This window comes from Rhea pennata, chromosome Z (assembly GCF_028389875.1).
Source record: "Rhea pennata isolate bPtePen1 chromosome Z, bPtePen1.pri, whole genome shotgun sequence".
Lineage (NCBI taxonomy): Eukaryota > Metazoa > Chordata > Aves > Rheiformes > Rheidae > Rhea > Rhea pennata.
Genome location: NC_084702.1, coordinates 2484383 through 2555742, shown reverse-complemented (window position 1 = coordinate 2555742; position 71360 = coordinate 2484383).

Genomic DNA, 71360 nt, shown 5'->3' with positions numbered 1-71360 from the left:
GTGTGTGCAGGGCAGATGGTGGGCTTCCCTGAAGGCAGCGTTGGCGGTGGGGCAGGCAAGGGCTGGGATGCACCTGCCGTGCCCCAACTCCCACCCTCTGCTGTCCCTCAGGAGACTCTGCGTGCTCTTTGTCTGCCTGGAGCTGGTGGTGGGCGCCGTGGTGGGCGCTGTGGTGTTCTACGCCTTCAGGTATGACCAGGAGCTCCTCTACCGGCTGCTGCTGTGGCTCCTCCCCGAGCAGTACTACGTGCATCTCGCGTACCTGCTGGGAGAGAGCCTGCGCCTGTGGAGCGAGGGGCTGCTGCCGTCCTGACAGCCACTGCAGCCCCGCATCTCCAGCGGCCTCTGCCTCCCGGAGCTGCAGGGCGAGCACAGAATAAAAGGTCCTTGGTGCCCCCCTTGGAGCAGTCGCATGTGCTTTGTGCATGCCCAGGGAGAAGACCTTTGGGCTGGGGCGGTGGGTGGTGGGCAGGGATTGCGAGGGGACTGCCGGCAAGGGCGAGACGCGTGTGAGCAAGGGGGGCGAGCGTGTGCCGCCTTGTGGGCTGCCGCCGTGGTGGGGAGCAGGGCTGGGCCTGGAGTGCTGGGGGCCAAGCTGCCCACTCACCGTGGGTGGCCAAAGGAGGTGAGGGCTGGCAAGGCTGTGGGGCTGTGGTAGGGGAGCAGGAGAGCCCTTGGAGGGCTGCTCGGGGCCCAAGGGGCTTGGTGCCCACAGCTGCACACAGGGATGTGCCTGTCACCTGGGAAAGGTGTGGGAGATGCTGTGCCCACAAGCCCTCCTGGAGACAGGCTGAAGGGCGGCTCTGGTGGGATGGGGAGAGACTCTTGTGTCAAAGCCAGCAGGAAGCAGCATTTCTATGCAGGAACTGCTCGCCCGAGTGGGGCTGTGCTGGGGAAGGGGCAAGAAGGCAGCTGCAAGCCTATGTTGCGGGGGTGGGGGTGGCAGACCCAGAGCAGAGCCTGCAACACTGTGAGGGCAGGGCTACTCCACTGCGGGTATGGCCAATGTGTGGGGCATAGGCCTGGAGGCAGAAGAGCTGCTGAGAGCTGGTTCCAGGGTAAAGCAGAGGTGCAAACCTCTTTGGGTTGCTTGCCCTGAGAAGGTGTGCAGCTCCTGGGACTAAAGCAGGAGGCTTTCCAGGATGCTTTGGGGTCAGTCAAGGTGTTTTTCCCTTGGGAACACCCCTCAGTGCCAACCACTCTCCATATGCTTTTGGGGTGTAACAAGCGCTTTGAGGAGGTCAGCCAAGTCTGGGGAGCCCTGGACTGGATGTACTTGTCAATGCACCGAGGGGGAGCACAGCCCCACAGGAAGGCTGCCAAGGTTCCCAAGTGCTAGAAACAGGTCTGCCAGGAAGCTGTCTTCTCATGGTCTCAACAGGTCTCCCCAGAGTCTTTTCCCGAGGTGGGTTTTGGGGGAGAGGGTGCTCTGAGGTGGTTCTTCGCTTTTTGCTTGTCTCTTTGGTTTGGTTGGGTCTGGCTTGGTGGGCTTCAGCTTTGGTTTGCATTGGCAAAACTAGTCCCTCTCTGTAGCCAGAGTGACCTGCTCTGGGGCTTGCTCTGATCTCACTGAGGAGAGGCTGTACAGTTCGTTAAAGCAGCTCTGGTTGCCTTCTGCGCCCACTGGGTGGGGCGTGGGTCAGCGGGGTTTAGCTTGAATGCCCCCTCACCTTGCCCAAAGAAAGCAAGTAAAGGACACAGAGAAAAAGAAATCAACGGATAAAGGAGTCATTGCCTTGTGCCCTTGAAGTGAGTGTGGGTCGTCTTGCAGTTCCAGCCCACAAGTCGGAGCTACTAAGTCCCTGGCCAAGACTTGCAATGCACTGCCACGTGTATTCTCCAAGGCTTGGGACTGTCTTGCCCCCCAGGGTGCTCTCTGTGGCCCGTGGCCGTCCTGAGGTTGTCTCGGAATCACTGTGACTCCTTGCCAAGTGCTGTGGGATGCCCAGAGGGCCTGGCAGCCCTGCGAACACTGACTGTTCTGATGCTTTGTAGCGGGTGCAGTAAGCTGCAGGTAGCTTGCTGACAGACCTGTGTGTGTTCGCACGTGTGTGCCTGGGTGTGCGCAGGCACGCACACATTCCCACAGCACTTACAGGGAATGCGAGCTGCCAAGAAGGAACAAGTCTTTTCATTCCCAAGACACTGCTAGTTAGTTTTTATAGGCTGGAAACAGGAAGAGGCAGGATATTCAAGAGCTTCCCCTGCGTGCCTATTCTTACTCAGCACGAGTGGCAGCAAGTCCACCGGTGCAGCTCGGAGCTTGCTATTGAAACCCCTGTTCAGGTTTTCTGCGGAAGAGACCAAAAGGCCCCAGAATTCTGCAACACACTGACTGGACCTGATATTCAGCACACGTGCATCCACTGCCTGGGATTTCCTCTGAAAGAAGAGTGTTGAAGCCCAGCTACATCCTGCTCGCTCTGCTCCAAAGGCAGTCACAAGATGGCGAGGACCATCTCCTCCTGGTGCTACCTGGTCGCCGTCTCGGAGAGAGAGCCTGACCAACCTCTTGTCTCCAGGAGATGCCGTCCCTGTGCCCCACCAATGACCCCAACAACAGAGGAAGGCTCGGGGCAGATGGGCAAAGGCGAGGTGCCCCTGCAGCTCAGGCAGAGTGTAGCATGTGCCTCACCAGTCACAGCTGAGAACTGATGTTTATCTCAATGCACAAGGCACCAGCCAAGGACCTCTGTGTTAGGGAAGGGTAAGCAGCTGTATCTGTTGAGTGGATCCACAGGTGTAAATATTTCTTGCTGAGCTGAGCAAAGGAATGTGAAGGTCTCCCTGAGATTATGCAGACCAGCATGAGGGAAGGTCGTACGTGGCTCAGCCCAACAGAGAGGGTGAAAGCTGAACAACTGACAAAGGGACTGTGGGGAGAGCACAGGCTTGAGCTGGCGTCAACCCACGTCTGCCTTCCTGGGCAGGCAGGGGCGGCGCAGCGTCGTGCCAGCGAGCATGTTATAATCACGTTGGTGTTGTGACTGACCTATGTAAGTGTACGTTTATATTGTGATTTTGGTATATTGCTGCATGGCTCTGCTAAATCAAAAATCCCCTGTAACATCATGTATCTTCAAGGGAAGCTTTGATATTAAACACTGCAGTCTCTGTGTTTGGAATACCTAAAAGCATCTGGTCGGAGAGCACTGGACTCTGGCATGAATCAGCTTAAAGGACAAGTTGTTCCCAAGGGTGACTATTTTTTTTTCCTATTGCTAGCATTTGGGGAATACCAGGAGTTCTGATTTAAGGTTACAGTGGTGCCTCACACTGAGGGGTGGAGGGCAGTGACAAGACCATCTGTGGACGGGAGTGCTGCCATGAAAGGGTTTGTAAACCTTATGAAGAGTAAGAAAGGATGGGAAGAGCCAGCTGACAACATTGAAAACTTGAAGAAAGAGCAAGCCTTTGCTGGTTGTTAGAAAGGTGCCTGCGAGCAGCAGCGGGAAAGTTGGAAAAGGAGACCTGTAAGAATAACATGCAAGAAAGAGAGAAAGAAACAGTTACGAAAGAGGACATGATGTATAAAGCAAGTTGCACCGAGTGAGAAATGCAGAAGAGGTTCTTAGAACTGCAGACCCATGGCACAGCCCATGCGCCCCACAGCATAGGGGTCCTTACTGCGGTCTGCTCCACTGGAGCCTATTACAGGAACCGCCGCAACGCATACTGTTAGAAACGAGATATGCCAATTCAAGATCGATGATTACATGAGTAAGATTTATTGATGCACAACTGCAATTGCAGGTGCGCTCCTAGGCAGAGGCCGCGGGCAAGGAGTCCTCGCGTCAGGACTGGCACCTCCCGAGAGCTCCCGCCCTTCACCCGCCTCAGCTCCTCATTGGCCGACGATGCTGAGCTCACAGTCTCCGTGCTGCATGGGGTGAGCTTTGCCTGGCGTCTCAGCCTCCTTATAAGGGGATGAACCACCTGTCGGCTCCCTATTGGCTAATAAACATTTTGCAGCGAAAGCCCTTTTGCAAGCCGCCATCTCCTTTTTATCTCCAAGAGTCTGCAAGGTGGCGCTCGCCGCAGCTCAGGTTAGGTTACCAGCTTACCTGTTTGTCCCAACTTTGAAGTTATCTAACGTTCCTGTAAAAGCAAGGCAGCGAGGAGCTGTGGCTGGTGCTGGCTGGTGCGCGGAGGTGGGCAACAGCTCTGGGCGCTCGTCGCCAGAGCCGACGCTGCCTGTGCTTCCGCTTGCCCTGCCTGCCAGAGGTGGCTGGGCTCCCTGAGAGCGGGGCACGCTTGCAGAGAGGAGGTGAGCTGCGTGCAGCATGTGCTGCACGGGCCAGGCCATGGGCTGGGGGCGGTGGGGCTTGGGGAGCTGTTGGGGCTACAGCTGCAGCATGCCTGCCCACGGGCAAGGGCTGTACGTGTGCCAGCGCGCACGACCTTGGCATGACTGCGCGGGAGCAGGGTGCCTGCTCATGGTCCCTGTGCACGAGAGCATTGTTTTGAGCAGCCACAAGTGTGTGTGAGTGTGCACGTGTGTGTGAGTGTGGGCTGGTGAGTGTGCCTGTGTGTGCGTGCGTGCAAGCTGGGGAGGGCAGTGACCGCATGAGTGTCTGGGCGAGCACAAGGGCTCGACCCACTCACGTTGTGCTGGTTCCCAGCGTGCAGCCCAAGCCATGGAGGTGGCTGAAGCGAAGGTGGCCCTGCAGCGGGTGAGGATGGAGAACTGTGAGCTCCTGAATCTCCTGGAGACCCTGGAGGTGGAGCATGAGGCGCTGCAGAGCAGAAACTCCCACCTGACAGAGCAGCTGGCCAGGTGGGGTGATGCTGATGTCACTTGCTGTGGGGATGCAGGAGGCTGGGGAGGCTGGGCTGCGAACGATGGGAGAGGAAGGGGAGGCTGGTGGTAAGGCTGGTGCTTGGCAGGTCTAAGGGTGCCGCATTGCTGCAGGCTGCAGAGGCCCAGGAAGGTGGCCGAGCAGCCCGAAGGGCTGCTGGCTGAGGTGAGCAAGCTGCGGGAGCAGCTGGAGCAAAGCCAGCAGGAGAGGGGCTGCTGCAGGGAGCTGCTGCGGTATCTGGTAAGCGTGGAGAGCTGCTGGTTCATGGGCTTGGGGCAGCCCGATCTGCAGGGCTGCTCAGGGCCTTGTGTGCCCTGCTCTGAAGCCCTGCTGTGTGCCTTTTCCATGCAGCAGGAGGAGAAGCAGGAGCTGCAGGACACTGCCCAAAAGCTTCTGGTGGAGAACTGTGCCCTCGGGCAGCAGCACTACAGATGCCGCCAGGAGCTGCAGGGCCTGGAGCAGCTGCTGCCGCATCTGGGGGTGAGCTGGGGTGGGGGCCTCTGCCAGTCCCCTGGTGCCCACAGAGCTGGGTGCCAGAGGGGAGCCAGTGGCAAGGGGCAGTGCTGGAGCAGGAGAAGAGTGCCGAGAACACCGGAAGGGCACAGGGCCTGGGACGTGCTGCCAGGAGGAGATCTCTTGGGAGACACACTGTGCCCTGATGGGTGCTCCTCTTCCTCTCCTCTCCTCTTCCTCTGCTCTCCTGCAGGAACGCTTGCAGGCAGCCCAGCAGGAGCGAGCTGTGAGGCTGCGGGAGCTGGACGAGGTACAGGGCAGAGGGAGAGTGCTGGTGGCAGTGTGCATGGCAGCGAGCCGGCGCTGGGGTCGATGCACCCCACGGCCTCTGGCAGCGATGGGTGTGGACAGCGTTGGTGTCAGGAGCCGAGTTCCGTGCTGGCCCTTTCCCGGCCTGGTCTGTCACCCACCCTGCCTGCAGCCTGGGGCTGGGGGACTGCGAGGGGCCAGAGCCCTGGGGTTGGATGGGGCAGGGGCTGCCCAGGTGCCAGCCGCCCTCCCTGCAGCCTATGCCCCGTGTCCTGCAGGAGAAAGAGCGCTTGGGCCAGCTGAAGGAGCAGCTGCATCAGCAGCAGGAGCGAGTCAAGGTAGTGCCCAGGGGCCAGGGCGGAGGGAGGCTGGTGGATGCCCACCGGCCGGCTGCTTTGGCGAGGCTGTAGCAGGCACACACAGCGTGACCTTCCCTCTACCAGGCGCTGCATGCTGCAGTTCGGCAGCTCCGGGAGGAAGTGGAGGAGCTGGAGCTGCAGAATGCCTAGTGAGCGGGGACGGGGCCACCTCTGCCCTGCGAGCTCGGCAGGGGCTGGGTGCCGCAGCTGGCTCCCGTGCCAGCTGCAGGCAGCATCTGGGAGTCTACGGAGCATGTGGCAGGCCAGGCGAGTCTGATCCCTGCTGGGGATCCCCAGCGGTCAGTGGTGGTCCAAGGAAGCCCTGTTGCCTGCAGCAATCAGCAGATGCAGATGGAGGCTGAGGTGGAGGGAGCTGTGCTGCCAGAGCTGGTGGAAGCCCAGCTGGTAAGGGGTAGAGGCAGAGCCAAGGGCTGCCACGACTGGCCAGCGGGGTCTTGCTGGGCTCAGGGGTGCCGTGCAGCCCCATGCAGCCCCACAAGTGTCCTTTTTTGGTGTTGACTTGCAGGAGAGGGAGGAGAAGGCAAAGAGGTGGGGCATCGGTACCTGGCTGCAGTGAGTTGCTCGAGTCCCTTGTTGCGACCCTGGGGCCCAAATGTGAGCAGCTGTGCAGCAAGTGGGACTCACCCTGGGGGGTCCTGCTCACTGGCTGTGGGCTTTGCAGCTGGGAAATAGGCCCCAGGAGTGTCTTCATGGTTCCGGGCTTCCTTCTGGGCGGGCTGAGGTGGCTCTTTGGCAAGGCTCCCCGAGGAGGGAGCGGCGAGCAGTGTGTGCAGGGCAGATGGTGGGCTTCCCTGAAGGCAGCGTTGGCGGTGGGGCAGGCAAGGGCTGGGATGCACCTGCCGTGCCCCAACTCCCACCCTCTGCTGTCCCTCAGGAGACTCTGCGTGCTCTTTGTCTGCCTGGAGCTGGTGGTGGGCGCCGTGGTGGGCGCTGTGGTGTTCTACGCCTTCAGGTATGACCAGGAGCTCCTCTACCGGCTGCTGCTGTGGCTCCTCCCCGAGCAGTACTACGTGCATCTCGCGTACCTGCTGGGAGAGAGCCTGCGCCTGTGGAGCGAGGGGCTGCTGCCGTCCTGACAGCCACTGCAGCCCCGCATCTCCAGCGGCCTCTGCCTCCCGGAGCTGCAGGGCGAGCACAGAATAAAAGGTCCTTGGTGCCCCCCTTGGAGCAGTCGCATGTGCTTTGTGCATGCCCAGGGAGAAGACCTTTGGGCTGGGGCGGTGGGTGGTGGGCAGGGATTGCGAGGGGACTGCCGGCAAGGGCGAGACGCGTGTGAGCAAGGGGGGCGAGCGTGTGCCGCCTTGTGGGCTGCCGCCGTGGTGGGGAGCAGGGCTGGGCCTGGAGTGCTGGGGGCCAAGCTGCCCACTCACCGTGGGTGGGCGAAGGAGGTGAGGGCTGGCAAGGCTGTGGGGCTGTGGTAGGGGAGCAGGAGAGCCCTTGGAGGGCTGCTCGGGGCCCAAGGGGCTTTCTGCCCACAGCTGCACACAGGGATGTGCCTGTCACCTGGGAAAGGTGTGGGAGATGCTGTGCCCACAAGCCCTCCTGGAGACAGGCTGAAGGGCGGCTCTAGTGGGATGGGGAGAGACTCTTGTGTCAAAGCCAGCAGGAAGCAGCATTTCTATGCAGGAACTGCTCGCCCGAGTGGGGCTGTGCTGGGGAAGGGGCAAGAAGGCAGCTGCAAGCCTATGTTGCGGGGGTGGGGGTGGCAGACCCAGAGCAGAGCCTGCAACACTGTGAGGGCAGGGCTACTCCACTGCGGGTATGGCCAATGTGTGGGGCATAGGCCTGGAGGCAGAAGAGCTGCTGAGAGCTGGTTCCAGGGTAAAGCAGAGGTGCAAACCTCTTTGGGTTGCTTGCCCTGAGAAGGTGTGCAGCTCCTGGGACTAAAGCAGGAGGCTTTCCAGGATGCTTTGGGGTCAGTCAAGGTGTTTTTCCCTTGGGAACACCCCTCAGTGCCAACCACTCTCCATATGCTTTTGGGGTGTAACAAGCGCTTTGAGGAGGTCAGCCAAGTCTGGGGAGCCCTGGACTGGATGTACTTGTCAATGCACCGAGGGGGAGCACAGCCCCACAGGAAGGCTGCCAAGGTTCCCAAGTGCTAGAAACAGGTCTGCCAGGAAGCTGTCTTCTCATGGTCTCAACAGGTCTCCCCAGAGTCTTTTCCCGAGGTGGGTTTTGGGGGAGAGGGTGCTCTGAGGTGGTTCTTCGCTTTTTGCTTGTCTCTTTGGTTTGGTTGGGTCTGGCTTGGTGGGCTTCAGCTTTGGTTTGCATTGGCAAAACTAGTCCCTCTCTGTAGCCAGAGTGACCTGCTCTGGGGCTTGCTCTGATCTCACTGAGGAGAGGCTGTACAGTTCGTTAAAGCAGCTCTGGTTGCCTTCTGCGCCCACTGGGTGGGGCGTGGGTCAGCGGGGTTTAGCTTGAATGCCCCCTCACCTTGCCCAAAGAAAGCAAGTAAAGGACACAGAGAAAAAGAAATCAACGGATAAAGGAGTCGTTGCCTTGTGCCCTTGAAGTGAGTGTGGGTCGTCTTGCAGTTCCAGCCCACAAGTCGGAGCTACTAAGTCCCTGGCCAAGACTTGCAATGCACTGCCACGTGTATTCTCCAAGGCTTGGGACTGTCTTGCCCCCCAGGGTGCTCTCTGTGGCCCGTGGCCGTCCCGAGGTTGTCTCGGAATCACTGTGACTCCTTGCCAAGTGCAGTGGGATGCCCAGAGGGCCTGGCAGCCCTGCTAACACTGACTGTTCTGATGCTTTGTAGCGGGTGCAGTAAGCTGCAGGTAGCTTGCTGACAGACCTGTGTGTGTTTGCACGTGTGTGCCTGGATGTGCGCAGGCACGCACACATTCCCACAGCACTTACAGGGAATGCGAGCTGCCAAGAAGGAACAAGTCTTTTCATTCCCAAGACACTGCTAGTTAGTTTTTATAGGCTGGAAACAGGAAGAGGCAGGATATTCAAGAGCTTCCCCTGCGTGCCTATTCTTACTCAGCACGAGTGGCAGCAAGTCCACCGGTGCAGCTCGGAGCTTGCTATTGAAACCCCTGTTCAGGTTTTCTGCGGAAGAGACCAAAAGGCCCCAGAATTCTGCAACACACTGACTGGACCTGATATTCAGCACACGTGCATCCACTGCCTGGGATTTCCTCTGAAAGAAGAGTGTTGAAGCCCAGCTACATCCTGCTCGCTCTGCTCCAAAGGCAGTCACAAGATGGCGAGGACCATCCCCTCCTGGTGCTACCTGGTCGCCGTCTCGGAGAGAGAGCCTGACCAGCCTCTTGTCTCCAGGAGATGCCGTCCCTGTGCCCCACCAATGACCCCAACAACAGAGGAAGGCTTGGGGCAGATGGGCAAAGGCGAGGTGCCCCTGCAGCTCAGGCATAGTGTAGCATGTGCCTCACCAGTCACAGCTGAGAACTGATGTTTATCTCAATGCACAAGGCACCAGTCAAGGACCTCTGTGTTAGGGAAGGGTAAGCAGCTGTATCTGTTGAGTGGATCCACAGGTGTAAATATTTCTTGCTGAGCTGAGCAAAGGAATGTGAAGGTCTCCCTGAGATTATGCAGACCAGCATGAGGGAAGGTCGTACGTGGCTCAGCCCAACAGAGAGGGTGAAAGCTGAACAACTGACAAAGGGACTGTGGGGAGAGCACAGGCTTGAGCTGGTGTCAACCCACGTCTGCCTTCCTGGGCAGGCAGGGGCGGCGCAGCGTCGTGCCAGCGAGCATGTTATAATCACGTTGGTGTTGTGACTGACCTATGTAAGTGTACGTTTATATTGTGATTTTGGTATATTGCTGCATGGCTCTGCTAAATCAAAAATCCCCTGTAACATCATGTGTCTTCAAGGGAAGCTTTGATATTAAACACTGCAGTCTCTGTGTTTGGAATACCTAAAAGCATCTGGTCGGAGAGCACTGGACTCTGGCATGAATCAGCTTAAAGGACAAGTTGTTCCCAAGGGTGACTATTTTTTTTCCTATTGCTAGCATTTGGGGAATACCAGGAGTTCTGATTTAAGGTTACAGTGGTGCCTCACACTGAGGGGTGGAGGGCAGTGACAAGACCATCTGTGGACGGGAGTGCTGCCATGAAAGGGTTTGTAAACCTTATGAAGAGTAAGAAAGGATGGGAAGAGCCAGCTGACAACATTGAAAACTTGAAGAAAGAGCAAGCCTTTGCTGGTTGTTAGAAAGGTGCCTGCGAGCAGCAGCGGGAAAGTTGGAAAAGGAGACCTGTAAGAATAACATGCAAGAAAGAGAGAAAGAAACAGTTATGAAAGAGGACATGATGTATAAAGCAAGTTGCACCGAGTGAGAAATGCAGAAGAGGTTCTTAGAACTGCAGACCCATGGCACAGCCCATGCGCCCCACAGCATAGGGGTCCTTACTGCGGTCTGCTCCACTGGAGCTTATTACAGGAACCGCCGCAACGCATACTGTTAGAAACGAGATATGCCAATTCAAGATCGATGATTACATGAGTAAGATTTATTGATGCACAACTGCAATTGCAGGTGCGCTCCTAGGCAGAGGCCGCGGGCAAGGAGTCCTCGCGTCAGGACTGGCACCTCCCGAGAGCTCCCGCCCTTCACCCGCCTCAGCTCCTCATTGGCCGACGATGCTGAGCTCACAGTCTCCGTGCTGCATGGGGTGAGCTTTGCCTGGCGTCTCAGCCTCCTTATAAGGGGATGAACCACCTGTCGGCTCCCTATTGGCTAATAAACATTTTGCAGCGAAAGCCCTTTTGCAAGCCGCCATCTCCTTTTTATCTCTAAGAGTCTGCAAGGTGGCGCTCGCTGCAGCTCAGGTTAGGTTACCAGCTTACCTGTTTGTCCCAACTTTGAAGTTATCTAACGTTCCTGTAAAAGCAAGGCAGCGAGGAGCTGTGGCTGGTGCTGGCTGGTGCGTGGAGGTGGGCAACAGCTCTGGGCGCTCGTCGCCAGAGCCGACGCTGCCTGTGCTTCCGCTTGCCCTGCCTGCCGGAGGTGGCTGGGCTCCCTGAGAGCGGGGCACGCTTGCAGAGACGAGGTGAGCTGCGTGCGGCATGTGCTGCACGGGCCAGGCGATGGGCTGGGGGCGGTGGGGCTTGGGGAGCTGTTGGGGCTACAGCTGCAGCATGCCTGCCCACGGGCAAGGGCTGTACGTGTGCCAGCGCGCACGACCTTGGCATGACTGCGCGGGAGCAGGGTGCCTGCTCATGGTCCCTGTGCACGAGAGCATTGTTTTGAGCAGCCACAAGTGTGTGTGAGTGTGCACGTGTGTGTGAGTGTGGGCTGGTGAGTGTGCCTGTGTGTGCGTGCGTGCAAGCTGGGGAGGGCAGTGACCGCATGAGTGTCTGGGCGAGCACAAGGGCTCGACCCACTCACGTTGTGCTGGTTCCCAGCGTGCAGCCCAAGCCATGGAGGTGGCTGAAGCGAAGGTGGCCCTGCAGCGGGTGAGGATGGAGAACTGTGAGCTCCTGAATCTCCTGGAGACCCTGGAGGTGGAGCATGAGGCGCTGCAGAGCAGAAACTCCCACCTGACAGAGCAGCTGGCCAGGTGGGGTGATGCTGATGTCACTTGCTGTGGGGATGCAGGAGGCTGGGGAGGCTGGGCTGCGAACGATGGGAGAGGAAGGGGAGGCTGGTGGTAAGGCTGGTGCTGGGCAGATCTGAGGGTGCCGCATTGCTGCAGGCTGCAGAGGCCCAGGAAGGTGGCCGAGCAGCCCGAAGGGCTGCTGGCTGAGGTGAGCAAGCTGCGGGAGCAGCTGGAGCAAAGCCAGCAGGAGAGGGGCTGCTGCAGGGAGCTGCTGCGGTATCTGGTAAGCGTGGAGAGCTGCTGGTTCATGGGCTTGGGGCAGCCCCATCTGCAGGGCTGCTCAGGGCCTTGTGTGCCCTGCTCTGAAGCCCTGCTGTGTGCCTTTTCCATGCAGCAGGAGGAGAAGCAGGAGCTGCAGGACACTGCCCAAAAGCTTCTGGTGGAGAACTGTGCCCTCGGGCAGCAGCACTACAGATGCCGCCAGGAGCTGCAGGGCCTGGAGCAGCTGCTGCCACATCTGGGGGTGAGCTGGGGTGGGGGCCTCTGCCAGTCCCCTGGTGCCCACAGAGCTGGGTGCCAGAGGGGAGCCAGTGGCAAGGGGCAGTGCTGGAGCAGGAGAAGAGTGCCAAGAACACCGGAAGGGCACAGGGCCTGGGACGTGCTGCCAGGAGGAGATCTCTTGGGAGACACACTGTGCCCTGATGGGTGCTCCTCTTCCTCTCCTCTCCTCTTCCTCTGCTCTCCTGCAGGAACGCTTGCAGGCAGCCCAGCAGGAGCGAGCTGTGAGGCTGCGGGAGCTGGACGAGGTACAGGGCAGAGGGAGAGTGCTGGTGGCAGTGTGCGTGGCAGCGAGCCGGCGCTGGGGTCGATGCACCCCACGGCCTCTGGCAGCGATGGGTGTGGACAGCGTTGGTGTCAGGAGCCGGGTTCCGTGCTGGCCCTTTCCCGGCCTGGTCTGTCACCCACCCTGCCTGCAGCCTGGGGCTGGGGGACTGCAAGGAGCCAGAGCCCTGGGGTTGGATGGGACAGGGGCTGCCCAGGTGCCAGTCGTCCTCCCTGCAGCCTATGCCCCGTGTCCTGCAGGAGCATGATTACATGATGTATAAAGCAAGTTGCACCGAGCAAGAAATGCAGAAGACGTTCTTAGAACTGCAGGCCCATGGCACAGCCCATGCACTGCACAGCATAAGGTTCCTTACTGCGTTCTACTCCACTGGAGCCTATTACAGGAACCGCCGCAACGCATACTGTTAGAAACGAGATATGCCAATTCAAGTTCGATGATTACATGAGTAAGATTTATTGATACACAGTGGCAATTGTGGGCACACTGTTAGGCAGAAGCTACGTGCAAGGAGTCCTCGCGTCAGGACTGGCACCTCCTGAGAGCTCCCGCTCTCCACCCACCTCAACTCTTTACTGGGGAGCCCCACGGCGGGACCGGCTCTGCCTCGCTGGAGCCATGTGCTATGTGCCCCCCGATGATGCTGCGTGCCCGGGGCACGGGCGAGGCGACCCCAAGGGCTTTCTGCTCGTCCTTGGGTCCCGCCGCGCCGCCCCCTGGGCTTGTCCTGCAGCCCCAGCGAGCACCGCCCGGCCTCAAGCATGTCTCCCCGAGGCACCAACTCCTCAAGGCTGCGAGCAGCTGGCTCCCCTTGTCCCCTCCATCCAGGAAGGGGAAGCAAGAGTGATACTGACCCTGCCAAGCAAGGGAGTAGGGCCGGGGGTATGCTCATCTCCTGAAGGGTACCTGGTGGTGGGACGCGACCTCCTCTTCTGGACGCTCCGGCTCTGGATCACAGACTCATAGAATCGGTAAGGCTGGAAGGGACCTCTGGAGACCATCTAGACCAACCCCCCTGCTCAAGCAGGGTCACCTAGAGCATGTTGGACAGGGTTGCAGCAACAGGGACCCCCCTTGCTGGAGCCCAGGCTTGAATCTTCAGTCTAACGCTCGCCCAGCTGTGCTACTTTGGATGGTCTGGCCTGTGGTGGCCTGGCACTTTCTTGGACGACCCAGGCTGCTCTACTGGTCTTCCAGCCACGGCATAGCATCGTAGAGTGGCTCTGCTATGGCTGAAGAACCTTCTGCAGGGCTGCTGCCACTCTGGAGTTTGTGTAGCCTCTTCCTATATGCTGCTGTTGGTGCAGGGGAGGAGGAGGGGACAGGAACTGCTTGTGTTGGCAGCTGGAGGTGAGCCTCAAACAGGCTGATTTCAGGAGTTGGCAGCTGTGCGCGGAGCAGTGGCCAGGAGAGCAGAGTGCTGACTGTGCTGCTCTTGGCCAGAGTGGTGGGCTGGGACTGCCTACATGGACAGCAGGCAGAGGGTCCCGCCTGCCCTTCCTAAGCTCTCTAATGCAAAGGGCCGGAGCCGCATAGCTGGAGTGCTGCTCGGCGAGTTGCTGCTTTCCCTTTGGGAGGCCAGGTGGGGCTGGGGATTGTCCTTGCAAGGCTGTCCCTGCCTGTGGTAGCCGTGCGGGTCCTGGCACTGGAGCGCCTTTTACCAGCTTGCCTGGTGGTGCGTTTCGCGGGTAGATTGCCTCTGACTGCTTGGCATAAATTCACCACTTCCTCTCTGTCTCTGTTGATGGCTGCCAGAATCTGTGCTGCTCCAATCCCGCCAGGGAAGAGAGTAGAGAAGGTCATTGCTGTCCTGTGTCTGGCGATTCCGTAGTGATGATTTTGGCCTGGTTCCATCAGCTGACAGCTGCATGGGGACAGGAGTGAATCCTGCGTGCTGTCGATTCAATTCACGCTCGGTTAGTCTCCACAGATTTTCCCATTGGATGTGGGGATCCTGGAGCATTCTCTGTTAAAAAAACTCACCTTGCACCTAGGAATTAGCGGGCTGTAAGTATTAGAGGAATGAGTAACAGTATTGCTAGTAATGCGATGTGTCCCTGTGGATACACTTTCTTTTGTCATTGTGCTTTTATGTTGAGGCAGGAAAACTGAAGTCTGCAGATTGATAAAATTAATACATGTAGGAGACAAGAAGCTATAGCATTTAACGTCAAAAGGTAGTGGCACAATCTACAGAAGGCTAAAAATAGCTTTGGTATAACGGAAGAAAGTGAATGTATGCTTGAAATATGCACAGATACAAAAAAAAAGAAAAGAAAAAAAAGATTCAAAGAGTCAAAATGCAAAAATTGCATGTGGTCACTCTCAGATCTGTTGGCTTACCGTGTGGGTTCCAATTTTAAATGCAAATGAAAAAATCCGTGATGAATATCCCATACTGCCTGTGGAGAGACTTTTTTTCTAAACTATTGAAGTAGGTGCAGAGCAGGATTGAAGGAAGTGTGTGGGGCAGTCAGTCAGTATTGCACTTGTATGTTGTCTGTCTTTCCTGGAACTATAATATCTGTGAATGGAGTTTAAATATATTCTTAATCACATCCTCTGATGTACGGCTCTTCCTTCTGATCTCAAGTTGTTGCTGTATCATACCAGTTAGTCACTTGCTTAAATAAATTTTGCCTCAAATTAAATATTTCTTGTTACATGTTTTGAAGTGATTTGTAATGTTTTGCAATCTGCATAATATGGGAGTGGACATGTGTGTGTGTGTATATCTGTGTGTGTATGTTTGTGCGTAATATACAAACATGTAGAATTTGCATCCTCGGAGACTTTGAGTGCTGAACAGTGTGGTCTAGTCTTGCCATTAGCCCTGCTTTGAGGGAGAGGTGTTTTAATTATTTTCAGAGGTCTCCTCTGACCTAAGTGTTTCTGTGCCTTGGAAGATTGCCATGGAGCCTGAGCACTGCCAACAGACTTTTATTTAGGTTAACATAGTGTATTCCTGTAAGGACAGTAATTCAGGATCTAAGGTACATCTCTGCCAAACTTCAGTTTCTTTCCCATTCTGTGGAGGAATCTTTTCAGTAAGCGAACGTGAAGTTAGTCTAACACTTTCTTCTGAAAAGGCAAGGAGAAAGGAAGAGGGTTTTGTTCAGGTCAGGTGCATGTGTGTACAGATGGTCATGGCTTGGTGGCTCAATGAGTGGGAATGGTGTTGTGAAGACACTAAGAGCTGAATGCTGTTGCTGATCAGCAGGAAGGGATCATTTTTTTCTCATGTAAAAAATAACATGGAAGTGGAACCTTCTGTAGACAGACTACAACTAAGCAGTTTGCAGTTTAAAAGGGTTTTTTAACTGTAAAGGAAAAGTAGATGCATAACTCAGGTAGGAATTAATAAACATTCTATAATTGGTTTGCACTCTGCTTTTCTTTGTGATGGCCATTGCTGTTGTGTTAGATGAATGAAGCAAGAGCTTTGCTGTTTCTCGCACAAACTCCTTTGCTGCCCAGCTGACTGACACTAACATGGAGGAGAGAGATTCTTCTCTCTAAGCATTTTGGCACGTGTCCTTGCCTAGGAGCATTTGGATGTGGTGCCTGAATCCCAGATTTTCAAGCTCAGCAGTGCCCCATGGCAAAGGATATGGTTTGACTTCTTTATACTTTGCTGCCTTGTGGTGCTGTGATTACATCTTTTGAGTAACAGTGTGCTAGGCCTGCTGTAGAAAGGTGGACGTAGTGTGAGACCTGGCTGTTGAAACAGCACATGATGGATTCTGATGAGAAGGAGGAAGGGGACTATGCTCCAGCTCTTCCTGATTATGTCACTGTTTCCATAAATGTCACTGTGCAACTGTCCATCGCTTTGATGTGGAAATGGATGCACGCTGTGGTTTTGGAGCAGTCCTGCGGCATGCCTGATGTATGGAGCAGATTTGTACAGAGCACATCTGGCAACAGCAATGCATAGGACAGTAGGGCTTTTTTTTTTTTTTTTTTTTTTTAATGGTGGGGAATTGCCTGTTTTGGAGGGAGGGGTTGGGTTGTTTTTCCAAGGGAAGCAACACCTATAAACTGCTGTCTGTCCTTCCCTAACATTTGGATCTGTTGGCAGACACTGGAAGGAACATGTTCAGGTTCAAGATAGGTGCGTGAATGGGCCAAGGAAGAACATCCTGCTGAAGGGAAAGCAGGGAGAACTGCCTTTCTAAACTTTCAGCAGCAGCACCTGTGTTGCCCTACCTGGAGTAGGGACATCAAAGGGAGCAGCAGGGAACTGCAGTTACTGCTTGGGGAAAGGAGGACCCAGAGAAAAGAGATGGGGAGGCGTTTGGCTACAAAAGGACACCAGCTGGTGAGAAGGCAGGCCCTGTTGTTGATGTGTGCGCTTGTCAGCAGTGGGCTTCTGCTACTGCACAGTGCAGACTGATGCGTTGTCTTGAAATCTGGAAAGTGCAAACAGGAATTCGTTCAGACTTAATTCTAAATTTTATATATGGGGACGTAGCTCTGAAACTCTCCTTAAATCGTGGCTGGCTTCCAGTTTGACACCTCGCTACATTGTTGGTCCCTATTTGAGAGATTTAGGAGACACTTTTCCCAGTTTGTGCTTCAGTTCCATTTAGACAAAGAAGATCTCACTCTAGAAACCAAAGCCACGAATGAGGCTTGTAACTCGCTCCAGAGCCAGAGCTGATATGGGCCTTTGCAACTCCCAAATCCGGGCGCAGAGGGAGAGTTTGCAGACATAGCTCCATCTCTGGATGTAATCCTCCAGGATCATGACCTGAATTTTTGACTCCTTAGTCGGATACTCAAAAGTCTGTTTTTGCTGTTCTGATCTAAAGCCGCCAGGATGGTGGAGATCCTTTGGCTGGCCCTTTTCCAAATTGGGTGCCTAATGTGATTGACATTTACTTATTCTTCCTTACGATTCTTTTCTAAGATGTTAGTAGTTTTGGGCCTGGCTTTTGTATCTTAGAAGAATTGTCCCTGGTTTTCTTTCCCTATATGCTACTCTTCTAAAGCCAAGATTAATTCATTTCTGTTGAAAAGAAAGTTTAATAGAGTTTGATAAATGCATGTAGAACTGAAAGAATAGTTTCCTCTTTTTGAATGATTGAAAGCAAATGCCTGTCCTTGGCACAGGCCACGGGCAGGGTGAATTATGCGAGGCCTGGTGTGCTACAACGCAATATTAATTTTCCCAATATTCAGTAATTGAAGAGGATAGATTATTACAAGCAAAATCAGGACAAGGCACCTGAAACAGGAGTCTAAATGACATCAGTGCCAAAGCCTGGCTCGTGTCTGGAATAAAGCCTCAGCAAATCCTAGAGTGGGAGGATCTGTGTGGTCAGCTGACTCAGCAGGGCTTCCCTTGGTTGTTCTGATGCCAGGCTCAGTTGCAATGCATGATCTTTCCTTTCAGGGGCTGGGTGTCTCTTGAGTCCGTGCCGTTACACTCCAAACATTATTTCCATGTTAAAGACAAGAATGGCTTATTGGGTTAGGTTTGAAATGCAGCAGAGCTCATGACTTTGCGATAGTGAAATGCAGGAGACTCAGTTCCAGGTTTGAGTAGGTGTGCTATCTGTCTCTATGCCTCCTATTATAAGGAACCGCTCCTGTGTCCCCAGAATTGTGAAGGTTTACAGATGCTCGGGACAAGTGTAGCTTCTTAGCACCAGGAGACCTTAGTCAGTCTTTCGAAAGCATAGAGAGAATTCAGTTCTGTTAAAAGCGTTGTTTGCTGCTTGCAAGAAACGCTGCAATGTGCGTATGAGACAGATGAGCATCTGTGAAGTATCTGACTTAACTTCAGATCTCTCGCTGCTGTGAAATGTGCACAGAAATGCTTTTAGCTGTTCTGTGGAATGGTGGCGTGGCTTGATTAAGGCTTTTAGGGATGTTCTTTTTCCCCCAAGCTTTGCCTGAAGGTGAGGCAGAAGCTTCTTGTTCATCCCTAGTGAAGAAATCGGTAGACTGTGCTGGCTATGGGAGTTGTGGCGAGACTAACTGTCTGGCATGCGGCAGGTTTGGAAAGTCAGCTTCCAAAAAGCAGCAAAGGCCAGGCTCTTCGATATTGTATGAGCATGTTTTGATAATGAGGAAATAGCAAAGTAGGTACCAGTGCTCCTGGGGAGCGGCAAGAGCAGGGCTGCTCCACAAGGAGACACAAGCCGGGAGCTGCGGGTGACCCCAGCATAGGCAAGGCAGTGACCTCACCGAGAGGTGAGTGCCACCAGGTCTGAGCGCAGCCAGGTTGGTGGTAGTGATGGGGACCTAAGGCAAGGTGGTGTATGTTATCAACAATGTTAGTAAGTGTCGCGTGATGAGAAGCTATGCTTTGATCTCTGTGATAGTTTTTATTGTGTCAAGAAACAAAAATTCTGAAAAGAAGTTAGAAAAACCAGAATGGCAGCTCTGAGGTAAAACTTATCATGATCTATAGATGGTTCATGTGTTTGCAGATCGCTTCACTCAGGTCTGGAAAACCTATTAATGTAAGTTTCTCTGCCAGCGTGACTTGAGTGCAGAGTATGGCATATATGGCAATGTCACTGAGCCCTCTAAAAGGCTATTTCCAAGTTTGCAGTTTGCACTGAATATTTTGAAAAAATAACAATCAAGAATAACAACAACAGCAACAAAACTCCAAACTAAGATTCTAGTTTGTTGTTGCCAGTCAGCTCCAATACATTTTTGGAATCCAGTTAAACCTCTGTTGTGTGAGTGGGCATGGGGGGGCATGTTTTGGATTTGTTTGGGTTTTTTTGTTTGTTTTGTTTTTTGCTTACTGTGTGGGCATATACTGGGAACAGGCTTTAACAAGGCCATGGAAATGAGGGTTTCCTGTATTTGAAGAAGACTGGAAATTTGACAGTGACATGGGCAGCTTTCTATTTGCAGTAGAGTGTGTCTCGCTTTAAATTTACCTCCTCTAGTTTTTTGGCAAAAAGAGACAGGCAACGCACTTTGCAAGATCTGGAGATCTGAGTTCATTTTCTGACTGTGACTGAACGTCAGCGTGCCGGCAGCTGGAGTGAACGCCTGCCTCTTTTTGCACGATGCTAGGATGAGCTGTGACAAGACTTCAGTACACTGAACTGCTAGTCATAACACAAAGAGCTTTTAGTTTCTCCTTATTTGAGTGATTGTTAACTGTGTATCTTGAGAGGAACCATGGAAATACTGCTGGAATTCATGGCCTCACCACTGAACAATGTGCAGCTTAAGTCAGGAATTTGCAAGTTACCTGTTGTAGTTCTGCTTAAATGGTATCTCCCTGCTCATGGAGTCGCACTGCTGCAGAGCACATAGAGCACAGCTGGGTTAGAGACAGATTTATGTTAAGTATGGGGGACTTGCTGCTCTAAAAGTCCACTTGGTTACCTGCACTGATGTTCTGTATGCGTCTTTGTGCTAGTTGTTCAGAAGTCATGTTTTGCTTTGGGGCACAGATTTTTGTCTCCTAGTGAACTTGGAGACAGACCTTGGCTTCTGGAGGATATCAGATACTCTCTACTGTGTAAGAAGAAAGCTCTTATGAAAACATTGTGCCTCAAAGCAGAAACTGTTTTGTATGTGGTAGAGTAGATGCTTGCTAATATGCCAAAGGAGTGCGATCATAGCATCGGAGTTCTTTGCTGTCTCAAAAAGTTCCTCTGCTTGTTTTTGGTGTTTTTTCTGCAGCTGTAAAACTATCCTAAGTGCAACTTTGGGGATGTTGCAGAGACTGTGGTAGAACTGCTAGCTTTCACAGGATTTGTAAGCCAGCCTCCTGTTTCATGTGTCCAAGTGACAACCTAGATCCGCCACATGCTTACCTTTGCTGCCAGAACAGTTTTCCTGCTGTTGCTTATGATCTCCAAAATGCTCCACTGCTTAAAAAGCACTGCAGAGAGCAAGAGGCTTTAGGACTTCTTAAACATGCAGAGTACACTGCTACCAAGTGCAGGATGGCTTTCCAGTTCTTGTGTGCACAATTGTGATGGTCTGTCTGCAGCTAAGTCCTTGGAAGGAGGGAGCAGCCACAGCAGACTGGTAGGAACTGGCACGTTATTCCTATTTGAAGCAAAGTTGACTTGTGGTTTTGCATGTCAATTGCAGAAATCCTGCCAGGAACATGAGCTGTTACCTCTTGGCTTTGTTTTGCTTTTCTCATAGTGAAACAGCACAGAAGCTGTCTTTAGGGCAGAGTTCACATCTCAGCACTCCAAAGAGTTTTGTAAGAACCTAACTTGAGCGGTGTGCAGTGCTACACTGGAATTCCTCTTCTTGTGGTTTGCTGTGAAATGGAATGTTTGTAGTTATTAAAGCACAAACTGCATGTTGATTCAATTACAAATACTTGAAAGCTATCTGGTACATAAAACGGTTCAAATCAAATTTCAGCTTAGTTCTTAGCCGCACTGCGTTTAACTAACAAAGAGGATCGATTTTATGATCCCCTGTGATTTTATCATTGCCTCTGGATGTAGCTTTGTTGTATTTTTTGCCTTGACTAGCCCATAGTGAGTGAAGTGCGGCCTTACCCAGGGCAGACCTAAGAAATTGTATTCCTAACAGTGTTTCCCTGAGCAGTTTTCTGGGAGGTATTTTGAAAGGATCTCCTGGGCATTTAAAGCATCTGAAGGATGCTTTTAAGTTCTGTAAATTTACTTGCAGAGTGCTAGCTGTCTTGCCAAACGATCTGTGGGAATGGCATGCTCCATGACTCTGAACAAGACGTTGGGTAAGTAATGCTGAAAGCTCTCTAAGTGGAGTTACTCATCGTTTGCTTTGCATTCAAAACCATCAGCACTAACAATGCTTGGGCACCAAGAATGTCATTAATAAGAATGTCATTAAATAATCCAGCTGCCAAGTCTAAAATTCAGCATATACAGCTGACTTCCTAGGTCCTCTGTTTCTTTTGTGCCCACTAAGTATAAAAATGCTGTTGGAGGGCATTTCCTGTGAATGCGTAACTTTGATACATAGCATGTGGCAGGCCTGTCACAAAACAGTGGTGGCCTCTTGCCAGCTGGCAGCATACCTGAAAAATTTCCTGGGTGGCATCTCTTCCTGCAGTTGCTGTGGAGGGACATCAGAGATGGATTGGGAATGCCAACAGAGTAATTTTAAGTGTGACAGAAAGAAGTAGACAAAGTCGAGCCTGGGAACAGCAGTGGCATGTTGCTTACCAGCTGACATCCAGGCTTCATGTTTCCTTGGGCCTGACGTACCTTGTGCCTGGGTTAATGCCTTTTGCTGTGGAGCGGCAGGGGCAGCGCCTGGACTAAGCCTGCAGACACGGCCCCTGTGCATGCTGTGAGCGAGCGGTGGAGGTGAGAAGGGTGTCGCATAGTTGTAGCTTTCCATCCAAATGTCAGACTGGTATTAAAATGTGTGTTTAGTCAATAATTCTTTTTTTTCTGTGACATACCTTCCTTTTTGCAATTTATTTAATGAAGTGTTCCAAGGTAGGACAACTGTTTTTCTCACAAGGAGGATCTAGTTACTTTATACTTGATTCTACAGGATTGGAAGCCTTTTTATTAAGCCTGCAAATTTATGCCCTTTCTTAATTTTATGATCCCAGTAGTTGTCTTAAATACCTGTGCTTGAGGCTTTTGTAATGATACAGTTCTTTTTCTTTCCAAAGGATTTTACTGATCTTGAGTCTGTCTTAGAATGTTACAGAATACGTCAGCTTGCAAACATAATACGCAAAAATCTTTTGCATGGTTATCATGAATGAATGAATGCGAGTCTTTGTAAAACAGTCCTCTGCCTTATCTCTTGCTTTGAAAGCAGAAGTACCTTACTAGTTCACATTCTATTCCTTGTCTCTCTTACCATAAACATGTTTACCTGTAAATCTCTGAAACTCCTCTTAAACACACAATTTATGTTCTAATTAAAAAATGTTCTAATTAAAATTATGCTCTAATTAAAAAATAAAGAAGAAGAATTTCAGCCCCAACTGCAACTAGAATCTTGCTATATTTTTTGAAACCTTACATTTTGAGAGGGGTGAGTGTGCATTTCCAGGGCATGTTTGCAAGAGCTAAGAGAGGCCTTGGAAGGAGGTCTCTGGCTGTCCAGCAGGTGCCTGCAATGAGTGACGAATGCCTTCTGCCTCTTCCTCCACTCCTACAGCCTTCTCGCTTCTGCACTTTCCCGCTTACGCTCAGCCTTCCCAGTTTGCTCTCAGCTCCTTTTTTTTCCTCTCTACCTGTATCTGGGTCATGTCAGATGGACACAGACAAATCCAGATGACTGAGAATAAGCACAAGGGTGTTAATGTTGGATTCAGGAAGAACAGGAAGGACACCGTGTAGATCTTGCTTCCGCAAGAAATGTTAAGAGGCTTGACTCATGAACAAAATTGGTATTTAAGACTATATGATCAATATTTAATTTTGTAGCTGACTCGGGGGGGGGGGGGGAGAACCCAAAAACTAGTGGCACAAACAAAGGAAAGAAAGTTCCCATTCTCCACCGAGAAGAAAGAAATGTAAATCCTTACCACCCCAAAATGATGTGCTATGTTGACAGCAATACTTACGTGTTGTGCTAGATACTTCTGTATACATAATAAGTATGGTGAGTACATATAGAGAGTATATTTGTAGATCTAAAGTATCTGTCACTAAACAATTACAAAATATTTGGTATGTAGCTTGGTGTTTGAACTTACAATTTTGTGAAATCCTATTGAGCTGTAATAAGCTTTCAGTTAAATGATACAGCTTGATGTAGAAGAGAATGAACTTTCTGCATCTAGAATAAATGAACGTAAGTACAAAAGTGGTTCTTCGGCGTTATTCTTATGCCTTCTCAGCATGCAACTGCATAGTTCTTGATTCATAAGGGCCCAAATAATTTTAATGATACAAGATGAACCTGTCAATTTTTCTTTGGTAACCATCTTAAAATTAAAAGTGAGCTCAAATGTGTTACTGCTGCTTCTACCTGCCCTTACAACCATATTTCCCTTCCTCAACCTACCACTGACTGATCTATTCTTAAAAAGATTGTGTTTTTTTTTGGTTGGTTGGTTGGTTGGTTTTTTGGGGGGAGTATCCTGAAGTTTCCATGAGGTATATTACCAATGGAGTAATATTCCAGGATTCTTCAAAAAGATTTCTTCTGCCTATTCTTCTGCTCCCTCACAAATTACATGAGTAATTGTTTTAAAATGTCCAGGGAGTTAGGGTGGTTGTCAGAGGTCAGACTCCTAAGTGAATTAGGAGTTAATAATTAAAGTACTTCAAACTAGGATTTATAAACTATAAACTACAAAAATAAACTATTTTTTTCTTAATAAAAATAAAGAGCGTGCTTATGTCAGTTGATAAACAGCTGTCAGTAGGCTACTGATCAGGTCTCTAAGCAAGACTGGCCCTCTTCATCGCTATTAGAAGCCAATGTATTTGTAAATGTAGTTTTCCTTCTTAGTGATGGGCGTTGCAGTCAGAGGCGGAGCACGCTGTCTGGGCACTGATAAAGACGCGGCCCTCCCCAAAGGGGATGTGCGCGGGCAGAACCGGAGCAGCCATGGGCTGGAGGGGACCTCTGGAGGCCAGCTGGGCTGGCCCTTTGCAAAGCAGGACCAGCTTCAGACTTAGACCCAGCACCAGAGTGGGATCAAATGCAAACTAAAATGTGAATCACTTCTGCAAGCTGTCTCCTACATGCCCTCGCACAGCGCTCAAAGTGGCACTGGTATGACTTAAAGAAAGAACCAGTACTTTCTCCCAAGACATGGCTGCTTAGCTTGGGCCTTTTTCACCTGCACCTCCCTCATAGTCCAACAAGTCCTGTGAGGCAGAGTCTTTCAGTGTCTCAAATGAACTGCAGATTTAATCTTTATATGCTGTTTTCTTCCTTATCAGACACGTTCATGACACATATTGTAATAATTCAGATTCTAAGCATCAGGAATTTTATCCTCTCATCTTTTGCAGGACATCCTTGTTCTTCCCCATCTTTTTGCCTCCAAAGATCCATTTAAAGCAGTTGAATGAAAATTTAGGCCTATGATAACTTTGCATTTTGCTAGCAATATTTGCATACTTAATACATACTTATTTGGGGTACGGGAAGTTTGTAGTTTTGTGCGGTAAGCTGGATGTGTGCTAGCTGCTTAGCTGATGCGTTTCGGGGGGTTACTTTGTATGCCAGCCTGTGAACTTAGACAGCTCGTAGCTAGGAGTGGTGATACTTCAGTTACCTCAGCAAGACTGTCAAGGTGGCTGCCAGTGTCCTGAGGAAGAACTTAAAACAACACTCAAGAAAGAGATAAGGCAGAAATAGACTTGTGAGGAGTGACTTCTACCTGCTTACACGTTAACAACCTCCTTAATTTTAAGGGATATGGAATTGCTGTGGAGGAGGTTTCTGTCTGGGCAGAATGGTCATGGTATGGTAGAGATCCAAGTTGCCTGATTTTAAAATAAATACGTGGTATTGTAACTGTTCGGGAGTTTGCAAGTTTTCAGAAAAATAGGAAATCACCGATAAACCTTATTGCACCTTACCATGCTTTTGGGACAGAGTTGAATAATGAACTCTGGCTTTTTTGTCATCATTTTAGATCAACACATGTTAAAAATTCTCTCCTTTCTTAATGGTCTCCCTGTGCATCAAAAGGGTATGAAACATCAGCTTTAGAAATAATTACATACGTTGTTTTATGAATTTTTTGCTAAAGGATAGGATAGAAGTGAACACTTCTTCTCACATCAAGTTTTAGTACCATCTTAGGTTATAATCCAAAAGTCCCACCAAACCCCCAACAGAGGATGAGAAAGAGTGAGAGACTAGATGTTCTAAATGTGCATTTGCAGCGAAGTTTTGAAAAGGAACATGGACTGATCTGAGAAAGAAAAGGAATTATAGTAAACTAGAGTAAGCCTAGAACTAGACCGTTCAAAACGACAATTGTAGCACATGGAAGAGGAACACAGGTAACAGAATATACCTGGCTGGGAAATGTTTATTAAGAATGAAGATAAATATAGGTGTACAGGTGATTTTTCTTTTTTTAAAAGTTGGACCAGCAGAGCAGTCCAGTACATCTTTGCAGGAAGAGGCCTTAACTATGGAGACAAGTCCTTCTGACTCAAGCACCAAGGATGGTGTAGGTGATGAAAAAGAGGATCCTCCTATCTCTAAACAGTTGCTGTCTTTGGAAGAAGATGCAGAAGATTTGACCAAGCATGTGAGCCACCGTCTTATGGTCTGGGGTTTAAAAAGGTTTTAAAAATTTGTTGGATTCAGATTCACGGTTAAGAAGGAAAAAAACAGAAAATCAGAACCAGTTCAAATGCTTACTGTAAAAAAAAAAGAACTGGAAGGCACTGAAGGAGCTGTTGATCAAAGCAAAGTCAACCCAGAGGAAATACCAGTGCCCGAAGATGCCCTCTCTGCAGAAGACAACACAAAAGACACAACCCAAATGAAAACCCAGAAGAGGAATCTCCTGAGACATCAGAAGCAAAGGACTTGTGTTTTCAGTGAGCTGCCTTAACTGCTGATACTGTGTTGCCATTAAGATTTTTTTTTTTTTTTCGGGGATGGACTGGATACAGGAAAAAGAAGAGTTTTTGGAAGCCTAAAGAAGATGAGCTGCAGTCTGCTAAGAAAGAAGAGGACCAAGAAACAGAGGAGGCAATGTTAACAGCTGAAGTCACTGAACAGGAAGAGAAGTCTGAGGACAAGAGTCGACAGCAAGAGAAGAATGTGACAGCAGCAACTGTTGAAACTCATGAGAAGGAGCAAACTGAAGATGGAAAGCGGGAACAGAAAGGGACCGTGGCAGGCATAACAGTTGAAGAAAGTAAGAAAGAAGAGCTAGCCAAGCATGAGTGGCAGGAATACCATGAGGTTAGAGGAGCAGCAGTTGTTCAAGTGAGTGCAAAGGAAGAAAAAGCTGAAGATTCAGGAAAGAAGTTAGTGGAAAACTCAGGAGATCTAAATAAAAAGAAAAAAAAACTGAAGGAGAAAGATGGCACACAGCTGCAATCCTCTGCAAGGCCTTCTGCAAGGTTTATACATGTATGCTATGCTGTTGCTGGTTAAGATAAAGTTCCTTAAAGAAGCATCAAAGTGGAGGCTGGAGACCAGGCCTCTCCCTTAGCAGGGAGGCTTATGTGCTGGCTGTCTCTTCTTTTTTGAGACTGTCACTGGAAATAACCTGAGGATCTGGTCTATCAGCTTAAGCTCTGGAAGCAGCTTATGCTTTTCCATCAAGCCTCAGTGCGTGGGGGAAGGCTGCTAGGCTCACCAGGGAAGCCGTGCAGCTCAGGTACAGCTAGCATGTGCTGGGGCTGGTGCTGTGCCACAAGCACAGGGGTTCCTGAGAGGACTGCTTTGGGGTCTCAAAAGCCAGACGTTTGCCACTGACCCTGCCGCATGGGAGAGAGCAGACCTGAGGAAGGTGAGGACCACAAGGAAGGATGGATGAGGTTTGGGATGAGGAACAACGTGGAGCAGAAATTGGGTAGGATTAACAGCACAAGGATTGGGTCCTGATCTGGGGGAGGGGGGGCATGGATGTGAGAGCTCTGTGAGCATCTTTACGACGCTGATAAGATAGACGCTTGCCCGCTGCAGTATTAAATCTAATTTAGGGCTGACATCCTTTCTCTTAGTCTTTATGACAGTGAGAATGAATGATCATGGCGTAGGAAAGATGCACGGCTGCTCTGCTCCAAAATCCACTTGAAAAATTAGCATTGGCTTATTTAAAACAGGAGGGACAACTAGTTTTTAGTAGTGTCTCCTGCTTCTCCTTGAAAAACGACATCCGTTTCTCATGCTAGAAAAATCCACATGGCTCAGTCCTTGGTGCTGGGAGCAATGCTGTGCCTAAGTGAGGGGAGCAGAAGTCATTTGGACTGCTGCTCTCCTATATGCCATGGGAGCCTCCTGGGAATGGTCTGCACGTAAAGGACTTGTGCAGTAGCTTGACCTAGTCGGTGTGATCTATCCTACAGATACATCCCTGTCTCTCCTGCAAAAGGCACTAGACTCGAAAGGATAATGAGCTAAACACTTCTTCCTCTAAGCAAGTAGACAAGAAGAGTATTTTAAAATTTTATGAGGGATTTGTAAGCCAGTGTCTTCTGAAAGGTAGAAATCCCAAGAATCATTCAGGATTCAGCTAACAGAAATCCCTGCCTTCTTCCCAGCACATCAGTCCCCTCGTGGCATTTTGCAGTCCCTCAGTCTTGTAGTGATATGGCTTCCTCGCACCTGCTTGTGTCAAGTAGCTTTCCCTACTTCTGCTGTTTGTTTCTCCACTTAGTAAGAAGATTTCTTGTTAATTTTAAAGCTTGTTTCGAATAGATTTTCAGGAGGTAGTGTTGGGATCAGAGTGATGTAACTGGCATTGCTTGTCCTTTCCCTTAGAAACTGCAGGATAAAGCGGGAAGCCTGACATGCAGCTGTCTGTACTAACACTTCTCCCTTTCACCTTTCCTGCAGCCATGAAGCTCACCGTCTGAAGGGCAGAGAGGGTGATGCTGCACTGATACTTGAAAGTACCTACGGGCCGCGTACCCAGGGTTTCAGGCAGTCTGTGCTCCCCAGCCGCCTCCCTCAGCAGGGTGTTGGGTGTGCACGCGAGCTTTGCACGCCTGAGTTTTGGGGGCCAGCAAGCAATGCCAGCGTTGTCTTTTACACACACTGAGATCCTCTGCAGAGCCAAGGGAGGGGGGCAAGCATGCGAGCAGGCTGGCTTCAGGCTGGAATCTCACTCTGCCGTTGTAGTTGAAGGGGCTGTGGAAGAAGATAAAGTTTTCAGCGTTGGCCCCCTGAAGCAAAGAGGGTTAGTTAAAGCTCTGAAGGCGAGTCTGTGCAAGGGGAGAAAGGGCCGGGAGGAATCTGAAGCAGCCTGTTTGAGATGTTCACTGCAAAGCTAGCCTTTTCATAGTCCCTGACTGCCATGGGAGTGTATATTGCCCATTTGGTACCCTCCGTCAGGGACAGATAAAACATTTCTTAGTCCAGATAAATGCATTTGCTGCTTTTATCCCCCAGGTGGTGTTTTTACTGTCATTTCATGAAAACAATTCAGAAGTACAAAGAACCTGCCCAGTATTCTTGAGCTGCCACAAACTGTCCTAAGCTAGAATACCTGCCAAACGATCTTGGAAGTGTCATTAGTTTCTGTGGTGTGAGTCCCTCTGCTGGGGAGAAGTTTATTAGAATTTTTTTAATAGGATTTTTACATAACATGTCTTGATCCTACAGTTGGATTCCTGTTGTATATCCTCTCTCCCTTTCCCTCAGGAGAGCCACTTAATTCCTCCCAGATGCAGGGAAGGAACCTACAACAATCTGAATGTCCTGGAGATGGCTGGAAGAATTGCTGACGGCTCTTTGTATGCTATTACATTTCAATAGAAAAAGGAAACAAATCCTTTGAGCCAGTATTCCTGTTGACTGGTGGAATTAAGCTTTTCATAGGAAAGCGGTGAGGAGATTTGGGCTTACTGACAACATTCAAGGGAGCAGAAGAGCACAGTTAAACTCCCGCCGGAAGAGAGACTGACTTGCATCAAGTGATGTAAGACTGCTGTAGCCGGAAACAAAACTCTTCATGAAAATCCTGGTGCTGGAAGGCAATCAGAGAAGCCCCAATATGTTTCACAGAAGCAAAAAAAAGACTGAAACAAGCTGAAGAAGGGCAGTGCTTCTCTTGAGCGTTAATCTGTGCCCCGTTCAGGGCAGCAGAGGAAAGGAAGGCAGCAGCTCGAGAGCACCAGGAGGAAGCAGGGCAGAAGAAGAGCCAGAGCTTCCTGTGGGCTGTTGTTCTTCTGTCTGCTCTGCACAGATGAGTGGGAAATGACAGGGGAAAGGTAGGATCCTGTTTCTTTATTCTCTGCCTTTTGACCGGTAGCCAGGAAATACCCTGCGCTGGCTGTGGCGCTCACATTTTGTGCACGGTGCTTTTCTGTTCTCCTGCATTTCCTTCCTCAAGCCACTGCATTTCAGCCCAGGATTCTTTTTCAGATCTCCAGCCTGCTGTGACCATGGGATGCTCCTCAAGGCAGAAATCTCTGGGGAACATGTGCACGGAAATAGAAACACGGAGGTCTGAGGGTGAAACTGCATCTCCAGCACAAAGGACTCTCTGGGCCAAACCATAGTCTTATTAGAATTAACACGCACCAGTCTGAAGGCAGGTTGTGTGGGAAAAAGAAAGGAGCAAATCTGATTTTAATATCTCAGGGAGCATGTTGCAGGGTGCCAGTTGTAAAACATGGAGAATGTCACATGTTCTCAGGGGTAGGGAACGAGGTAGCGTCCCTGTAGCAAGCACATGCACTGGTTTTGTTTATTCATGCCCGACTGCAGGGTGAACTTGTTTTTACTGGCTTGACCTTTCTTCACAGTGAAAGAATGAGTGAGTCCAGAAATGCTCAGAACCACTTGTTTCCAAATTGTTATGAGCATAACCCCCATCTTTCATACCGCCCCAAAAAAACTCCTTAATATTCTGAAGTAAGTTTCTCTGCTTTGAAATCAAGAGAAAACTAGCTTTATAACAAAGACTTAATTGTAGTGGACAAAGGCTTTATGTCCACAATGACATCGCTGTGATGAAGACCTTTGTTACAAATACCTGCATAGGTACAAAGGAGCACTTGAAGTAACAGTGATCTGTTCAAATCTTTAAAATATAGCAATAAATCAGGAATGCTGTGAAGCTCATGCTTCCTCTGTTTTTTGTAAGTTTCTAAATTCACTGAAAACATGAAATATGAATGTACCTGAAAGAATTATGATCTCTGAAATGTAAATTTCGGTGTAGCTCAATTCTGCCCTCACCCCACCGCCAAACTTGCCTGTTTTCTTAAGTAGTAGAAGGAGAGACACCAAAACCACCTAACTGGACTCCTACTTTTGATACAGGACTCAGAGCAAAGGTTAGAAGGTTACATTTGCATTTTAAATGAGGTTGATCGAAATACTAATGATTCTCCAGCTCAGAAGAGCTTAGAATAGACTGTTGCATGAGCAGCAGTTAGTTTAGCCTATTTTAATGTTTCAGTGAAAAAAACGTCTGGTTCTGTTGTGAGCTCAAGATGTAACCAAATCACCAGAACAGTGTGTCAGTTAGGGAAAAAGATACTCTGTTCTTTAAACAGAGTAAATTAAATACAGGGAGTATTAGTGATCATGCTTGGAGAATTAAGTTTTTTGGTCAGATTCTATGCAAAAAGTAGAAAGTAGAGGACATCGTGTGGTACATACACCCTGAATACACTTAGTATATCTCTATTTTCTTCTCCTCCCACAAGTCAGCTAGCCACTCTCTTCCTCTGTGGATTTCCCAAGGCCTGATTTTTTGTGCATTTCGACAGGAGTTTGGAGAGAGGTACGAGCACGGTTCTAATAGTTGTACATGATGGACCAGCTAGACCATGAACTAAATAAGCTCGGACTCTAGGAAAGAGAAGCTGAGGAAGAAATATGACAGAGGTCTGTATAATCATGCGTGGCAAGAAAAGCATGGCTGGTGATGGTTCACTCCTTCTCACCACACCACAGTGCATCAAATGAAGCTCGTAGTGAGCCAAGGGAGAGAGTACCTCGCGTAAAAGGTAACTAACCTGGCAGACTCCTCACCGAAGGATGCTGTACAGTAAAGGTTTACAGAGATGGAAGGGGAAACGGAGCAAATTCGTGGAAGGGAAAGCCACCGAGGAATTCTAAATATGCAAAAGCCACATCTGAGTCAGGGTCACCTTAAACTGAATCTGCAAATATATGAGGGGAAGTACCACGAACGCTTGTCCCACTCTTTTGTTCTGCCCCAGCTACGCACTTAGGGCTATGATTCGATATCACAGTACTGTTTTATTACACTATGTAGCATGCTATTATTCTGTTCCTATGTACTGGAACATGTTAGACTCAACAAACTACTGGAGTTAATGTAAAGGTGGAAGAAAACAGGTTGTTTATTCAGTCCAGTGTTCACACTGTTGGTCACACAGAGGCTGTCTGACGCTTCTGCTTTCTCCTTCCATCCTCTCCAGGGTGGCAACGGCTGCTGGTTCCTCCTCTGTGCAGAGGCTGTGCCCAGAAATAGAGGGAATTAAGTTCTGCTTGGAGTCGTGACCTGTCTTCAAACCTCCCTGTCACGAGCATTTCTAGCAGGTTTCTTTTCTCTCTCTCCAAGATGTTTCTTGAGAGATGTAGCTTTTTGTCAGAGCCACTTCAGTTTACCCAAGGGAGGTGGAGAGGATTTTTCCACAAGAGTGGACAAGTGTAGAGAAAAGGAGAAAAAGGGGCTGGTCAAATGTAAAGGTAGCTGATCAGCTGCTTGTCTGATTGAGACCTGTGCTTGATCACTGCAGCTTGTCCCAGGCTCTCATTAAATCTAATTTCTGACTACCTTCTGTGCAGGTCTCTACTCCAGGTATCTATGTGTGACCACTAGCAAACTTCAAAGCAGACTAGGTGGCAAGGAGGAGGAGAAACCTGCATACCAGCGACTGGAGTGGCCCTGTGAAGCACAGGGGTTCGCTGATCCAGGCGCCGGCAAGGGGAGCAGGACAGGCTGCAGGCTCTGATGCAGCCTGTGGGTCTGCGGCCAGCAGCTGGAGGAACCCACGTGATGCATGTACATACCGTGCTAGCAGACCTCAGCGACGATGAGCAGGACAGGGAGGACAGGATGGGGCTGCAGGTGCTGCTCGTGTTCATGCGGGTGCTGTGCATGTGTAGGCGGATGCTAGCAAAGGCAGTGCTTTGTATCAACCTGTGTGGACAGAGGTGTGCGTGTGTGTGTGTGTGTGCATGCGTTATGCACACGTACCTGTACACTCCTGTTGGGAGTACATGTTCAGTGGCACCGTGCAAATGGGCCAACTCTCTCAGGCAAGGCTGCCGCTCAGTAGGACAGCTGGAGACCTTCCTGCCAGGTCCTGGCTCCTTCCTGCTTCCCCTTGTGTTAGAGAAACACTGTGAGAAAAACCTTGCAAATAGTTAACAAGACTCAAGGACAAGGGGGAGAGAAAAACAGTACTGCAAAGGATAACCAGCTCCGGCTAAAGAACCTTGATGAAACCACAGCGCTTTGAAGATTGCGAGGGGTAGGTAAGACAAAAACTGCAGAATAACGCAGAAGTGACCTTAGGTTCATTAAGGCTTCTTATTAACACACCCCTAAATGAATAATGTGATGGAAATGACATGATAATGATGTTACCACCTCTTCTTCGCTTTCTGTGCTAATTAACAAGAATGTGAAAGCGGAAGCGCAGAGCGATTACCTGAGGTAATGAAACTGTAACCATTAGAAAGATTTGTGTAAAGTACCCCCTGAAAAGTGTGTATAAATCAAGACTGAGAGGGGGAGAAGGTGTGCTAGCTTTGTGGATTTACTACCTAGCACCCATCTCTGCGCAGAAATGAAATAAATATCTTGACCCTGTGTGTCTATTGGTTGCTTGCACACCGGGTAACAGAACCCAGATTTTGGGACAACAGTTCAGCGACCCAGATGGGACTTGCCAGAAGGCCTTGCCCGGATCATCTTGCCGTTCCCGACAGCGGACTGGATGGGATCGAGCTCCAGCACGCACCGACCCGTTTATCAGGGAGTCCTCCGACCTCCCTCCGAAGCTGGGACGACAAGAGACTCAAAGGTGCAACGCCAACCAGAGATATTTGTGCCAGGGCGAAAGGGGGGTGAATCTTTGGATTGGTGAGTATAAAATTTACTTATTTCTGCGGAAGATTATGTTGGATTATGTTGCACGTAGACGCTCGGCAAAGGTTGCCTTAAATTGACCAGGGGGGTCAGAGCCGAGTGTACATAAAGGTATGGGAAAAAAAGTATTTCTAGGAAATAAGGTTGGTATTTCTAGATAATTGACATGGGATCAAGCCAATCTGTGATTCCTCTCTGTAGCCCTTTGGGTTGTATTTTGAAACACTGGAATATTTTTGGAGGAGATCAGATGACAAAAAAAAAAAAAAAAAAAAAAGAATGAAAAGATGTTGTAATCAGTGGTGGCCAACGTATAAGCTGGAATGTGATGAGGAATGGCCAAAAAAGTGGGACCTTGAACTATAATACTATATTACAGTTACTGCTGTTTTGTTGCCGGAAGGGGAAGTGGGGTGAAATACCCTATGTGGAGGCTTTTGTGTCACTATATAAGGAACCAGAAATTCAAAGGGAACATGAACTTGTAAGTAAAGAGGAATCTGTAATGGTTGCAGTAGGAAAGAAGGAAAAGAGCGGGCATTCAGAAAAATTCTGAATGGAGAGGAGTAGGAGGATGTACAACTACTGACACTGCCCCCTCTTGTGGAAACGATTCCACCTCAGTTGAAGCATCGCCCGCCCCACTAGAAAGCCAAGAGTCCAGCCCTGTTTCTGGCGGAACTAGGAGACGGAAACAACCTGTTATACAGGCTCCTTTGAGACAAGCAGTGGGAGCAGAAGGGCTGCCAGTATTTGTACATGTTCCTTTTACAACCTCGGATTTACTAAACTGGAAGCAGTCTATTGGATCATATAGGGAAAATCCTGAGAAGCTGCATCAACTTTTGGAGACTATTATGATAACTCATAATCGTAATTGGGGAGATGTGCAGGCACTGTTGAATACTTTCTTGACAGGAGAAGAAAAGAGGCTGGTAATTGGTAAGGCAAAAGAAGAGGGTGAGAGAAGGGACAGAAAGGGGGATCCTGAGGTCTATTTACCCACCACAAAGTATCCAGAGTGGGATCCAAATAGGAGCGGGGGTAGGGAGTTATTGAGGCAGTATGAACAGCTAATTTTATACGGGGTTCGGTACGGGGTTCCGAAACCAAAGAATGTATCAAAATTGCATGAAGTAAAGCAAGGGCCTGAAGAAAATCCCTCGGCCTTTTGTGAAAGATTATGCGAAACAGCCAGAAAATGGACAGACCTGGATCCAAATGAAGAAGCGAATCAAAGACTGTTTAATACATTATTCATTAGCCAGTCAGCTCAGGATATTAGAAAGAAGTTACAGAAGGTAGATGGAGCTGGAGGAATGTCTATTTCACAGCTGATAGAAATAGCGTATATAATAATCGAGGCGAAAAGAGAACAAGAGAAACACAAAATCCAATGAAACTACAGGCTTCTGTCCTGGCAGCTGTCCAGAGGAATGAATTCCAAGGCAGGGGCAGGGGAAGCAGGAGAGGTAACAGAGGAGGAAGAGGTGGAAGGGGAGGGAGGCCAGGAGGAGGCCTCCCTAGACCCGCTTTGGGTCCAAATCAATGGGCAATTTGTAGACAGGAAGGGCACTGGAAAGATGAATGTCCAAATCGAAGAAGGATAACAAAGCTACAGAGCCCAGCAAACACCGACCTAATTATGTTAGAGGAGTCAAATATGGAATGAAGGGGACCGGGGCAGAAAATTAGAATTTCCTCAGCTGATCCCCTGGTTCCAGTAAAGCTGGAGAATGACACTATAGATTTTTTATTAGGCAGTGGAGCCACTCATTCAGTGATAACTAGTTGTAAAGGACCCTTAAGTAAGACTACTACCACCATTGTTGGGGCTACAGGAAGGAAAGCTTTGAGGCCATTTTTGCAACCAATGGAGTGTGTGATTGGAGGTACTAAATTGACTCATGAGTTTCTCTATATGCCAGAGTGTCCCCTCCCTTTATTAGGACGGGATTTACTATGCAAACTGAATGCGCAGGTGACCTTTTCTGAGAGTTCCGTGCAGCTCCACATCCCTCCAGAATCGGCACGGAGAGCACAAATCTGCCTTTTGATGGGATCAGCTCCAGACGATAACAGTGCAAGTATCCCTTCAAGTGTATTGGATGTGGTGATTCCCTTGGTTTGGGCCTCAACAAAGCCAGGTAAAGCAAAAAATGCGACTTTGGTCAAAATAGAGCTACAACCAGGAGCGAAGCCAGTTAGAGTGCATCAGTACCCTATCAAGCTAGAAGCACGTAGAGGATTGGAACCCCTAATTAAGGCCTTCTTGCAATATGGCTTGCTTAGAGAGTGTCAGTCTGAATTCAATACACCAATCCTGCCGGTAAGGAAACCGCACTCCCAAGAATATCGACTGGTCCAGGACCTAAGGGCAGTGAACCAAATAACAAAAGATATCCATCCAACCGTGCCAAACCCATATACTCTTTTAGCCTCAGTGCCTGAGACTAACAATTGTTTTACATTGCTAGATTTAAAAGATGCTTTTTTCTGTATTCCCATAGAAGAACAAAGCCAGACAATTTTCACCTTTGAATGGGAAAGTCCTACTACTAGGAGGAAGGAGCAGTTGTGCTGGACGGTTCTTCCTCAAGGATTCAAGAACAGTCCTACCCAGTTTGGTGAGGTCTTGGCCAAAGAACTAGCCCAATGGCAGGAAGGTAACAAAAATGTCACTCTTTTACAGTATGTGGATGACATTTTGACTGGAGCGGATTCAGAGCAAATATGTTTAGAGGCGACAGTAAGTCTGTTAAATTTTTGGGGACTTCTTTTGCTCATGGAGCGATTTGGAAAGAACGAGGGCTCTTAAATTCTCAAGGAAGTAATATAAAGTATGGACAAGAGATATTAAGATTGTTACAAGCAGTAATGGAATCCAAAGAAGTAGCTATAATGCATTGCAAAGCCCACCAGACGGGAAATAGTGAAGTGGCACAAGGAAACAGGAGAGCAGATGCGGCAGCCAAAAAGGGAGCACTCGCAGGACAGGTGACTGGGGCTTTATTACCCAGTAGAAAAATACAAATGAGACCTCCTGAATATTCAGACAAAGAAAATCAATTGGCAGAAAGGCTAAAATGTACAAAAAATGCTGAAGGGTGCTGGGTCACCCCAAATGAACAAGTTTTAATTACAGCCAAAATGATGGAAGTGCTCCTCAAAAAAACTGCATGAAGAAACTCACATGGGAGCAGATGCTATGATAAGCAGTGTAAAAAGATATGCTGTGGGATCAAAAATGCTATCAAATACTGACCTTATTGTCCTATGGGAGAACTAAGAGGATCAACCCCAGGGGAACACTAGCAGATAGATTTCTCTGAATTGCCTAAATGTGGTCGATTTAAATATTTACTTGTTTTGGTAGATACATTTTCTGATTGGCCAGAAGCCTTTCCATGCTCCACCAATTGTGCAAAAGAAGTAATTAAAATTTTACTAAAAGAGATAATTCCTCGATTTGGGATTCCTGAAGGTATATCCTCAGATAACGGACCTCGTTTTGTTTCAGAGGTGGTTCAAGGAACATCCAAATTTTTACAGATGAAATGGGAATTACATACTCCATGGAGACCCCAGTCTAGCAGTAAGGTGGAAAGAATGAACCAAACACTTAAAAGACATATTTCAAAACTGTGTCAGGAAACCCATCTTAAATGGGTAGATATATATAGATGTATATATGTATATAGAATGGCCTTGATGAGAATAAGAAGAACCCCAAGAATAAAAGAGGGAGTAAGCCCTTTTGAAATACTTTACAGGAAACCTTGCCCGATTAATGAAATAGGGGGACGAAGTGATCAAATGCATGTAAGAGGGGAAGAAATGTTGAGAGAGTATTTATTGTCTTTGTCTCGGGTACTAACATCTTCACATAGGTACCTTAATCAACGTACCCCCCTTCCATTGGATTCCCCTGTGCATGACTTCAGGCCTGGGGATCTAGTTTATATTCGGACATGGAAAGAAGAACCACTAAGAGAAAAGTGGAAAGGACCTTACCTGGTGCTTCTGACAACTCATACTGCAGTAAAGGTGGAGGGAATAAGTTCCTGGACCCACTCTTCCCAAATAAAGAAGGCACCTTTGAATGACTCGTGAACTGCCACACCCACAAGATATCTCTCAAGGTAAGAATACAGAAGTTATAAAAGTGATGAATTGCACTTGGAAAATGGAACTCTTTTATATGTAAATGGAGTGCTCTTAGTGTTCTTAGGTGTTACTTTGCATTCTGATAGTGTGGTTAATTATAGATAGAGCTGATTTATAAGAATATTGATTTTGATTTTTGATTTGTTCAATTTAATTTGTTTACTATAGAGTTAAGATGGAAAATGAGGACACTTAATTTTCTTATGCATGCTCATTGGTACAACTAACCTGATTTTGTAGCTTATACGGGCCTTCAGAAAAAGTGACTCAGATTACCGCTTGCTTCTCTATTCCCCACATCTCACGGATTACCCATGCCATGGGAGATACTTAAAATTAACTTAACATCCATGTAAGAATAATTGAAGTTGTTTAAATGAGACTTGCTAGATAAGTGATATTAACAAGTCTCAAAGGGGGGAATTGTTAGAGAAATACTGTGAGAAAACCCTTGCAAATAGTTAACAAGACTCAAGGACAACGGGGAGAAAAAAACAGTACTGCAAAATACTGCAAAGTACTGCAAAGGATATCCGGCTCCGGCTAAAGAACCTTGATGAAACCACAGCGCTTTGAAGATTGCAAGGGGTAGGTAAGACAAAAACAGCAGAATAACCCAGAAGTGACCTTAGGTTCATTAAGCTCTCACAGCAGTTCTACATAGGGCAGATGCTCCAGCATCTAGCAAGTCTCATTTAAACAACTTCAATTATTCATACATGGATGTTAAGCTTTCTTCATTTTCTGTGTATGAATGCCAAATCTAAACATTACATAACTGCTCTGCTTCTAATTCCAAGAAGCCATAGTTAAAGCTGAAAGGCAGTTTGGATCACATATATAAACTAACATTTTTGAAAATAAGATCTGATACCTATTTTGGACATCTCTAAGGAATAGCAATTTGTTATTGTGCTACTTCAGGAAAAATCTGTGGAGTTTCGGTTGCCACAAACGGATGTTACAATTTCGTTACCAAGGCATTCTAACATACTTTAGAATCAAATTATGAATAAACTTTCTCAACATGATCTAATCTCTGAAGCACAAATGTAGCTGGTAGTAAGGAAAGAAAGTATTTTCCCTGAAATGTTTTAAAGTATTAACAGGCCCAGACTGGGGTGAGTGACAGAGGGAAAACATGCTCTAAGGAATTTCTGCCTGTCCTTAAAGCTCCACAGGACTTCATCTTGGTGGTTACCAATGTCATCATCATCCCTTTTGTATTGGCAGACAGCTTTATAGGTCAAAACCAGTCTGTTCAGCGCAGCAATTTTGTTCCCTTGCTCTTCTGAAACGTTGCAGCAGCAGCAGCTTAATTAGTCAGATTACATTCTAGAGCTAGCATGAAGTCAGCCCCACCACTGCAGTCAGGAAGTAGGTATTGGCATGCAGTAATTTCTGCTGCGTATTTTTCTGATGTATGAAAATCTCCGAGAAGTGATTAAACCACTCAGGTTTAAACCCATTAGGTTACACTCAGGATTAAACCAGTTCAGGTCAGAACTCATATAGATTTCAATGCTAGGCTGCGAGACACTGCTAGGAAGCAAGCCAATATGCAGAAGTTTACAGGCCTATAGAATCCAAAGAGTAATAAGGTACCCTACAGAATGTGTTCAGCTACAGCAAAATAGACCAAAATGTGTGATACGACTATGTTTACGCACAGGAACATATGTTTTCACTAGAAGCACTCAACTCGTATATACCTCAATGACTTGTTGCTCGCAGAGTAGACAGTAGGTCTCAGTTCCTGAACTGAATTCCAAAGATTAAAAAAAAAAAAAAAAAAAAAAAAAGAGAGAGAGAGAGAGAAGAGCTGCAGTATTCTGCTGTGGAAAATGAGTGGCTATTACATGGACAGCTGATGACCTCTCTTTTATTATTTATACTTTTTTTTTCCACTGACTTTTCTTCTTACTCTTCTATATTCCAGAGCTGCTGCACTCCTTCTTTAGCACTGCTTCTCCAAAGTCGGTAGGCTTCTAAGAGAGAGATGTTAATAGCTCAGCAATATCTGGAAACAGTATCCTGGAACAGGTGCCCCATCACTTCCTGGGGATCAGGGTGAGGCTGAGGAGCCTAGAGTTCACAAGACCCTCTTTCTTAAAGATGCAGGTGACATTTGATTTCTTCCAGGCTTCAGAAACCTTTCCTGTTCACCACAACCTTTCAAAGATAACAGAGAGTGGCCTCACAATGGCATCAGCCAGCTCCCTCTGTATTCATGAGTGCATCCCATCCGCTCTAATAGACTTGTATAAGTTTGGTTTATTTGAGTGTTTGCTATCTTGATGCTTCTCTTTTGATCCTTCTCTCACGGCCTTGGCCAAGGGTCTCAGCCTTGGGATTCCTGAGGGCCAGCCTTGCTCCTCTTTTATTTGTGGAAGCCCTTCTTGTTGCCCTTTATGACCCTCACCAGGTGGAGCTTTTTGGCTTTCTCAACATTGTGCCTTCAAGCTTGGGAAGTGTCTTTACATTCCCAATGTAAAGATGATCGGACCCTGCTTCCACTTCTTGTGTGCCTCACATGTGCCTCACCTGAGTTTACTCGGGAGCATCTTGTTCATCTGTGCAGTTCCTTGACCACCTGCATTACACGTGCACTCTAGAAACCTCCCAGGTTGCTTGTGCCCTGCTGTCTTCCCCCCAGCACATCTCGGGGCAGTTCAAGTCCCCTGTAATGACCAGGATTGATAAATGTGACGCTTTAAATAATATGGTGATTCCAGCAAAACTACAACTAGCCCAGCCATCCCACAACGGTGAGCTCAGGTTAATATCTAGGCGCACAAGCCCTTACAAGACCACGACTATGAGGAAAGCTTGCAGGCACCAGAGTGAGATTTCTTCGGGTGAACATCCTCGATCAGGCAAGGGGCTTGGGAATTTCCAGTTTCCGCAGCTGGCTCAGTTCCTTCTATTCGCAGAGTCATCAGAGCTCTCTCTGGACTCAGCAGCTCATTTTCACCTTGTGAAGCACCTCCTTGGAGGTTCTTTTCCCTCCTGAGGCTGTGACATTCTCTGTGCCTGTGGCCCTTTGTCCCATGTTGTTACCAGCAGCATGCATGTTCTCGTGGGGTCCCATGTTGTTATCAGGCGCATGCATGTTCTGGTGGGGTCCTTAGCTGCATGATGAGGGCACAAGGCAAAACGAGCCTAGAGCTGCACTGCACAGATCAAGAGTGTATCCCCCAGCCCTTGACTCCAAAGTAGTTAACGTTTGGCTGCAAACCTGAGTTTGTGGCCGCACCTTAATTCTGAGAACCTTTCTCACCAAAAGGTAAACCTCTTTCCATCCCCTCGTGAAATTTCAAGTTACACCTTTCTCGTGAAGCACAAACACTGCTTTTGAAAACATAGTTGTCTGTGTGTCATACCAGCCGCATGGGAGTTTGAGATCGCGTCAGTCTTTGACACAGTCAGTCAGTTTCTACTTAATTTTGGTCTCCATTTAAGGCTTTCCATGAAGGAGTACTTCTCTGAGCTGATTCAGCAGAAAGGGATGATACATTGTCCATGGAGGCTTTGAAGGGTCAAGGTTTTGATGCGGAGCTCTCAGCGTGTGAGACGCTCCATAGATGTGATGCGGTTGTCGCAGCCTATGCACTGCTTTCTGCAGCTCTAGAAACTGAGGAATTAGAAACTCCCATCAGAGGGTGACAGAAGGATAGACAAGGTATCCTCTGTTGTTTGGGCGAGCGTCAGAGTGTATTAGAAAAAAGCCTGAAATACAGAACAGGAATCAGGATGCTATTCTGCCTAGGGGAATCAGGAAATTTTTTGTGCATTGACTCTCAGAAACAGTATTTTGTGTCTTTTAATAATTTCTCTCTTCAGTTTCTTTTGTTGGGGGGAAGTAAGCAAATTCACTGTATGCGCATGCAGCCTTTTTCAGCTATTCTCAATTTTTGCCAAGTGTGAGGCACAGCAACCTTCCTTTATTACCCAAAGTCCTCTTTGCGTTGATTATTTATGCTGAGTTTGGTTACTATTAAGAAGCACACCAAACAGTAATCCTGAGGCCTATGGTGGTGTCTGCCTTCAGTTCACGGAGGGCTCAAAGGTGCCCTGAAGGGATCTGAATCCATGGGCATGGCCCACGATCGGAAAACTTACCCTTTTGGTCTTCTGCACTTGCAGAAAGCCACCACGCAGCCTAGAAGTAGTAAGCAAAAGACGAGAGTTGTAGAGGACAAAGCAAGCATGACCTTTACTTTAAAACTGTTTTGGCCGGTTTCTCAAGCTGCTTTCCTCTGAAGCAAATCAGCCTTGCCTGACACGACAACAGTAAAGCACACTGCAGTGGCTGTATTCAAATAGGTAGCGTCTTAAGGATGTAGGCAGAAAAGGATTACACCTATGCAATTTGCCAGTCCAGATTAGCACCTCCCAACCTTGGACCATTTCTGCCAGGGCCACTCCTGTAACCACCAACAGATGGTGCCTCCTCTGTGCCAGCTCTTGATATTCAATTGCTCTTCCAAGGCAAGAGCAGAGGGACAAGTGACCAGGAGGGCACAAGCGGCAGATGGTCCAGAGGACAGAAGGAGCAAGCAAGGACTGTGTGTTGTGTGCCGTGCGGCACAGGGCATGGGGGGTGCCCGTGGGCCTTCCACAACCACTGCTACCTCCAGCACAGGCCTTGCATGCACCTCGTGCCCTGGCCATGGCTCTGAGTGGGAAGCAGGAGCTGCATGGGACATGGAGCCCTGCAGGCTCTGCCAGTGTGTTTCAGCTGCTGAGCTGTGCAGATCTTAAAGCTGTGGACTGCTGTGTCCTCTACCTGCTCCAGAGGTACCTGAGGCATCAAGGTGTGGAGATGCGCTCACTGGTGCTCAGAGGCCTCATGACACTTTCCAAGAGACCAGAGATGGTGCGTATGGCCATGAGTCAGGTGAAGGCACGAGTCAGGCAGCGTGGGGCTGCCAAGCAGGCAGGGGGTAATGCAGTGCTTGGCCTCTGCTGAGGATCAGGAATCATGGGGGTCGCTCCAGTGTCCCTCGCTGACCACTTTGCCCTCTCTTGCCAAGGGGTCACAGCCTGCTCCAGGTCAGCTTGGAGCTCTCAGGCTGGCGCTGCAGCCTGCAGTGCCCCAGCGGTGGGTGTGCACAGAGCCCTGGCAGTGGGGCCCTGGGCTCTGTGGCAGAATGAGCCTGCCCGGGTGGGCACTGGCCACTGCCTGGGGAATTTCCAAGCGCAGAGGGCTCTTAACCAACCTGCCCCTTGCGGCAGGTCAGAAGAGGGGGCAGCTGAGGAGGTGAGGAGGAGCTTTTGCTCTCCTGTCCTCCTTCCCTGCTGCCTGCTCCTCCACACCCTCAGCACACACCAAGAACTGCTGCGTGTCAGGAGGTTACTGCAGTAATAATTCCTGTGGTGCTGGTGGTGAAGCAAGACAGGAGGCTGGTATTTAAGATCCAGAGGTGTTTTGCCCAGTTGGGCTTTCATGCCTCGCGGTCAGGACATTTGGTGTTCTCTACAGGCCAGAAAAATGCAAGAGCTGCTGCCAGACCTCATGGAGATGCTGCAGGATGCCAACACAGACATCCGGATGAAGGCCCTGGTTGTCTCCGGCAACGTGGTCCAGCATATGGACCGGGCAGCGGTGGGCCCCGTCGCTCTGCAGCTGGTGGAGAAGCTGGTGCCACTCTTTGATGACGTAAAGCTGGGGTGGGAGCCGCAGCCCTGCAGATGGGCACTCTCTAATGACAGCTGCCCTTGAGCCCAGCTCTGGGCACAGCACTCAGGCAGCGCCTTCCCCACTCGGGCTTCTCTGGGCTTCTCAGGAGCCTGGCATGGCTCCTGGCCTCTGCAGTGCACCTGTACAACATCCTTCTGACACGTTTATACCAATGGGGGCTCCAAGCCCCCCATGCAGGGTGCAGGGCCTTTCAAAGCCCAGACAGCTCCTCCAGTGGCCACTGCCACACAGGACCACACGCTCGCACCGCCTGCTGCGGCAGGCAAGCTAAGCCTTGAGCAAGTGGTGTGCGCCCAGGAGTCGTGGTGCAGGGCCAGCCCAGCCTCCTCCTCAGCCCAAGCCCTGGGGCACCTCCTCACAGGGCTGCCTGGCTACAAGCTGCTGCTGGTGCTCTGCCTGGGTGGGCAGCAGCCCTTGCTGAGCTCCCCGCCTCCTCCCTCCTCGCAGGACTCCAGCCAGCTGCGAGAGCTCTCCATCTGCCGCTTCAGAGAGCTGGTGGAGATTGTGGTGGGGAAGACCAAGAAGCACATGCAGCAGAAAGTGCATCGGTGCCTGCTCCCGCTCTTCTTCCACATGAATGATGAGATCCAGAGAGTGGCCAAGGTAGAGATTTCAAACCTAGCCAGTGATGAGGGGAGGGCAACCCCGCACCCTTCCACGAAGACCCCAGCTGTGGCTGCAGCTCATCAGTGCTGGGGGATGTCTCCTGGGCTGCTCAACAGCAAGAGGCAGCCGAGGTGCTGGTTGTGCCGTGTCTCTGCCCTGGGCATTGAACCCACTTGAGAGCACTTGAGGCACTGCTCCTGCTGCTGCCTCTTCCCACAATGGGCTGGGAAAGGGGAAGAGGTGAGCCAAGGGGAGGGGGACAGCAGGCCTCCTCCTGCAGGCTGTGGTGCCATCTCCCACTCTCTGCTGCTGCACAGGCCTCCCAGGAAGCCTTCATCACTGCTGCCCAGTGCCTCAGGTGGGAACAGCTTAGGGACCTGAGCCAAACCGGGCAGACGTGGAGGACTGGCAAGTGCTTGGTAAGGAGAGCCCCAAAGGGCCAGGAGCAGCCTGGGTAAGACCTGCCCCCACACACACTGCTGTGCATGGGGGAGGCAGCTGTGCCTCTCCTGCACTGCTCCAGCCCCAAGCTCACCACCTGCACCTGCAAACTTGAGCCCTCCTCTCAAGCGCATAGCCCCGGGGGGCTCTTTGGCTGGCCCTTCTCTGACCCCCTCCCAGGTTGCTGAAGGAGACCCTGGCCCACAGGGCCTTAGCAGCACACTGGGTTCTCCACACCCTGGGACTAGACTCTGCCTGCTGCTCTCTCCCAAGCTCAGCCCCACAAGGCTCCTGCCTGGCAGATGCCACAGCCCTGATGGGGCAGGCAAAGGGAGCAGGGTGCTGGGAGGATGGCTTTGGATGGTCTTGTGTGCCAGCCCCACGCTCTTGTGCTCTCTGCAGCTGGCGAGAGGCAGGAGTTATGTGGAAGAAGACCTGTGCCAGAGCCTGCCCTACCTGGAGGACTCTCAGGCATCCTTATGAGATATGGCCGTGAGGTTGCTTGGTGAGCCACAGCCCCTGGGCTCCCTCCCTCTCTGAGCAATTTGCAGGGCTGGGGCATCTAGGAGCCCAGGTGGGCTGCCTGGGAGCCTTGCTGGGCAGGGCTGCAGGTACTGCAGACACGTGGGTTTCATCGCTGCTCTCTTTCTTTCTGTGCCAGTCCTTCGGCCCTTGCAGAACGACATCGAGCCCTCCATCCGGTCCCTGGCTACTCAGAACATCATCATCCTGGGCACTCCACGGAAACAGCCAGCATCAGGATGGAAGCTGCCTTCCCTGCGCTGCTGGCTCTGGAGAGCAGGGGACAGGTGGAACTGTCCTCTGGGCAACAGCTCTCCTTGAGTAGAAGGAGGACAATCCCAGGCCTACGGTGCCCTTCCGCTGGTGACCACCTGAATGTGTGGAGCAGTCTGTGTCCTTCCGGGTGTCTGCTGCAGCTCACCCCTCAGGTCTGATGGCCAGAATAAAAGAGACCAAGGGGATTTCTGACCAGAAACTAGTTCCTTGGTTACTATAATATTCTCCACATGATATACTGGGTTTTTTTGCTTCCTTCTTGGTTTTGTTGTCAGTTCTGCCTATGGAAGCTCTTTGGGGGAAAATCAGGTGCAGGGCTTCCACAGGTGTGCCCAAGAGCCAGGGGACAAGACTCCCATGAGGAAAGGGAAGAGCTGTGCCACTGTCCCCTACATCCCCTCCCCTGGGCTGCTGGGTCTCGGCTCGCTACCCTTGGGTGGGTGGGCTGCGCCAGCCTGCTCTCCAGCTCTGCCTGGCCTCTGCAGCTGCTGCAGGGACTGTGCTGAGCTGCTTTCAAGGAAGGAGCAATGTCCTCCTCTTTTCCCCTTTCCCATATACACCCAGCCCTGGCTGGCTGGCCAGGGTCCCAAGCAAGGAGGAGCCCCGCACACACCAGAAATCTGAACACACAGCCACCTGGGAGCAAGGAGTCCTGACACGGGGTGCGAGTGGGCTCCTGCTGGCCTCTTGGGGCAGCCTGGAGAGCCACATCTCCAGCTGTCCAAGAGTTCTCACATCGTCATGTCACAGGCCCCAGGGAAACAGTGTGCGATGGGGCTACTCGGTGAATTCAGTCTAAAGGTCTCCTTCTCCTCAGCCAGCCTGGGCTCTCAGTGCAGCAAACACAAGTCCGCACTGATAGCCATGGGGGTCGTCTCCTCAGAGCAGCACCACCGCACCCCCAGCCCGCGGGACACTCCGCATCTCAAGTGCCTCCTTTTGCCAGGCCTCATTGGCCTTCTCTCACTCTCCACAAATGAGTCAGTCCCACTGCCATCGGCATTTCTGGCCCTTGCATGGTTCCCACGTAGCAGAGGCCTCGGCAGCAACCGGCCTGGCAATTCAGCTGGCAGTGCCTGCAGCTACACGTGTGCTTGTGAGCACACACCCTCCTCCGTGGAGCACCTGTCTGGCGAGGCAGGCAGAGGTGCATGGCCATCCCTTAGCTGCTGACCCCCACGGCCTGGGGAAAAGGCTGCAGAGCTCGGTGCCCTCCCCTCCACCCCACCTCATGTCCCCTTCCCCATTCCCCAGCTGCACCTCCTCAGCCAGCACCTTTCCTCCTGACCTTCAAAGCTACTCCAGGCACCTTTCACCCCACCTGTCACCCTGTGGCTCCTCGAGCAACAAATTCTCCTTGTCTTGGCCATCGTCCTAACTTTGGTGCTTTCTGGGTGACCTCTGTGATGCCAAAGGCCCACTCCAGGCCTCCAGAGATGCATAGGCAGCACCTGCTCTGCTATGGGACCAGGCTGTCCGTGGGCCCCACAACAGCCCTCTGCTTGGCCCTGCCATTCTGGCCCCAGAGACTGGTGGGGCCAGGCTGGGGCCTCTGGCAGCAGTGCCTAAGCAGCCTCAAAGCCCCCACCGCACAGGGCAAGGAAGGGGCTGGCTCTGCTGGTTGCTTGCTGAGGTGCCTCTTGGGGGGGGCAAGGCAAACAGGGCCAGCAGAGCAGCTGAGGGGACGCTTCTGGCCAGTGCTCTGTGGCAGCACCGCTGCTGGGGGCAGGCCCAGGTTGCCCTGGGCACCTCCATTTCCTCCCTGAGGTTTTCCCTTCTCCCTTGGAGCACTTCTACTTCATAGCAACGTGTATTCCTTTAAGGGAAAGCAGCCTTTGGTTTTGCTTCAGCCTCATGGTCTGCAACACACTTGCTTTCTTCCCTTCCCCTGGTTACTCCTTTCCCTTTCGGAAAGCTGAGTGATGGACTCCTGCTCTCTGCAGGCAGCGGAGGGAGCGGTCGCACCTACGGTTGGGGTCTGCAGCAGCGCGCCTCCGTGCACGGCGCCCAGCTCTACAGATCTGGCAGCACAGGCCAGAGAGCCTCGTCGCACCAGGAAAGCACCACAGCCAGCCACAGAGGCTTAGCGTTCGGTGCTTTCCACCATCTCTTTGTGCCTCTGCTTTAGTTTGCCTCAGCGGGAAAGAGGCTCCTTCCTGGAAATGCCTTCCAAAGACCCTTTGAGCTTTACACAAAGACATCCTTCTGTCATCTGTGGAGATGGAATACAATGTGGTCCATGCATTAGAGCTTGCTTTGTCCTCTGAGTCAGCCAAATGCGACTTTAGTCACATTAGTAGACAGTAGTACAATCCAACCTGAGCAAAAAGCTGACCTGAGCAGGTGTAGCTTTCACCTGCTGCTTGGAAGCAATCACAAAAGCCCATGTTCTTGCGTGAAGATTAGCAAACCCAGTGGACTCTTGGGATCTGTGCTGGCTCTGGGAGTTCTGACTCCTAGAATGTTCTTGTGCACCAGAAAGCATCACAGGATGCACCTTTGTGAACATTAGAGGCACCCTAGGCCTAGTTACTCTGGATTGGGTGCAAGGTCCAGTCCAAGGCTCAAGGCCAGCTAGAGAAAGGGCAGAACATGGCCATGGAAGCACAGGAAGTGCATGAAAGTACAAGGTTGCACTGCTTTTTGTCTGGGGAAGTTGTTAAAGCACAACTGTCTGAAACATCATCTGCTTCCGACATAGATCAGCATGCGGTTTGTAGCAGGAACATCAGCTTTTGTAATAGCTGTTTTTATTCCCTCTTCTTTTTACTCTGTATACCAGTCCTGTCAGTTCAACCCTGTGGCAGTGCTGGCTAAAGACAGGATGCAAGGAACAGCAGTTTTCTGTCCATGTTAAATATCCACTCCAAGTCAAGGAAGCGTGGCTCCGTGTCAAAACTCTGCTTTGTGTCCCTTGTCAGAGCTGCCTGTGTGCTCTGCCTGAAGTTTATGTCCTTCTTGATCCTTCCCCTCTGGTTCTGCTGCACGGGCTTCATGCTCTGCGCCCTCTCCTGCTTCCAGCCAGTCAAGCAATCTGGCCCACTTTCCCCCACTCCATGCTTGCTTCTCCGTTCTGGTGCCTATGGCGCTCTTCTCGCACATGTCCACCCTCACCATCCTACCCATCTCTGCACGTCTGTTACGCTCCCATTCATGTCTCAGAAGTGTAGCTGCGAGAAAAGTCAGCTCAACTTTCCTCCCAGCCCTCAGTTTCTCCCTTAACATGGAAATGGCTTTTGCTTATCCAGTCAGTTAACTGTGAATCCCATGTGTAGGAAGCAGTAGAAACAGTGTTAGGACAGAGGCCTTTTCCCCTCCAGCCAGGCACAGGGAGTCCCTCTGCCGGGAGGACTCCAGGATAGCCCCATTTGTGCTCCATTTCATGCAACGCTCCTGAACGAGGCCACTTCCTCCATTAAGCCACCCAATCTGCATGACTCCCTGACATCTCATGCGACATGTTGGCATGCAGCTCTGCTCTTGGCGTTCGTCACGGAAACACAGTGTGGGAATGTGTGTGAAGAGACACTTTATCACGCTCAATGACCCTGTGCTGGGCAAACCTATGGAACAAGCCAGCTAATGATCTCAACTACTATCCCCTGCCCTAATTCTCATCACAGAAATGGTGCTTCTCCCCAGGATGACTGCAGGATGATGTCCGTAGTTCCCTCATGCTCGTAGAAACTACTTCTCTCTCTTACTCTCCTACTCTCTCTACAGATCTTCCAGAAGGAAACAGGGAGAACATGGAGCCTTTTCAAGCACACTGAGAAAGAGAAAGGAAAGGCAAGCCCCTTTGATGGCCTGCAGGACCCCTGGGCTGGTCCCAGGTATAGGTAGTCTGGTGCAGTCCCTCACTTCCCCTGCTCCAAGAAGTCACCATGTGGGGGCAGGTTTAAGGCAGGACTAGCTAATTTGATGACAATTCACTGGAGCTACACATGTGAGGGGAATGATTAGAGTTATCCAGCATACGCTTGAGGACACAAAACATCTGCCCGTGGGGTCAGGGAGGGAATTCCTCGTAGCCCCATATGACATTGCACAATGTGTTGAATACATTTGTGGTTGCTTCACATAGCTCTAAAGCATGAAGCACTCACCATGACCTGGACAGAATATCAGACTAGAAGAGTTCCAAGAGTTGGTATAGTAAATCCACTCCTAGTTTTTGTAGTTTAGAGTTAATTCTTCATAGTGCTAGTTCTTGATCCAGTGTCAGGAGCAGACCGTGAGCAAGGCAGATCTAAACTGCTCTAAGAATTAAATGTCCTTCAGAACATGGGACTACTGGGATTGCTGTGATCACTAGAGCAGTGCAGAGACAGTCTGTCAGTCCACCAATGCTAGCAGAGGTCTACATCAAGGAGGGAATCTGAGCAGAGGGAACATTTATATTGGAGCATCAGAGTGGCTGTCTGTGTTGATTCATACTTGTGGATGAAATTCATGACTTTGCAGGGAGCCAGAAAAAAGGGGGGAGAGAAAGAGAGAGAGAGAGAGGGAGAGAGGGAGAAACAACGGGAAAAGACGCTGGCATAATCCCTGGCTGGAAGGATCTGACGGGGGGTAGCATTTGCAGAAATATACAAATGACTTTGGAGCCTAAATCCCAGTGCAGAAGCTGCTTAGGTTCCTAAGGTGGGCATGGCAAATACTTCCCAAACAGTCACAAAATGAGGCATGCGACCTGTGACTGCAGTCCAATTTATCGGACATCTCTGAATTTGACCATAAAGAAGAGAAAGCAAGGTTTCAGGTTTTAACCAAGACCCCCGAAGGCAACAAACTATGGGCAGCCTGGTCACCCAAATGTGTCAACTCTCCTCAGGCTGTGTTCAGAGAGATTGCTTGGGTTGGTCTGAGGTGGCAGTATCTAGAAACACTGAGGCAGCTCTCCTGTAAATGCTAGAAAGAGGATTCAGCCTTTGTCTTTACTGTCACCCTCCCCACACCCACTAGCCTAAGGCAAAGGAACACACTCAGGAGTGCATTTTTGTTTGTACTTCAGCTCACTCGGGTTCAACTTTGCCTCCTGGGTATTACTTTCCACTCTACTCTCTTCTGTCACACAGTGCTTCCCTTGCATGCAAGCTCTGTTCCCTGCCAGGGCACTAGGTTTCCCACTGGAAGAGGTATAGCACTGCATTTGTCTTTCAGGACAGGTACTTTACACTTGAAGCCCCCAAGGTGGGTTGGAGGGAGTCCAGCTCAGGAGAGAAGTGCAGTTTTCAGGGCCCAGGGGAACTTGTTCCACATCACAGTGTTAGGATGATTTCTGCACAGCCCTGTGACAACGAACTAGCCCAGAAATGCACATATCCAGGTAGTCACAAAGCACATGAGGCAAACACGAAACAAATTCATTATCTAATCCAGGTCACAGAGTTCTTTGCGAAAGGGAAGGGATGTTGTGGAGCCTTGGCACTGTTTGAAGTGGAGTTTTAAAGCAAAGTCACGGAAAAGGGAAGGCTGTGGCTCCTGTTTCTTGGCACCTTCTAACTGCAGCTTAGGTAGTAGCTAAGAAGTTCCCAGGAAGTTTCTTGTTCCGGTGGTTTCTCCATCGAGGGTACTTAAGGCTATCTGTTGCTGTACATCAGTGGACAGGGAATGAAGAACCCTCACAGTTTTGGCAGTCATGTAACCTGTGCCGTGTAGTCTGGATGCGATCGATCACTCAGCTGCTGGTATTGAAATTTTCCATGGAACAATTTGTCCTGGAGGTGAGGGCAGTATAAATGTGACATGCATTTTTGGCAGTGCCTGTAGAAATAGGTTTTATGAAGTGTAATTATGTCCTTGAATACTGTCATCATTTTGGCACAGCTCATCCAAATCACAGTATAAATCAGCGTGCAATCAGTGCAAATAAACGTTCACTTTACAGAGCTCTCTACCGGGAAATTAGTGTACTTCAGAGAATGTAGCTTCCATTTCAAAAAGTAAATATAGAGTGGAGAGAAGTGGGGAAACCACAGACACACACACACACACACACACACAGACACACACACACACACACGCACGCACGCACACACACACACACACACACAAGATACTGTATCATTCTCATTTTAATTTCTGAGTGAGGTTAGACACAAATTATCTAGATTTTAAAAGCTACAAGGGCTGATCTGGTACAGAGATCTTTTCCTGATGAATAGCTGAAGCCTGTAGCCACTCTTCCCATTAAAAAATGATAAAGGCAGAAGTAGCTAAACTTCTGGCAATTTGACACCAGTAATGCTGAAAATTAACATTGTTCCACAAAGCTAGTGAACTACAGTGTTCCTCAGACTCTTTTTATTTTTCTGATCATCCAGAGATGCTATTATATTTTGTTGTTTTAGAGAGTGTCTTTCCATATGTCTACATATATATATACACACACACATAGATACACATACCTGCCTTCATATATCTCTGTGCAAGTATAAACATATGTTTGCACGCTCATCCAGCGAGAGAGGAGACTATCTTCAGCTATAGCCCATTTTTTACTCTTTTCATCTGCAGTCTTAGCTTCATGGGAAAGTTATTGTACGTGCACGTGGAACGTTTCTGTAGTAGAGGAAAATACGTCTCAAAGCCACTTTTGAAAATGTTCACCTATTTATAATAACACCTATTGAGATTCTTTTACAATTTTGCCTTTCAAATTAAGCTCAACCCCTCACAAGCTTTGCTGTGTTTAAGGTACAGGAGGGTGACAACTTGTATTAATTTTGCCTGGTGACTTTTTGATCTTGTGATTGTAATGCAGAAAGTGGGTAAATTTTTCTCCCAGCTCCTTCACCATGAAAACCAGAAGCCAAGTGCCACTATAAACATAATAGTTTCTTACAATAATAAGACACACAGGAGCAGCTGCAGTGGCATTTGTTGGTTTTATCTGATTGATAATCACAGTCACTTCCCAGGAACAGTCACGCGTTGTTCAAACATTTCAGACACACATTTCATGATGTGTGTTTTCGCTCAGGTAATGAAGTAAATACCTGCAGTTCTTGAACACACATTGAAATATTAATGCTAACAGTACCATTATCCTTGAATACGTGCATTCCACGTTACTGCAGAAAGCAAATATCTTCCAAAACCCAGATATCTTCTTCTACTGTCTTTGCAGAATTACAGGGAGAGTAGATTAAGAGTCCTGTTTTACAGGGTGGGGGGAGCCTGAAGCACAAAGCAGCAAAGTGAGTTGCTCCAAGTCACATGAGGAGCAGTGGACAGAGGCAGGAAAAGAGAGCAATTCTGCCATAGGCGCTGACTCCACTTTAGTTTGACTTATCTTTGTGCTCATGCTTAAGATACCCAGTCCTTCCCACTGTTACCAGCCTCATGCTTGGCCTGGGATCAGGAGACACTTAAGCAGGCACTCAGGAGAGGAATAGGGCTTGAACTTGAACCTGATCGTGACTTTCCAGCCTCCGTAGGCATAGCAGTTACGCTGAGCTACAGCAAAACTGGTTTTTGGGGATGGTGCTGAATTCTGGGCTGTCAGATGTAGGTTGTACACTAACCTCGTGGATTTACAGCTCCAGGAAACTCCCGGCTGCTTTATCTGCCTCTACAGATGCAGAGCGAAACAAGTTTTCACTAGGTCCTTGTTTGCATTTACTGACAGTCCCGGTACTGCCAGCCTTTTGTGGGGGTTTTGTAGCAGCTCTAGTGATACCAGAATTAATTTGTGGTTTTCGTTTTTGGAGGCTGTACTGAGGCCCCTGTGATGGTGCAAATGTGAATCCATTTGTATTTCTCCAGCAGATTTGCCCTGGGAGTGGGGTTGCGGGTATTTTGGTGCTCTGAAACAAAAGAACGTTCAATTTTTCAGTATGTGCAGCGCCTAATGTTTGATACACAACACCGCAGGACGAGGGCCACGTTTATGGTCTGAAATACCTCTGGGATATCTATTTTTCACACCAGAGTGAGAGCTTTGAATATAACTAGTTGCAAATCTCCCATTAAAAAAAAATGTGATTTTTGTCCTAATGTAACCTACATTTCTCTCTCTGGAGCAGAGAGAAATGGCTCCTGTTCCAGGCTACCCTAATCAGTGACATCCTCTCCAGCAAATGTGCAGCGAGTCTATTTCCTTTCAAAACAAAGACTTGCAAGGCCAGCAAGTCTTGCAAAAGCCAGCAGGGACTGTGATGCTCATGGACTCTAATCTGCAGTGTATCTCCTCGTGGCTGCTTATTGGCAAGTGCACTCACCTTAATCCAGCCTGGAGCGTTCTGTAGCTTCTGCTTACCCCATAGCAGGGAGAGACATAACCTTCTGTAGGCTGCGCTGCAGATACCTGCCTGGAATAGTTTATCACTGACTGATACTCATCTGTGTTTTCGGGGAGCATAGCTCCTCTCTGCCACTGTATGTATTCAGGGATTCCAGGACAGTGGCAGTCAATACACCAGTAATACTCAAAATAGGGAGCAAAATGTATGAGTGGCCAATTGCTCCTTTCCTTCATTGCACTTGGAGTACCTTTAACCAATTGAAGCGTTGCTGAATTTTGCACAGTTTCCATGATGTGAAAAGAGCCTCTGCTTCCCAAGACCACCACACTCCGTATACACAATTTGCATGACACTGTGGCTCGCGTGTATAGGCATGATAGACACAGCAGAGAGGCAGAACTGCCAGGGTTATGGTGAGAAAAGTAGTGCACACAGCAAGCATGGGCTCGAGCGTGACATTCTCACATGCTGAATTGCAGAAAGGCCAGCCAGACTCATCATTTGAAATGCCTGTGCAACCCTAACCCTTGCTTCACCCTGCCCTGCAGCCAGGACTGTTTCGCAACAAGCTCTCAAGAGAGCTCAAGCCTTATATCCTAGGAAACTCCATTTCATTAGCACAGGTCTTTCTGGAGGTAAGATACATCCAATGGAGCCTACCAACGCATTGTTTCAGTAGGCTATAGCGATCACTCAGCACTTCCTGGAGCCACTCCTTTGTTTGGGATAGTCTGTCCAAACTTCTAATATTGCTTCTAAGTTTGCAGGATGGACTTTCTGGGTAGAAGAGGGCCCCTGCTCGTAGATGTCAAACTAGTGAACTGTACCCTGGACCAAAAAAGCAATTGGCTTCAAAAGGACTTCCCAGAAGTAGGGGAGTTTTTTTCCACAAAGACAATTATACAAGCTTTAGTTGGTCTACTGAGGCCTTATTGACCCTGCCTCGTCTCCCTGATTTACTAACAATTTGTTCATAAATTAAATATTAACTATTTTATTAGAACAAATTATCTTCCCCCCTCCTACTTTGCTACATTCCACTAGCATTTAATTAGTACATCTAGCACTTCCTCGGACAGTCCTCACATAACAGAAGACTCATGGGAGCAGATCTGTAGAAATAAGCTGTTTTCTATCTCAGGAAGTAAAGCATGAAAAATAGCTGAGGATCCTCATCCAGGCTCTGCTGCTGCCGCCACCTTTTGCTGCCCTTGCTCAAGGGGCAGCACTCAGTAGTGCATGGGGTGTGAAAAGGGATCAGGTAGGGACAGTGCAACATGACCCTCCCAGGTGACTCAAGACACCTTTTGTACTTCCCTTCCTTCCCGTCGCTCTGTACTTGGATGAAATGCAGCATGCACAGGCATAGGACAGCTGAAGGTCTGTAGGTTGCACAGCAGGTGAAGAAGGTCCAACTGGTGGTCTAGAGGGAACACTCACAGGACGGGAGGTGCATCTCCCTCCAGTCTTTGCTGACTCTGCAAGAGCAGATGGCTATTGTCGAGGAAGATAGGGACAAGGAAGCACAGGGAGATGGCTGATCCATCCTAATATACTTTGCTGCAGCCAAGCACCATGTCTCAATGGGCTCAACAAACAGCACTGGATCCAAGCCTTTCTATGGAAAAGGTCAGAGGAGAAACTGCCAGCAAAGGACCCTCACTGCCCTGGCTCACAAACTCTTTTGCCTCTGTAGGGGAGGCAACACAGTGACATTATGTCAGGAGACACTGTAGTAGAACTCCAGCATAAGGCCAGAAGGAAATGTCTTTTCCCTCCTGATACCTCACATGCTTTATGGGCTATACTTCTCTTTTACCATGCTCTGAAGTCCTAGAGATATGTTTTGCCTTCTCCTGTTGTGCAATCCCATCCCCAGAACTCCTGGGAGTTATAAGCTAATAATTCCCTGCTGTTGCACGGCCGTCGGGTATTGTCCTTGTCCTAGATATCTCTGCCTCACCTCCACACCACAGTCTTCTACTGCAAGCCTCAAATTGTAACTAGGCGGTGGGAAGGCCTTCCCTTAATGACAACTGGGTATGGAAAAGAGAATTCATAAGACTCTCTGCGCCACAGACGGGTGTCACATGTAACACAGAATGCTGGTTTTACATCTCCCCACAAAATGATGAGGACTGCTCCAGGATGAGCTCTTCTGGAGTTCGGTGTACAGTGACTGATCTCTTTGCATGGCTGTTCGTTGCAGGTTGTGCCTGGTTCCCGCCGTGCCAGGCCCATGTGTTTTCCTGAGGCTGAGCAGGCTGCAGCTTTATCTTCTAAAGTCCTCTGCCCAGGGCTGGGATTTGCCTATTACCACTTCATGGAAACAAGCTCTCACACTACCTGTGCTGGCTCCCAGGACACAAGTACTCTCCCATAGCCTGGTCAGCAGTGTGAGGAACACTATCAGAATAGAGCTGCCCTCTTTGGAGGCGTATGAAACAAACAGATACAACCTAACTGAGGATCTAAAGCCAAGGATTTCTTACTTGAGCTAGCACAGCATGCTCTTCTTGGATTGCCCTTTTTATTTGCTCTTGAGAAGCATTTGGGCTGATGCTGGGTCCATTACTGTGCCAGGACACTGCTTCTCCCATATCAGTCTCTACCTCCTTCCTGGGACAAAATCTCACTCCTCCCTGTGTCCGCTTTCTCAAATAGGAAGCATGTCTTTGGCACAACTGCCTATCTACTGCTGAGGCTTCTGAAGGGGATCTTGAGATGTTCTGAGAACATCTCCTTCGTATTTTCTCTAGCTCTGATTTCTCAGGTCAGATATTCATATTGCATACTCTAGCTTTTAAGACATTGCTACTCTTCTTTGGAGTTGTTGCTAGTCTGTAATGACGCCTTTACCCATGAACAACTGTAGTCACTTGCCACTCCTTAGCTCAAGGGCAGGGCACAGCACAGAAGAAAAGAAGTAATATCCATATGTGCTAAGTCATTCCTAGTTGCAAGCACACAACATACAGCCTACATGGCCAGTGTGGAGAAGCTGAGAGAACTGGACTTGTTCTGCCTGGCGAAAGGAAAATACAGTGGAGATCTAATTACTGTCTTCCACTGTCTAAAGCGGAGGCAAGGTCACAGAGAAGACAGAGCCAGACTCATCTCCGAGGTGCAAATACTTTTCAGAGTGGAAACAAAAGGAGTAAGAGGTGTAAGTTGCAGCATAAGATTTTCCCAAGGCACACCAAGAAAAATGTTTGCCCTGTGGGAACAGTGTGGCCCTGGGGCAGTGCCCATTGTGTAGACACCAGAAGCAAGTGGAGAATTTCCAGTCCATCCCAGGATAGAGACAGAGACAGAGGAAGAGTTTTTTGTTTTGTTTCTAACATCCCAGTGAAGATGCACCTCTTGGGTATCACGGTGTACCTGCTCCACAACCCAACCTGAAGAGTGCTGAAAGGTGAAGGCTTTTTTCAACTAGTCAGATATTACGCAGCCAGTCAAACTGTATCTGGCTCTGATGAAGACCCTTTCCTTAGAGGCAGGCAAGTGATTCATCTCCTGAGAGCTAGATGAGGGGAAAAAAAGCATTGTTTGCTCCTACATTGTCTGCTCCTGTCATGCATAGCACTGAAGAAGCGGTCCAGGTCTCCAAGTAAGCCATCAGGGCTGTGCTGTTGCCTTGCCCCTCTCTGCAAAATGAATCTTCTCTAAACAGTATAATAATGAAAACACTTGAAGGAAGTCACTGCTGAGAGTTCCACTGTGTCCATGCCAAGACATACCTGGGTGGGAGAGGGAAATAAACCTAGCAACAAATAGTTTTGAATAACAGCAGAGTTCTGTGAAGCTTGGCACAGAAGTCACGCACAGTTACTACCATTCCTCATTCTAAGTAGCTGCGTTTCACAGAATCATGGAATGGTCGAAGTTGGAAGGGACCTCTGGAGATCATCTAGTCCAGCCTCTCTGCTCGAGCAGGGTCATCTAGAACATATTGCACAGGATCTTGTATAGGCAGGTTTTGAATATCTCCGGAGAAAGAGACTCCACAACATCTTTGGACAGCCTCTTCCTGCGCTCTTTCACCCTTGCAGCAAAAAAGTTTTTCCTCATATTCAGGTGGAACTTCTTGTGTTTCAGTTTGTGCCCATTGCTTCTTGTCCTATCACTTGGCACCACTGAAAAGAGTCCAGTCCCATCCTCTCTACACCCTCCCTTAAGGTATTTATGTACATTGATCAGATCCCCTCCCAATCTTCTCTACTACTGCATGCTAAAGAGGCCCAGCTCTCACAGCCTCTCCTCCTAAGAGAAATGCTCCAGCACTCCCATCGTTTTCGTAGCCCTACGCTGGACTCTCTCCCATAGCTCTGTGTCTCTCTTGTCCTGGAGAGCCCAGAACTGGACACAATGCTCAAGATGAGGCCTCCCCGGGGCTGAGGAGAGGGGCAGGATCACCTCCCTCCACCTGCTGGCAACACTCTTCCTATTGCACCCCAGGAGACCATTGGCCTTCCTGGACACAAAGGCACCTTGCTGGCTCATGGTCAACTTGTCATCCACCAGCACTCCCAGGTCCTTCTCGGCAGAGCTACTTCACAGCCTGTGCTGCTGTATGAGGTTATTTTTCCCTGGGTGCAGGACCCTACACTTCCCTTTGTTGAACCTCAGGAGGTTCCCCTCTGCCCAGCTCTCCAGCCTGGCCAGGTTTCTCTGAATGGCAGCACAGCCCTCTGGTGTATCTTCAGCTCCTCCCAGTTTTGTATCACCAGCAAACTTGCTGAGAAGACACTCTGCCCCTTCATCCATGTTATTGAGGAATATGTTGAACAAGACGGGACCCAGGACGGAGCCCTGCGGAACACTGCGAGCTAACTAGACTCCAACTAGACTCTGTACTTCTGATGACAGCCCTCTGAGCTCTGCCTTTCAGCCAGTTCTCAATCCACCTCGCTATCCACTCATCTAACCCACCCTTCCTGAGCTTGCCTGGCAGGATGTTCTGGGAGACAGTGCCAAAAGCCTTGCAGAAATCAAGGGAGACAACATTCACCGCTCTCCCCTCATCTACCCAGTCAAGCATCCCATCACAGAAAGCTATCAGATCGGTCAAGCACAATTGAAGCATGATTTTGTCTGTGGTGAGTAGCTTATGCCGGAACAGTTACTGGAATGGTCTTCCCAATCTCAATCCCCTAGCACTGCTCAAGGACCCAGGGAAAGTGTAGGATTTGGAAAGTCTGGAGAAAGCAGGGTACATATGCTGCACTTATGTGCTGATAGAAGAGCAGCAATCACAGACAAAAAGGCATGAATGAGATGCCTGGGCTTCAGAGATACCAAACCTGGTGGTCTGCTTCATCTCCTCTGAGGCTCCACAGGCTGTGGGCGTATCTGGAAGCAGAGAATATGGCAGGAGAGGCGAAACAGAGAAATGAAACAGATCTGAGCAGCCATACCTAAAAGCATGTATAGGCAGAAGGCAGCCTTTCCTGAGGCCTGCCTTTTGTTACCCCTTGAAAGGGGCACACAGGCAAGGGCATTGGAGAACACAGCCACACCAAATCATCCATGAGGAAAAGTTCACACAGAACCCTGGAAGGCTTTAAAACAAATCTCCACGTATCTGCACTGTACTGGTAATCTTCAGGCAAGGTACTGGCGGGCCTCAGGCGCTTGCCTCTTTTTGCAAGCATCTTCCCAAAGGTAATGCACAGACTTCTCAGCTTCAGCACTAGCACCTGAAGTTACACTCTCTGGTGAGCAGAAAATGTAGAGAATTAGGTACTGACAGGATGAAGAAAGAGGGAAAGAAAATGCTGAAGGAAAGAGGAGACGAAATGAAAAAAGAAGGGAACAAAGGCTTGAAAGTGCTGGTTTTACAGATGATTCAAGCATCTCTCTCTGCAACCGAATGAACACTCTTGCATGTCATAGAGGGGAGAGCATTTATTCCGATTTTACTTTCCAGCTGGTTGCTGTCCTGCATCAACACTGAGCTTCCCTTGTGACAGGGGATGCAAGCCTTGGAAGAGGATAGGTGGATTTAAGTGGAAATTTCTGTGGCAGGGGCTGAGACTGGAAATCAGTGCAGTCCATCCATGAATCCTCAGCACAGCCCTTGCAAGGAAACTCACCAAGAATAGCAGACTCTGCCACAGCCTTTTCCATTCATGGACCAGCAATTGCTCTGAAAGTGGCCTGGAGAGGGAGTCTTCTTACCCCAGTAGAGAATGCGCAGCCTGAGAAACACCCCCAACTTTATGCCTCAGACCGCTCAAAACTTTGCCATGAGTTCATGTGACATTCTAGTAGGAAGCCTTGGAAATGAGGCATGGCTCAGTCTGGGAGCTCCAAAGGGTCATGGTTCAATCTAGCAGTAGTCTCCCTGGCTCACACACTTAGGAAAACCAGGATGCAACATGACTGCTTGTCACGAAGGAGCAAATGGCAAGAATTCCCTTTTCTGCTCTGCTCTGCTCCTTGCTCCCAGCAGGTCAGCACCTGTTTGCCTGATGGGACTGTGCTTCACCTGGGCCAAAGGTGTGGAGGAGCACTGCCTGCCCACAGGTCTGAATCATGCTGATTTGGAAAGTGAAAGTGAAGAACTTCATGGCCTGAAGTTCTGACACAGTGAGACTCCCCTGACTGATGGGTAACTCTTGCAGGAAACAAACATCACTTTTGCTGTTTCATTTCTTTGCTTCCTGTGGGTAAGTGGACTTTGTCAAGAAATCACAGGACATGGGTGTCTGGTCAGAGCACAGGCACCTTCAGATAAGATTTTCTTCTTACCTTTGCCACTACTTTTCACCAGGAGGAGCCATGGCCGTGTCTCTATTTACAACCAAGGAAACTGAAGCGGTGACTGACTAGACCGAGCCGGCCGTTTGCTGAGTCTTCCCAGCTTGGAGAGGACACACAAGCTATCTGTTATGCAAAGAAGAAGCAAAAGTCTGGGCAATCCCTCTGGGCACCAACTGACAGACAGACTAGCCCTGCTGCCCCTGCCTAGAGGGTCATCAGTGGCTAGTGAAAGACAAGGGAGCTCATCAGCTGTGCGTACAGGTTGAAGCCACATTGGCAGGGAAGTTAAATCAACCTTACAGAAAGCAGAATAAGCAGAGGAAGCTGGGAACTACGCAGCTGGGTCACAAGACCTAGTGGCAAAAGTGTTGTCAGCCCTTTCACTTCCTCTGGATTTTACCCTTCCAGACAGATCAGGTTTCCTCAGCCAGCAGATAGCAGGCTTGTCTGCATGTTACTTAAAAGAAAAGCATCTGTGCAAAGCCTCCTTTCCCTGCCCCTTGTTTCTTTATAAATGTGTTGAAAGCAGATGAGTCACTCTGTTCACTCCTCTCAGAGTAAGACTGCTAACAGCTGATCTGCTGCTTCAGGAAGGGGTTCATAACCTTAAGGCCCAGACAACTGGGGCTGATCCAAGGCAAACTGAGCATTGCTTTCCCTAGAGGTCTTACAAATGTTCACAGAGAGCTTGACTTTTCCTATTCTGAGGAGCGTTTCAGCAGTGAAGATCCTGGCTTGGCTGAAACGTGTTTCCCTGAGGGAAGTAATAGCGGCCAAAGTTCATGTCTGGACTCTGGCAAACAAAAACATACAACCTTTGCACAGCATTCCTGTTACTTAGCAGTGAACTGAATGTCTTGGATGCATTACTCTGGTTGTGTGTAGAGAACTTTGGTGAAGGGAATCAGCATTATCAGCACAGCTGAAGACTAGAAGAAACCAAATGTAATTCACTTGAAGGAAAGAGGTCTCTTGGCTTCTGGCACATTTGATTTAGGCTAATTCATTAAGATTGAAATAACAACCACTCCTCACTGTCCTCTAATACCTTGGAGGAGATCTGGACAACAAGCATGAAGCCTTTTCTGTCAGCTGGGGCAGTGCATTTTGTCCTTGCAGCAGTTTGTACCCAAAGAGAGCTAAATGTGTAGAAGTGGTTTTAGGCCATAAAAGCATATTTGCTCTGCCTAAGGGACTAAAAGTCATCCCAAAGAATTTTGGCTGTAGCACAGGAAGCAGCTTGTTTTGGCTTGTTCTCTGTGGAGTGATTCCCTTGGTCTCAGTATCAGAAACAAGTGGCTGGGTTAGACATACTAGCCAAAAGCTGTCTATAAAGTACAACAGAGAGGGGAGAGACAGAAAGAGGAACAATCAAGTGAGAAAGTGATGGACTGGGTTGGCAAGCAAAGGGCATGGAGTGCTGTGAATAGAAGGGACTTCAGAATCAACAAAACTGGTCTGGCTGGGCTGAAAGGGGCCCACTGCAAGTGTATGTACACAAATCAGGGAGTGCCCACAGGACAACTCTTAGGGGAAAGCTCTCACATGCTTTTGGGAAAATCAGTACAAGGTGTGCCTCTCTGAAGTGCCTGTGCACTAATGCATGCAGCATGAGGAATAAGAGAAGAAATTAGAGGTCTGTATGCAACTGCAGTCTCATTGGGACCTCATGGAGATTTAATAGGCTAAATCACACAACTAGAGTGCTGCAGTGGATAGATACAGGCTCCTTAACAAGCCTGGGAAGGCAGGGAAGGTGAGGAGAAGGAGTTGCCCTTTACGTGAGACAGCAGAAGAAATGTATGGAGCTCTGCCTGGGGATGGACGATCATCAAGCAGAGAGCTTGTGCGTTAGGATTAGTGAGCAGACCAACATGGCTGATGTCGTTACAGGTGTGTGCCACAGAATGCTTGATTAGGATAAAGTAGATGAGGCCTTCTTCAGAAAACTGGAAGAAGCCTCCCTTACTCAGGCCCTGAGCCTCCGAGGGGACTCCAACCACCTGGATATCTTGACAGACGGACAATACAGCAGGGTGTAAGCAGTCCAGGACATTTTTGGAGTGCATTGATGACAACTTTCTAACTCAAGTGGTCGGAGAGCCGACAAGGAGAGGCAGTATGCTGCACCTCCTACTTACAGACAAGGAAGAACTGCATGGGAATGTAAAAGCTGGGGGCATCACTGGCTACAGCATCAGGGAGACGGATCCCAAGAGGAGGAAAAACAAAGAGAAGTGGGACCACTAGCCTGCTCTTTCTTCAGGAGAGCAGACTCTGGCCTGTTCAAACTCTTCTTGGAAGAATTCCATGAGATGTGGCCCTAGAGGCAAGAGGGGTCCAGGGGATGTGGCTAATTTTTAAGGATCACCTCCTTCAAGCTCAAGAATGGTCCATCCCAAAGTGCAGGAAATCAAGCAAAGGTGGCAGGAAGTCTGCCTGCATGGACAAGGAGCTCATTAAAGACATTAAAAGAAAGTGCACAAGATGTGGAATCAAGGCTAGGTGACCCAGGAAGACCATAGAGACACTGTCAAAGTATGCAGGGATGAGACTAGGAAAGTCAAAGCTCATCCAGAGTTGCATCTGGCAAGAGATATGAAGAGCAACAAGAAAGGCAGCAAAGAGGAAGGACAGGGAAAACGTACATCTGCTGTTAAACACAGCAGGGGACTTGGTGAAAAGGGATGCAGAAAATGCAGAGGTACTGAAGATGTTCCTCCCCTCAGTCTTTACTGGGAAGACCAGCCTTCACAAATCCCAGGTCCTTCAGACCAGAGGAAAAGTCTGGAGGAATAACAACTTACCTTTGGTGGCGGGGGGGAAGGCTGAGGAACATTTAAACAAACTGGGCTTAAGCAACTCCATGAGATCTAACAGGTGCAGCTGTGAGTGCTGAGGGAGCTGCCTGACTGCCTTTCAAGATTACTCCCAATTATCTTTGGCAGGTCATGGCAACTGGCAGAGATTCTTGAGGACTAGAAGAAAGCAAATGTCACTCCTGTCTTCAAGAAGGGCAGGAAGGAGCTACACGTCAGCCAGCCTCATCTCCATCTCTAGAAACATGACGGAGTAGCTAATCCTGAACATTATTTCTATATATGTGAAGGATAAGGAAATTATTGGGAGTAGTCAGCATGGATTAAGGAAGAGGAAGTCACGCTAATATACCAGATGACTGTGCTGCCATTCAGAGGGACTTCAACAGGCTCATGGAATGGGCAGACAGGAATCTTTCGGAGCTCCACAAAGGGAAATGCCAAGTGCTGTTCCTGAGGAGGACCCTGAGCCTGGGAACGAGCCAGCTGGAGAGCAGCTTTGCAGAAACAGATCTAGGAGACCTGGTGGACAAGCTGAACATGAGTCACAATGTGCCTTTGCAGTCAAGAAAGCAAAAGGCACCCTGACCTGTATCCAGGAGCAGTGCTGCCACCAGGTTCAGGGACATTGCTCTTTCCATCCTGGCCCTGGCGAGAACACTTCTGGAGTGCTGTGCCCAGTTCTGGGCTCCTCAGTACAAGAGAGATGTGCACTTACTGGAGCAAGTCCAGTGAAAGGCCACCAAGATTAAGCAATCTGAAGTGTCTGGCATATGAGGAGAAGCTGAGAGAGCTGTGACAGTTTAGCTTGGAATCATAGCCTGAAGGCTCTGTGCAAATCCATCAGTGTGTAAAAATATCTGGTGGTAGAGTGTAAAGAGGACAAAATGAGACTCTCCTCACTGGTATCCAGTCAAAGAACAAGGGTAACTGGCACAAGTAGAAGAAATGTAATTTAAACATGTACACACACAAAACAGATTTTTCTGTAAAGGTGTTCAAGCATTGGAACAGGTTGCTCAGGGTTGTTGTGGAGTCTCCATCCTTGGAGATACTCAAAAACCCAGCAAGACATAGTGCTGAACTACTTGCTCTGCCTGAGCCTTCTTTGAGCAGTCTCTTGGGCTAAGGGATCTCCAGAGGTGCCTTCCAACCTCAAGAAATCTGTGCTTCTGCAAGTAGAGGTACTCTTGTGCTCAGCCTGGGCTTCTCAAGTCAAGCACAAGGTGGGCGAACTGGAAAGGAGTAGTGCTACCCCAGATGGATAGGAGCCTCAGGTAGGCAGTTTGTGAGGACAGATGGAGGCCCTTGGGTTTCATAGTCCGGTTGTTGAATGTATACACATAGAGACAGTGTTTGTTAGGGAGGGAGGGAGGGAAGGAGGAGGAAGGAAGGAAGGGAAGAAGGGAGGAGATTTTTGGGGCATCTAGATCTGGGCTAACTTTCATGCAGGCAGTCAAATTTGTCAAATAGAATGGTCAATTCCTGTTTGCACGGCAAGGATAGCCTCTGTTGCCAGGGTTCCTGCAACAGCACCAAACTCCCTAAACTGTTCCTTCTGAGCATTTACAAGTATTTCATAGCACAGCTGGATTAATATTGCAGGAGGGACTGAACAGAAAGTATTTGGACTAGCCATGTGCTCCACCAAAGATGATAATCCACATACTAACATATACCAGTTGGTCTACATATAGAGCTGTAGAGTGGAATCTTCAGGGCAGTCCAGAACTGGCACTTGGAAAGTTCCTTCCTCAATTACTCAACTTCTTTGCTGGGAAGGTGGCTAGGAGTTCGGCGAATTGCTTCATTTCAACGCATCTGTTGTCTAATATCAGGTGATTGCCTTTTTGATGCAAATTACAGAATCACAGAATACTTGAGGTTGTAAGATACCTCTGGAGATCATGTGGTCCAAAACCCTAATCAAGCAGGGTCAGCTAGAACAGAGGGACCAAGATGATGTCCAGTGGGGCTTTGAATAACTCCAAGAACGGAGGCTCCACAATCTCTCAGGACAACCTGTGGCCAAGCTCGACCACCCTCACTTTAAAACTTTCCTTCTGCTTGGACAGCATTTCCTGTTGTGCCCATTGCCTCTTGTCCTCTCACTGGCCACAGCTGAGAGGAGGTTGGCCTCATCATCTTGACATCCTCCCATCAAACCCTCCCATTGCCTTGCAGGAACACTTGGAAGAAGCGGTGAGTGATTGTTGTGGGTCACTCCCTGCTGCAGGGGATGGAGGCATCTCTCTGCTGGCCTGACCTCTTGTCTAGAGAGGTTTTCTGCCTGCCATGGGCTCCTATGCAAGAGGTCATCAAAAGACTGCCAGGGTTTGTCCGCACGTCAGACTATTACCCTCTTCTGCTCTTTCTTGTGGGCACTAATGATACCAAGGGCAAACTGGAAGTGATTAAACAGGATTTCAGAGCTCTGGGGATGTCAGTCAAAGGTCTGAGAGCCCAGGTCATTTTCTCCTCAATCCTGCCAGCAAGAGGAAGCATGGGAGCAGCAACAGACAGACTTTCCAAGTTAAAAACAGGCTGCACCACTGATGTTGGCCACAGGGCTCTGTTTTCTACAAGCATGGGACCCTGTTTGAAGATCAGCAACTGATGGGAAGAGATGGGATCCACCTCAGTGGGGCACACATGTCTTTGCCAACAGGTTGGCCAGCCCAGTAAAGAGGGCTTTCAACTAGGCAGGATGAGGGAAGGGGAGAGTTATAGAGACAGGGTAATAAACAAAATGCAGCCCAAGTCAGGATGCCTCCAGCATCCTGTAAAAACTCCAGTAAAAACATTGATAAGATCATCCTAGATTCTTCTCTTCTCCAGGCTAAATGGCCACAGCTTTCTCAGCTTCTCTTTGTATGAGAAATGTTTAATCATCTTTGTGGCCCTTGGCTGCAATCACTTCAGCAGGTCCATGTCTCTCATGTATTGGGAAGCCTAGAATTGGACTCAGTCCTCTGATATGGCCTCTCTAGGGCTGAGTAGTGGGGAAAGATCATCTCCTTTGTCCTGCTGCCAACAGCTGGTTGTCCACCAGGATACCTAGGTTCTTCTCTGGAAAGCTAATCTTCACCGGGTCAGTTCCCAGCCTTTTCTGAGGTATGCAATCATGCACCAAATGACTTCTCCTGTAGCGTTCCTTGGTTATTCATGAAAAGAATTAATTCATTTGGCATGTGTACAGACACAGTCATGATACCCAGCTACATCACTGTGAAAACTATAAGACAGCCTTGAGTGTCTTGATAGAATTTAGATTCCTTAATTCTTTCCACATGGTAAAGAGAAAGAGCAAGGAAACCCAACAGCATCGCACAGCTACCTAAGGGCAGTTCAAGGATGACAGAGTCAAAGTCTTCTTGGCAATGTCGGATGATAGAACCAAGGTCCATGGGCACAAGATGCAGCTTCAGCTCTCAGCTTAGACATAGGCATATTATCCTGCCCAGGAAGATTTTTCAGCCCTGGGAAAGGTCTGCAGTGAAGTGTGTGTGAGAGGGGTCCATCCTTCACATTTCCAAGCCTCCCCTTGACAAAGGCAGCATCACCCTTCCCTGCTCTGGTGGGTAGTAGATCCCTTCCAAGCATGAGCTGGGAATGGAGACTGACAGACCTCCCTTCAAACCATCACTTCTGGGGTTCATTACTGTAGTAGGTTGGCAGACCTTCTCAGAGGTCTGCCTGCTTTAGGCAGTAGTGTGATGCCTGCATCCCAGCCCTGCCAAAATAGCTGTCTTCGTTTTCTGCATCTTTCCATAGTAGCTGCAAGGAGTGCTTCCACAGTGGAGTGCAAGGGCTGCTAAGGGAGAGTGTCCTTGCCCACTTGTAGGCACAGTCCACAGTCACAGACTAAACAATATCCAGTGAGACAGATTTAGAGTCTGGAGGGGGGCATGGGAGCTCTGCTCTTCAGTTCAGCTTGATCTCAGAGCCCTTGCCTTAGATTCCCTAGGACCAGAGGAAAGATGTATCAATAAACTTCAGAGAGTAATTTTCACTGGACTTTGTCAGCACTGTGAATCTCTTTCTTGTATGGGGAATGGGGTCAGTTCCTCAGCAATAGCATAAGAGATGTCCTTTGCCTCCGAGGCAACGTCTCTCCTTGCATGAAGGCTCAGCCACCTGGAGCTCATTGCCACTGGGCCAGGCAGTGAAGCTGATACTTGGGGACATCCTTGTGGACGGAGCAAGGGGTAGTGAGCAGAAGGGACCTTCTCAGGTGGTAAAAATGGAAATAGAGTGGAAAATATACCTAGTGATACTCTCGTTGCAAAGACAGATGAACATTCATAACAAGCGGGTGTTGTGGAGGATGCACTGCAGCTTTCCTCAACACTGCGCCATCACACTCTTGATCATCCCATCTAGCACAGCATTCACCCTTTGGGAGACACTGCTCATATACTGTAGCCTGTATGCAGCTGACTTCATGCAGCACTTCCTTTCTGCATAAAGAAATCACTCTTCCTCTCCGAAAATGTGAATTTCATTAAGTGGCTCTGCTCTGCTCTTCTCTGCCAAACAGATGGCTTGTAAATCAACAAAAGCAACTTTTAGTGAAATCTCAGTGAACTCACTTTTCCCCAATCCCCACTGTCCTCTCCAGCTCAGACTGCAGTGATAGACTGAGCTGCAACAGAAAAGACAAAATGCAAGTGGCCCACACTGTGTTTCACTGGCTGCTTCTCCAGATGCTCCTCCATAGGTAGACGACCAGATCTTCTCAGATGAGGTGGAAGATGACGGAAGAAGTTTCAGTAGGGACAGAAAAAAAGAGACCTAGAAGTCGGACTCCATTGGCTTAAGTATAGTGTGGCCTTTCGTGGGAAGGGACAGCTGGTGGTGAAGTGATAAGTTCAGTTTCTCTGCAAATCTTCCTCTCTAAGAGGAACATGGAGTGTTGGACTGCAGAGGGTCTGCTATCATGATAATGCAGATCTCTCTGCCCAGAAAAGGCAAGTGTTCGGTGCTCCAGTACTAGGAGATGGTTAAACAATTAATCAAGATATTTGGAGCATGCTCAAACTCAGATGACGTATTCAGGCACACCTGCCTGTAGGAGGAAGATCCCACGACTAGCTTAGGCAGGCCTGGTGCCTGCTTGAATCACTCTACCGGTTTTCCAGAGCCTAGGGGTCAGATCATACAGTCAGCACAATGTCCAATACATTAAGTCATGCCATGCCTCAAGACAGTTTAAATTGTATGTTCTCATTAACCCTGCTGATCAGCGGATGACCCGGAGTAAGACAAGAAAGCACGTGGGGGAAGGGGACAGCCTACATCAGGAAAGCAAGGCATGAGGTCCTGGCAAAGTAGGTAGGGAAGAGCGTGCGCACTTTTGGGTTCCTGCCAGCACCTTCAGTGCCAAAAGGCTTTGATTTGGGAATATGAAAGTGGTCACGCATGGTATCATTTTGAGGACAACCTTTGAGCCTTAACAAGCATTAACTTGCTCAAATAGGCTGGCAAGAAAATGCACCTGCTTGCACATGAAAATGAATTCACCGATGCAGATTGCTGCTTTCGTACAGCAAGTCAGGAACACAGTGTGTTCAAATAACAGAAAATACAGAGCAGGGGGAATATGTTGTCTGTGTCAGCTTTTTTGACATACTTCACTGCACAGTCTAGATTCAGAAAATTCCGTGTATTTTCTTTTATTTTCTTTCAAGAGTCAAGAGACTTTGAAGAGCTCTTCACAAAGCAAAGATCTTGGTAGCCCAGCAGCCTGTCCTTTTTGGGGAGCAATTTTGCCTGACTGGAAAAGAGGAGTACATAATATTCTCAAACATATACAGCCTCCAGGGATTTGCAGCTCCAGAGTGGCTTTGGCCACTGGATTTTTTCCAAGGTTGGCCTTCTCTGGATTTTTTTGGTTGGTTTTTGAGTCTGTGACAGCTCTCGAACGCACAATGAAAAGTTCCAGAACCTCCCTGAAAGTTCTTAATCTGTACAAGTTTCTCTGTAGAGGAGCCAAGCAGTCTGGTGGCATCTGTTCTGCTCCCCTCTGCAAGCTGAAAGTCTCTAGCCTGTTCTCTAGCCTGGATTTGTTGGAGGGCTACTGGGAAATCTGGATGGAGGAAACAGAGTCTTTAGGAAAGATACAACGGATCCCTGCTTTCCAGAGTGGAGATTTCTCAAGCCGCAAAATCTTCAACACAGTGAAGGATACCTGAAAGTAAGTAATGCAATTTTAAAATACAGGATACTCTAAACTAGTGGCCACAGGCAGAATACAAGGAGATGGCTGGTGGAGGCCTTGTGCTTCTCGTCTCCTTAGAGAAGCACCGCTGTACCTCTAGAAAAGCGGGAGAGACTGTGCAGCTTTTTTTCCCTTCCCGGCCTCATTGACCTCAAGCATCAGTCCAGAGGAACATTGAAAGATCTGTGCTGCAGACAGGGGTCACTCTGCGTTTCATTAAATATAACACACACAGATGCTTTGGAGAGCCATGCAGAAGCAATCACTACTGACTAGCTCTTGAGCTGCTCTAAAGCAGGTGCCTTGAAGCCTAGCAGAAAGGAAGGAGTACATAACGATCTCCGTATCACAAAACATATTTGCTGGCTAAAGGAATGCACTAAGCAATGATTCTGCAAAGCTAGTTGCAAGCGCTGTCTTCCAGTGCCTGATCCAGCTATCAGAACAGAAACCTCTGATGCAAAGATGCTGGTTGCAGAGCATGTGAATCCTGTGGATTTTGTACTGCATCTATGGTACATCTTCGATGTACCTTAACTGCTGCTGGGATTTACCTCTGTGAAGCTGACTCTGTGTTATAGGAGTTTCTGGGGAGGGATTCTCAGGAGCTTTCTTTCCCCTCGCTCTCTTGCAGAGAGAGTTGTTTGTCCCTCATCTCAGGATGTTTACTCTGTGGCTTTGGTGCAAGATAGAGATAGTGCTAGGCCCTGCTTCAGCAAGATGGAGGCTAGTTCCTGCTTCTGTCCTCTGGACCCATTAAACTCCCAGCCCAAAGAGCTTTCTTCCTATGGCTATCTACCCTGCCCCCTTCTCTACCCTACCCCAACACCTGTGGCACAAATCGCTGGCCAGAAAAGGGGATTTTCCTTCCCCTGAACAAAGGGCCTGGGCTAGCAGAACTCTCTCAGCTAGGAATGAGATGTGCAGAAGGAGGCTGGGGCAGAGCAAAGCCAAAGACTGCAGGAGCCTGCCACTGTGGAGACTGTGACCCTCCAGGAGTAGGAGTATCTAATTAATTGGGTTTTGTCCAGCATCATGCCTCTCACTACAGAAGCTCCTGTGCCTTGGTAGCTCAAGAGCATTACCAACATGACCCCCCAGGTCAGCCCATCGTTGATGTTAGATGTGCTAATGGCTGGTGTGTGAAAGTGTAGATGCCTCGTTACACCAAGCAGTTTATCTTCACTCATATTTGCCTAGCTCCTGACACCAGAGAAATCAGAGTAAGCTATTAAATTCACATCCTCACTGTTGGGGAAGTCTTGGCAATAGTCTGCCATACTCTCTTGGCTAACAAACCAGAGCAGGCTGTCATAAGCCACGTCACTTCTCTCCTGTACTCCAGCAGCCCAAATCCTGAGCTGGCCACAAAGGAGTGGCTTACTTTGCCTCTTCTAGCCAGTGAAATTCTCGCATTTGGGCTGGTTAGCAGCTTTCTGCAGCTTGAACTCCACCTTTCCTCACTCCCATCAGATCTGTTGACCTTTGAAGACCCTGAGGCATCCGTAGCCCTGGATGAAAGCAAAGTTCTTTAGCTGAAGTATGCTGGACAGTGGCATGCCGTAGACATTCTCTTTTCCTCAAAACACCAGTCAGAGTTCTCACTTCCCTTCATTATCCACAAGTGACCAAATTTTATGAATCAAAATTCAACATGCAGCTGAATTCACCCATGTGGTTCTGACCATGTCATTTCCCAGTGCAAGGTGCCTCCTGCAGCTGATTCTCTGCTGACTCTATCACTCTCTGAGTTTCTCTATACCCGATCGGGTTGGGTGATCAGGATGGCTAAACAGTAGTAACACCAGCTAGTGAATGGTCTCCCATTTGAAGCAGCTACTCAGTGTGTTCTTGCAGGACAGCTACTCGACAACTCAGTAGCTGTGAGGAGGCAGCGGCTACAACGTACAGCTCAGGACGTGGCACATTCTCTTTTCCAGAGAGCACACAGTCCTTGGGTTCCACATTGCTCGTGCAATGGAAACCAGTGTCATGGCTACATTTGTACATTACAAGCAGAACAACATAGATTAGTAATCCGCCATCTAGCTAGTTGTGAACAAACATAATTGGTGTAGCTCTAAGGAAGATGAGATACAGAATTAATAAGGAAGACGGAATTCTGCATTAGAGAGGGGAAACTTCCAGTGCAACAGCTGCTCCAATATGAAGATGAGAACTGCCTAATGAGAAAAGTGCTCAGAGGTTTAGAGGTTTATATTTGCTGCAGTTTCCCTTTGAGATCTTTTTTTAATCTAAAAATGAAATTTACTCTTTATGGACAACTGTATGGAAGGGGAAATCTGAACACAAGTTGCTCTTTTTTCTTTCTTTTGGATTATGCAATCAGAACAGAGAACAGCTCTGGAGGAGGCCTGCATAGAGTCTTGTCAGAGTTTAAAAGAAAGAACCCCATGGTAGAGAAAGACTAAAGCAATGTGAGGCTGCATATGGGCATCACAAATATTAAGGGTACTGAGCATTAGTTCTGCAAGCCCCCTTTGAACTTCCAAGCTGAATCTCTCATGAATCTTCTCATGAATAATCTCTACCCATAATCAATGGCTCACAGACCAGGCTGCTGCATGACACCAGTATT